Source organism: Lathyrus oleraceus, chromosome 5 (genome assembly GCF_024323335.1).
Source record: "Lathyrus oleraceus cultivar Zhongwan6 chromosome 5, CAAS_Psat_ZW6_1.0, whole genome shotgun sequence".
NCBI lineage: Eukaryota > Viridiplantae > Streptophyta > Magnoliopsida > Fabales > Fabaceae > Lathyrus > Lathyrus oleraceus.
In genome coordinates, this window is record NC_066583.1 from 641,751,839 (window position 1) to 641,823,927 (window position 72,089).

The 72,089-nt window shown below is 36.0% G+C and overlaps 3 protein-coding genes across 3 annotated transcripts; all 3 read left to right on the forward strand.

The window, feature by feature from the left end:
- The first annotated feature begins 14,408 nt into the window (after positions 1-14,408).
- Positions 14,409-15,225, forward strand: LOC127082623 (embryo-specific protein ATS3B). Its single transcript, XM_051022851.1, has 4 exons — positions 14,409-14,527; positions 14,591-14,720; positions 14,812-15,049; positions 15,167-15,225. The coding sequence occupies exons 1-4, from the start codon at positions 14,409-14,411 to the stop codon at positions 15,223-15,225; spliced, it is 546 nt and encodes a 181-aa protein (XP_050878808.1).
- A 28,673-nt stretch (positions 15,226-43,898) lies between these two features.
- Positions 43,899-44,387, forward strand: LOC127082624 (proline-rich receptor-like protein kinase PERK2). Its single transcript, XM_051022853.1, has one exon. The coding sequence runs from the start codon at positions 43,899-43,901 to the stop codon at positions 44,385-44,387; it is 489 nt and encodes a 162-aa protein (XP_050878810.1).
- A 22,528-nt stretch (positions 44,388-66,915) lies between these two features.
- Positions 66,916-67,516, forward strand: LOC127083664 (embryo-specific protein ATS3B). Its single transcript, XM_051023995.1, has 2 exons — positions 66,916-67,021; positions 67,134-67,516. The coding sequence occupies exons 1-2, from the start codon at positions 66,916-66,918 to the stop codon at positions 67,514-67,516; spliced, it is 489 nt and encodes a 162-aa protein (XP_050879952.1).
- The last annotated feature ends 4,573 nt before the right edge of the window (positions 67,517-72,089 follow it).

The following is a 72,089-nucleotide window of genomic DNA, read 5'->3' on the forward strand; positions in this document are numbered from 1 at the left end:
GGTCTTAAAACCTAGATATGAACTTGGTGATCATGCCCTTCCTACAAAAGAGTTAGGCAAAATGCAAAAACATATTTTTGGTTTTTTGGTTAGTAAAATGATACTACCTCCGTTCCTATTTGTAAGAGACAAATTGTAACTTTCTTTTGGTCCTTTTTATAAGAGACACATTATAAAATTAAATTTTATTAATTGAGAAATCTCATTTATACCCTTAGTAAACAAAATGCAATATTTATTATTCATTGGGCATTAATGTTTTGAAAAGAACGTGCTATGTATATTCCCCATACACATAATGGGTATCTAAAGCCAAACCTATTCACTACTAAATGTTTAACTTAGGGGTATTTTTGAAAGTACAAGTTTATTTTTCAGAAAAATTAATTAAAAAAAATATTCCTTGGTTTGTGTGATTTCTTATGTTTGTCTCTTACAAATAGGAACGGAGGTAGTAATATATAAGTATGATACAATCACATAGTGCTTGGTGATCTCTCCCAAAACAAACCCAATGAAAGAGGGGTTAGGAGGATGCCAAGGTATGATCCCAATGCTAATACTTATGATGAAATTGCATGAGGGATCTTAGGGTCAAAATTGGGGTCTTACAACTGCCCCTATTTAAGGACATTCTAACTGAGGAGGCGAAGGTTAAAATCTTCATGTCGACTCAGTAGAATGGGCTTAAATAACAACATATAGAAACAAATTTTGGTCCCTAAGAGACCTCATGATGCATATGATATGAATGTAAAAATAAATGTTCTGTGGGGAAATATTGCCACAAAGGAAAAGAAATCAGAGAAACCAAAAGTCCACAAGAGTATAATGTATTCCGTAAGGAAGACTCACTGGGGAGACAGAGACTCTGGGGGGAAAAAGGGGTTATGCGTAGGCCAGGCTATGACTTAAAACTACTGAAGGACTAGAGGAATTCCATACAAAGATGGAAAAGACTCAGCCGGGGAACAACAACATCTGCAGGAGATACAAGTAAGTCAGGATAAAACTGAAGTACTTGAATCATGCAGGAAAAGCGATTTCACTAAGGAAACGCGCACTCAACTCGACTGGGGAAGAAATAAACTTCAAAACAAGAGGAGCAGAAATCTATTATCTACTACCTGTTACTGGGTGAGGAGATAATAAAGATTTGACAAAGAGGACACCCGTCATCGGTTAGGATGAACATATCAAGGATGACTCGCTGAGAATGGCCAGGAGGGAGTATTCATTACCGGTTAATGGGTAAGAATAGCCTTGCTGGGGAAAACTGCAGAAAATATAATTTACAACTATCGGTTACTGGGCAGAAGACCAAAGGTGAGAATATCCATCATCAGTTAGGATGAACATATCAAGGATAAACTCAACAGGGAAAAAGATCCGTCATCGGTTAAGATGAAAATATCAAGGATAGACTTGCCTGGGAATGTCAAGGAGGATATCCGTCATCGGTTAAGATGAACATATCAAGGATAAACCAACTGAATAAAAAGTAGGAATTACATTTATCGAATGCTGGATAAAAGACCACCAAAGAGAAAATCCGTCACCGGTTAAGATGAACATATCAAGGATAAACTCTGTGAGGGGAGAAAATAGGAATTACATCTATCAGTTACTGGATAGAATACCATCAAAGAGAAAATCCGTCACTGGTTAGGGTGAACATATTAAGGATTAACTCTACGAAGGGGACAAAAGCAGGATTTACAACTATTAGTTACTGGGTAGAAGACCGCAAAGAGAAGGAAACCCGTCATCAGTTAGGATGAACATATCAAGGATTGACTCTCTGGGGAACAAGAATAGGGATTACAAATACCTTTTTACTGGGTAGAATACCAAATGTGAGAATACCCGTCATCGGTTAGGATGAACATATCAAGGATAAACTCAGGCAAGGGAGAGAAAGATATCTGTCATCGGTTAGGATGAGTATATCAAGGATATACTTTCTGGGGAATCAGAAAAAATGAATCCATCGGGGACTCCATCGCTGGGAAAACAGGGGTACTTATGCCGAGTATTGGGCAAGAAGTAACAAACTGCAAACTAAGAAGAATATTACCAGTTACTGGGCAATAAGCTCTTAGGAGACTCAAAGCATCTATCTAGGCATGATCTAGAAAGAAACAGTCAAACAAGACTCAACCCAATGAGGATATAACTCAAGGGGAGTGATTCCATCCAAATAAACAACTGGGGAGGAAACTGAAGTAATAATCATCCACGAGGAAACAACTAAGTGGGGAAGAGGAGAAAGGTTAAAGTCTTTATGCCTAAGGGGATGACGCTCTACAATTGAGGGAGGACAGACACCGAGGTTTGTATGGGGATAAAGTACCGACATAGCAGAGAATGAGAATCTCAAATCAACAAGTTAATCGGATATGATATGCAAATATGCAATTATGAAATCATATGAATGTATATGTATATATATGTATATGGTGATTATGCTGACAAAACGATCACAAAGGATACAAAGGTGTCGTAAAGAATTTGAACCATCAGTACAATCCTCGGTCAATCCACAAAAAGAGGGAGACAACTGCTGGAGAACAGAGAGATCAACAACCCAAAGGCTCAAATCTAGTCGAGGGAGGAGATCTTCTAAGGAGAGGCGAAGTTATTGAGTCTGCAGGGAATTTTAGGTCAACGCCATATCAAATGGGAGATAACTATACAGAAGATAAGCACAAAACAACTGCTCAGAAACCAGGAGGAAACTCTGACTGGGAACGAGTCGGATGGCGACTGGTGGGGAAACCAATGCGATCTACTGGGGAAAACATCCTACTCTGCTGAGGATCAACCCAAACTCCGTTGGGGAACACAGAAACTCCGACGGGGAATTAACACGCTGCAAGGTACTGAATCAACCAACTTAGCTAGGGAAAAGCATCGGAACTCTGCTAGGGAACAAACACTTCGCAAGGGAACTGGATCAACACAGACAACTAGGGATACCCGAAGGGGTAACTGCTTGGGGAACCTCTGATGTTTAGCACTTAAGGACTTGCTGCTCTTTGAAGTGTTGTTGATACTTCCTTTTTAATTGCTTTGAAAAATTCTTGTTTTTATATGTTTTAAGAAAAAGGATTTTGATTAAAAAATTTTAAATTTCCAAAATGATCATAATAAAATTTAAACTATTGGATGAAGTAAATAAGAGTAGAAATAATTGGACAAAAGCTCAACTTTATTTAATGGGATGGTAGTCTGTAAATGACAAGACTCCATAGATTTTTATAAAGTTGGAAATGGTAATTTACATGGAAAAGGGTTACATTGAATACAAATGATCCTTAATCCTTCTACCAACTCTTGATATCCACCGTGCTCTTGACCGCTACTGGGATGATGAAACGACGTCAACCCTTGTGCTCAACTAAGGTATTTCAAAAATTGGACGATCAGCAAACTGTAGTTACTTGCCATAATCCCTAATTTTTACATAAGTTCCCCCAAGGTGGGGTACTCAACTTATCGGGAAATTCTTTCTGTTTTTATGTCTCTAATTTTTGCCTGGATCGCCCTTTCGGGTTTTCAATCCACCGAGCCACTCTTTTTTGCCTAAGTCACCCTTTCGGGTTTTCAACTTAGCGAGCTGTTCTTTTCTTTTTAGGCGAAGTATTTCTTGACTGCAACTGCGTTCATAGGACGAGTGAACTCTTCACCATCCATAGTTGTAAGAATCAAAGCACCTCCTGAAAAGGCTCTCTTAACAACATATGGGCCTTCATAATTAGGAGTCCATTTTCCCCTAGAATCTGGTTTGAACGATAGAATCTTCTTGAGCACAAGGTCACCTTCCCTGAACACACGAGGTTTGACCTTCTTATCAAAAGCTTTCTTCATTCTCTGTTGATATAACTGACCATGACACATGGCAGTCAATCTCTTCTCTTCAATCAAATTCAGCTGATCAAACCTAGTCTGACACCATTCAGCCTCAACCAACTTGGCTTCCATGAGCATACGCAATGAAGGAATCTCAACTTCTACGGGGAGCACTGCTTCCATACCATATACAAGAGAGAAAGGGGTTACCCTTGTTGAAGTGCGCACGAATGTACGATACCCATGCAAAGCAAATGGGAGTATCTCATGCCAATCCTTGTACGTGACAACCATCTTCTGAATAATCTTCTTAATGTTCTTATTCGCAGCTTCAACAACCCTATTCATCTTGGGTCTGTAGGGACAAGAATTATGATGTGCAATCTTGAAGTCTTTACAAAGGGCTTCTACCATATTATTATTCAAGTTCGATCCATTATCAGTAATGATCTTACTTGGCACACCATAACGACATATGATCTGATTCTTGACAAACCTCATAATAACTTGCTTGGTTACATTTGCATGTGACGCCGCTTCAACCCATTTTGTAAAGTAGTTAATTGCCACCAAAATGAAACGATGTACATTCGAAGCTTTGGGCTCAATCATCCCAATCATATCAATTTCCCACATGGAGAAGGGCCACGGGAAAGAAATAACATTCAATAGTATCAGAGGAACATGAATCTTATCGGCATAAATTTGACACTTGTGGCATTTCTTCACAAACTTGCAACAATCAGATTCCATTGTCAGCCAATAGTAACCTGCTCGAAACATCTTCTTTGCCATTGCATGTCCATTGGAATGAGTACCAAAGGAACCTTCATGCACTTCAGTCATCAACAAGTCTGCTTCGTGTCTATCCATGCATATGAGCAAAACCATGTCGAAGTTTCTCTTGTACAGTATATCACCATTCAAGTAGAAATTACCGGCTAATCTTCTCAAAGTTTTCTTATCTTTCAAAGATGCCCCAGGCGGGTAAATTTGACTTTGGAGGAAACATTTGATGTCATAATACCACGACTTTTCATCTTTGATTTCTTCAACAACGAACACATGAGCGGGCCCATCAATACGCATCACATGCAAATTGGGAACTTCATTCTAATACTTCACTACAATCATTGACACCAACGTTGCAAGAGCATCTGCCATCCGGTTCTCATCTCGAGGGATATGATGAAACTCAACCTTTGTAAAGAAAGTTGAAATCCTCCTCGCATAATCTCTATAGGGTATTAAACCGGGTTGATTCGTCTCCCATTCACCTTTGATCCGATTCACAACCAAAGCTGAGTCTCCAAAGACATCCAAATGCTTGATTTTGAGATTCATGGCCTCTTCAATCCCCACAATGCAAGCTTCATATTCTGCCATGTTGTTCGTACATTTGAAAGTCAATCTAGCTGTAAATGATAGATGCGTGCCTTGAGGAGTAATAATCACTGCCCCGATGCCCTTACCATACTGATTAACAGCTCCATCAAATACCATGCCCCAACGAGAACCAGGTTCTGGCCCTTCTTCAAGCAATGGTTCATCACAATCTTTCATTTTCAAGTATAAGATCTCTTCATCCGGAAAGTCATACTGTACTGACTGGTAATCTTCAATCGGTTGGTGAGCTAAATGGTCAGCCAAAATACTACCTTTGATTGATTTCTGAGATCGGTATTCGATATCATACTCTGATAACAACATCTGCCAACGGGCAATCCTCCCAGTTTAAGCACGCTTCTCAAATATATACTTGATTGGATCCATTTTGGATATTAACCAAGTGGTATGATTCAACATATACTGGCGCATACGCTTAGCAGCCCAAGCCAATGTGCAACAAGTTTTCTCAAGCATAGAATACCGAGTCTCACAGTCGATGAACTTCTTACTGAGGTAGTAGATTACAAATTCTTTCTTTTGAGTTTCATCTTGCTGACCAAGAACACAACCCATACTATCTTCAAGCACAGTCAAATACATGATCAACGGTCTTCCTTCAACAGGTGGAGACAAAATCGGAGGTTCAAGCTGATATTCCTTGATACTTTCGAAAGCTTTCTGGCAGTTCTCGGTCCAATCACAAGACTGATCTTTCCGAAGACGCTTGAATATAGGCGCACATGTGGCAATCATGTGGGAAATGAATCTAGAGATATAATTCAAGCGGCCGAGAAAACCTCTGACTTGCTTCTTAGTTTTGGGCACAAGCATCTCTTGTATTGATTTGACCTTGGCAAGATCAACCTCAATATCCTTCTCGCTGACAATAAAGCCCAACAACTTACCAGAACGAACACCAAAAGTACACTTATTGAGATTCAAATGGAGTTTATACTTCCTCAAACGTTGGAATAACTTTAACAAGTGCTCAACATGTTCCTCTTCATCAATCGATTTAGCAATCATGTCATCAACATATACTTCAATCTCTTTATGCATCATACCATGAAAAAGAGTAGTCATTGCTCTTTGGTAAGTTGCACCAGCATTCTTTAGACCGAAAGGCATCACTCTATAACATAATGTTCCTCAAGGTGTAATGAATGTGGTCTTCTCCATATCTTCGGGTGCCATCTTGATCTGATTATATCCGGAAAATTCATCCATAAACGAAAAGACTTTGAATTTAGCAGTATTGTCTACCAACATATCAATGTGTGGCAGAGGGAAATCATCTTTCGGACTGGCTTTATTCAAATCTCTATAATCAACACACAAACAGACTTTTCCATCTTTCTTCAGCACAGGCACAATATTGGGCACCCATTACAGATATTTAGCGGTCACAAGGAAACCGACATCAATCTGCTTCTGCACTTCCTATTTGATCTTCACAGTCATATCAGGATATGTTCTTCTCAACTTCTGCTTGACTGGCGGGCATTCTGGCTTCAACGACAATCTATGCTCCACAATCTCAGAATCCAAACCAGGCATGTCTTGATAGGACCAAGAAAACACATCTGAATACTCTCGAAGAAGATCAATCAACCCCTTCTTGACATCTGAACACAAGCGAGACCCAATCTTGACTTCTTTCACATCATCCTCGGAACCCAAGTTGACTAACTCAATCTGCTCTTCGAACGGATGAATGGTCTTTTCATCTTGCTCAAGAAGACGAGATAACTCATCACTTTCCTCCTCGGCTTCAAACACAGGGAAATCAAAATTTGGAGAAGGAGAAGGATCATTGTATTCAATGGGGTTAGGAACCAACCTGCATAATAATTTGATATTTTGATTTTAGAGAAGTCAACTTGTGACCAAATATTATGCAGATGGACAATATTATTGTTTATTTATGTTTTTTGTGATTACCATTTTCAGAATAAAGCAAAAAGTAAAAACAAAACATCGTAGATGTGGATGAATAGAATTAATTTTATTAATGATCAATTTGGAAATGCCCAAACAATGTTCACTTCTCCCTTAGTCATAGGAGAAGGATTTTAAAAACATATAAAAGCAATTACTTAGATCGATGCAAAATAACAGGAATATTAACAACAGTCCAATTGTTGCAAGCCTTTCCACGCGTTACAAAATTGGTGCAGTTTTCCTCTTCGTCATCTTCTAGCACATCAGCTAAGTGTTGTTCATTGCCATGAATGAACCCTCCGCTACGGAAGCTAAGTTGCATATCTTTAGACCTTGCGGCTGACGATCCTTGCTGGAACCCCAAACTGATTCCGCCTTTGTTGTCGGAGACCTCTACCATGCGCCCCCACTGATCAACGTTGCCTTCTTCCACAATCTTCTTAGCATCTTTCAATGAGGACATAGGTGCCCCAACTCTCTTTTCAACAATAATAGATAAGGCTTGGAATGGAGTCCTAACCTCATCCTCAGCCTCAACATAAGAGAAAGATGTCAGGTGGCTAACCAACATCACCTTCTCCCCACCAACAATCACAAGCTTCCCATTCTTCATAAATTTGAGCTTCTGGTGTAATGTGGAGGTAACAGCTCCTGCCTCGTGAATCCATGGCCTTCCCAACAAGCAACTGTAGGCTAGGTGGATATCCATTACTTGAAAAGTAATTTGAAAATCACTCGGACCTATCTTAACTGGAAGGTCCACTTCACCAATTACTGTCTTGTGCGAACTGTCAAAGGCCTTGACGATTACCCCACTATACCTCATAGGCGCTCCTTGGTATGATAACTTTGAAAAAGTTGACTTTGGCAACACATTCAGCGACGACCCTGTGTCAACAAGCACATTTGACAAAACATCCTCTTTGCAATTCATAGAAATATGCAAAGCCAGATTATGATTTCTGCCCTCGTTAGGGAGTTCTTCACCACAGAAGCTAAGATTATTGCACGAAGTGATGTTAGCCACGATATGATCGAATTGATCCACTGTAACATCATGTTCTACAAACGCTTGTTCCAGAACTCTCTGTAGTGCTTCTCTGTGCGCTTCAGAATTCATGAGCAGAGATAACACTGAGATTTTTGAGGGGGGTTGGAGCAACTGCTCAACCACATTGAACTCACTTCTCTTGATTAACCGAAGTACCTCATCATCATCGTTGGCCTTCACATTGTTGGATTCACCAGACTTACCTTTTGAAACACCAACTGGATCTACAACAGGCACTTCCACCTTCTTTCCAACAACTGATTCCTCCTTATCCTTTGGGAACACCGGCCCAAACACACGACCAATACGGGTCACCTTGGTAACATCAACAATGCTCACCACAGAGCTAGCCATAGGTAACGGGACCTCTTGACCACCTTCTATCATTGTAGCATTATACTGATACGTCACAGCTTTATCAGATGAATACGGGACTGGGCCCGCTAACCGTATAACCAATGACGATACTGATCTATTACTGACATTGTTATTGTTGCTGCTATCATATTGAATTACCAATCTCTCTGGATGCTTGAAAATGGGCACTACGACATTCACATCGTCATCTACATGACGGGATTGAACAATTTTAATCATGCCTTCATCCATCAGTCGATGGATGTCCCTTTTCACAACTTTACAACCCCTCGAGTTAACACTGCAAACAACACAACCATCATGGTCATGCTCACAATAACTTACCAAACAAACATCCTTATGCATCTGCACCAAAGACCTCCTGATAAAACGCACGTCAAAAACCTTAAACTCGCCAAGATAACCATCCACCATATTCATAGAAGAGTTCCCATGGGCAGGTAGAGGATTTGCTTTCACATTCGGTGCATGGTCCTCGAAGGACACCATTTCACTCTTCATCAGGTTTTGAACCTCATACTTGAGCGGATAACAGTTCTCTATATCATTTCTGGGTGCTCCTTGATGAAAATCACAACGAAGCTCAGGCTTGTACCACCATGGAAGTGGTTCTGGAATCTGGGGCGGGTTTCTTGGTTGGATTAGGTTCTTGAGAACCAAAGACGGGTATAATTCTGCATAAGACATAGGAATCGGGTCGAAAGAGACCTTCTTCCTCTCAAAGTTTTGTTGATGATGATTGTTGGTGGTATTGTTGTCGTTGTAGGTGTTTGTTCGTTGTTGCGGTTGTTGTTGTTGACGTTGTGGTTGTTGAACTGGTGTTGATTGTTGATTAGAAAATACAGGGATAATTGAAGATACTTGATGATGATGTTGACGAGATGGTCGATTCCTTCTGATCTGAGGCCTCCTCTGTCTCCCACTGCTTATTGCATTCGCTTCGTTGTCCTTCTTCTTCCCAAAATTGCTACCATATCTCTTACTCGACAATGCTTCATCTTTCGACAAACGTCCCTCTCAGACTCCTTCCTCAAGTCTCATCCCCATGTTTACCATCTCGGTAAAGTCACTGGGGGCACTAGCAATCATTCGTTCATAATAAAATGAACTCACGGTCTTCAGAAAGATCTTTGTCATCTCTTTTTCCTCTTAAGGATGAGTGATCTGGGCAGCCAATTCCCTCTATCTCTGTGCATATTCTTTAAACGTCTCCTTATCTTTCTGAGACATAGACCTTAGCTGGTCTCTATCGGACGCCATATCCACGTTGTACTTATAATGCTTGACAAAAGCCTCTCCCAGGTCATTGAAAGTACGAACGCTTGCACTGTCTAATCCCATATACCAACGGAGCGCAGCACCGGTCAAACTATCCTGGAAATCATGAATCAACAGTTGTCATTATCGGTCTGAGTAGACATCTTGCGAGCATACATCACTAGATGACTGAGCGGACAAGTGTTCCCTTTATACTTTTCAAAGTCAGTCACTTTGAACTTCACCAGGATCTTGACGTTGGGCACTAAACACAACTCAATAACACTTTTTCCAAACAAATCCTTACCTCTTAGCATATTCAATTCCTTGCGTAGCTCAAGAAACTGATCTTTCATTTCATCCATTTTCTCGTAAACATCCGTACCCTCAGACGGCTCGGAGTGATAAATGGTATCCTCTACACGAGGTAAGGTGTGCACAACGGGAGGTGGCACAGACATGACCGGGCTAGATGCCGACATGGAAGCAAAAGTAGGCGCAAAGCCTTCAGGCATAAAGTTAGACGGCATTCCCCACGGGAATCCGGCAGGCATAATGGGCGCAAAATGAGTGGTAACAACAGGCATGGTAGAGGTAGCCACCCTTGAAATAACCGTCCTTGCAGGAGGAGTTGCAGGCGTTGGAGAAGCTTGACTTTGAGCAGCAAGAACTGACTCCATCATGGCAGTCAGATGGGCGATCTCATCCTTCAACTCTCTGTTTTCTTGCTATAGATACTCCATAATTCTGAGATGATTGGCGCGGGTGTTGTATCGATGAGTCAACTTGGCTAAAGCACAGAAGAAACACAAATGAGACATCCGACGAAAGAGAAACCTGCTTATGCAAATGATGCATGAAATGCAATGCTTGATTATTTATTTTTATTTCCAAGGAACTTACTATATCATTTGCAAACATATATATCAACAATTGCAATTTTTATATGACCCAAAATCTCTTTTAATTTATATATTTGGAAGGATTACACTGAGTACAATTTCAGAAACCAAATGAAAAATACAAGAGAAAAAGAGACTATTCATCCTAAGGATCCCTAACAACAATTTCAGAAGCCCTAGTTGAAGGTGCGTACTTCCTTCGAATGCGACGAATCTCGGTCTCAAAAGAAGCTTTCATCTGAGTCTTCTCGAGGACAAACTGATCAACAATCTTCTTCCAAGCAACGAAAGACTGAGGCATGCTGGAAGATGGAACCTCCGACTCTCTCTGTCTCTTCGTCACTCGGTCTTCAAGTAGCTCAATAAGTGCATCTTTGTCCTTAGACTCCAACTGCAACTCTTCATGTTTCTTGCTCAAAGCACGGAAACGCTCTTCCCACATATCTTTCTCTTGCTTCATCTTGACGAGCGTGTCTTCCAATTCCTCTACATCTTGGTTAGGGAGAGTTAATGGCTCAACCACAACCATCGACATTTGAAGATGTTCAAGATGAGTAACTGTAATGCAGTTGTGACACCATTGGAGACTGGATCAAAGTTGAGAAAGGAAACAAATGATGAGTTTATAAGTGCAACATTGTACAAACAAATATTTAGATCCTTGAGGTATCTTATCAACACCAGGCCATACATTTGTCAACGTGTCAGATTGTTAAGCAAGTTCATGCAGAAGCCTCAAGAATGTCATCTAACAACAGTCAAGAGAGTACTGAGATACATCAAAGGTACGATTAATCATGGCATGGTGGTGTCGAGGAAAACGAAGATCAACACAGATGCAGAGGTATATGGCTACACTGATTCAAGTTTCAATGGAGACCAAGACAAAAAGAAGAGTACTGCAGGATACATATTCATGACTGGAGGTGCCCAAATCTCATGGAGTTCAAGAAATCAAAGCATTACAAATTTCTCATCTTGTGAAGTTGAGTACGTGGGTGCATCATATGCATAATTTCAAGTAACATGTATAAATATGCAACTTGAAGAGCTTAAGATAACATAACCTAAGAAAATAAAGTTGTTTTTCAACAACAAGGCAGCTATCGATCTAAAGAATCATCCTATGTGTCATGGTTAAAGTAAACACATAGAGAGGAAGTATCATTTTCTGAGGGATCAAGTTAACAGAAAAAAGCAAAAACTTGAGCATTGCAAGACAAAATGGCAACTAGCTGATATACTCACCAAACCTTTGAAGAAAGTTAGGTTCGATGAGTTGAAGATAAGCATTGGAATGAGAAGTCTCGAAAACATGAATTATGAGGTGTGTTAGAAGTTGTAATTAAATGTTTTGTAGGTAAGCTAACATTCAACTGTGTCAAAATAGATAGTCTAAGGAGTAGGAGTCAACTACATTTGGCAGAGTCGAATACAACATATAGTCGTTGTGTAAGTCGAAATGTTGTATGTAGAGCTGTCAAAATGGACTAGTCCATATGGGGCGGTCCGCCATACCCAAAAAATCACAGGGCTTGGGCATTAAAATTAGAGCCCATATTTTTCAGGTTTTTTTTAGACCGACCCTAAAAAGCCAGCTACCCATTAGGACTGGCCCGAATAAGCCATGGATAGTCCGATAGGCCCGCATAACTATATTTTTTTTAAATGTATATTAATATTTATATTTTCTTAGTTTCTCTTATGTTAAATATCCGAATGTTATTTTATACAATTTAGACATGTGTTGTATTTAAAACACATTATAGTATTTATAAAAGATAATATAATACTTAAAAATGTATTATTTTTAAAATAATATATTTTTTAATTTTATTTATAATAAATATTATAGGATTTTTATTTAAAAAAGGTCATTTAGGGCCGTGTAACCCGAAGCCCATCTAGGGTCAGGCCCAGGTAGTAATTTTCGAGTCCATATTGCAATAGAGTTTTTTTGATCGAGTCCTAAAAAGCCCGAGGTACACTAGGCTCGGTTCGTTTAGGGTATGGTAGCCCTTTTTGACGACTTTAATTGTATGTTTTGGTTAGAGTTGTCAAAATGAACTAGCTCATATCGGCCGACCCACCAAGCCCGAAAAATTATAGGGCCTGATTAAAGCTCATATATTTCAGGACTTTTTTAGCCCGACCCTAAAAAAACCGCTACCCTTTAGGGCTAGCATGTATGGACTGTGGTTAAGTCCGCATAACTATAAATCTTTAAAAAAATATATTAATACTTGTGTTACTCCAAAATAACACATTGAGTTTTCTCACCTCACTAAATTATCTCTCTATTTTATTCAATATTTCTCTTTTAAATCTTATATATTAATATAATCATCACTCTTTGCTCATATTCTATTAGTTTATTTTATTTTAAATATTTGAGTATTATTTTATACAACTTAAACATGTATTATATTTAAAAATACATTATAGTATTTCTAAAAGATAATATAATACTTCAAAATATATTAGATTTAAAATAATATAATTCTTAATTCATTTATAATAAATATTGTATAATTTTTATTTTTATTTAAATTAAAAAACCGTTTAAGGCTGGGTAAGCCAAAACCCAATGAATGTGAGACCGTTATAGTTGTAATAACACATTAGAATTCAAAATTTCTACTATATTTTCTATTTTAATTAATAAAGAATGCTATCACATAGAACTGTTTTTGAAATTTATTATTGGCCCACAATTAATTTAATTAATAGATATAGATTATTAAAGTAAATCTCTTATATCCTATCTACCGTACTACATTTAAAATTTTACTTTCTTTTAATTTATTTGGATTTTATTTTAAATGATAATATTTTAACGAGTATAAATGAATAACTAAAAATTTATATCACTAATTAATTTTTTATTAATATTTTCATGATGAAAATTAATATAATATTTATTGCTATTTTTTCCTTTATATATATATATATATATATATATATATATATATATATATATATATATATATATATATATATATATATATATATATATATATATATATATATATATTTTAAGATGGCTTTTTTTCTTCCTAAAAATTGTTTATTAAATTGCATTATATATTCAGTTTAAGCCTTTTGGGTAAGTAAAAAAGTTATTTAATCTTGTTATAATGAATAAACAGAATAAACAATTAGTTCGTAATTATTTAGGAAAGCAAAAATTAGTGAATTACAGTGCATTCCACGAATAACCTTTTCCTCTTCCATAAAGCTAACAAAGTTTAGAAAGACATCACTTTGATCTTTTTGGATGAGATAATGTACGATCTCTTTCAATTTAACTAAAATTTATGAATCTAAAAGTTTGTATATTTCAATTTTTAAAATAATTTTTATTGTGTTATATATATTTATTTAAAAAAATCATAAAAACATTTAAAAAAATCTACTTTTTAAAAGTTGAAATAAACCTAAATTCAATCTTAAACTCGAAGGGTATTATAACATTTTCTTTTTATATTATATTAGCATTTGATGGTGTAGTTTAATATTGTCCCTGACCTTTGTAATGCTATAATAGAAACTCACAATATCTAAAACCAGTTCATTCTTCCTCATTCTCTTGTCTAGAAAAGAAGAAAAAAAGTTTACAAGTAATAAGAGATTAAATCATGAAAATTGTTGCATTTATTCTCACATTCTCCATCGTGTTTGTCTTCTCCAAGACAACACCAACAACATTGATCACTGAAGCTCAAATGAATCAATCTTCGATCCAGCTACAAGTAAAGTTTGCTCACTACACATTAATTTTTTTACATGCATGAATGTTTTTAATATTGATATGAATAAGTTTACAGAATGAAACTAGGAAGAGTGGTGGTAGCTGCAATTACAAAGTTAACATAAAGACAAGCTGCAATTCTCCACCACATACAACTGATGAAATCAGTATTTTATTTGGAGACAATAATGCCTCTGAGGTTCCTTTCTCTCTTGCTCTTTTATCGACTACACAGTATTGAATCGGTTATATATATATATATATATATCTAAACATGTATTTGATTGTAGGTTTATGTTCAAAGACTGAATGATCCTGATTCCGGGACAACATTCGAGCAATGCACCACGATTGAATTTGAGATATTGGGACCATGTATTGGAAAAATCTGCAAAATGTATCTATTTAGAAATGGAACTGATGGTTGGATACCAGAGACTGTTACTGCATATCATTATGATTACCCTCCTGTCATATTTAACTACAACATTGATATTCCTCAAGATGCTGGCTATGGCTACAATAATTGTAAATAATTAAGATTAGTGTGAATATTTCTAAGAAATATGAGTCTTTCTTTTGTTTCAACAAAGATACACTTATTGCTGTTCATTAATGGTTGTTTTGTTTTCTCTAATATGCTAGGGATTGACACTTTCAAAATTCAAATCTCCCCAACCGTTGTTAGGGATTTATATCTTTAGATTTCATGTATTCCAGCCATTGTTAGGAAGCGTCACTGAACTAAAACCTCCCTAGTCGTTGCTAGGGATCTATCTTTAGATTTCAGGTATTCCAGCCATTACTAGGAAGCGTCATTGAACTAAAATCTCCCCAATCGTTACTAGGGACTTATACCTTTAGATTTCAGGTATTCCAGCCATTGCTAGGAAGTGTCACTGAACTAAAACGTCCCTAGTCGTTGCTAGGGATCTACATCTTTAGATTTCAGGTATTCCAGCAGTTGCTAGGAAGCGTCACTGAACTAAAACCTCCCCAGTCGTTGCTAGGGATCTACACTTTTAGATTTTAGGTATTCCAACTGTTGCTAAGAAGCGTCACTGAACTAAAATCTTCTCAGCCGTTGTTAGGGATTTTCACTATCTTTTACATAAGAAACTTATCCCCAACGAAGTCATATTCCCTCTCATCTTTCTTCTTGACCTTTTGTCATGAAGCTTTTCTCTTTGTTTTCCAGTTGAAGAGATACTTATGTTACACACCATAACATACATTGCATATCATACACATCATGACATAACCATCATACAGCTGACCAAAGTCCTCCCCGCATAATACCATAAACTATCCTCAACAGATGATTTCATATCAAATTTATTTTCCATCCCATGAACAACCTTCACAAATACCCATCACTTCATATCACATTCATTTCATTCCCAATAGGGTGAATTTTTGGATATTTTTATTTATTTAATCCTCTCTTACCTTGGATGTGTAGAAGCCGTTGCTATCTAAACATTCAGGTTCGAGAAGATTAAATAGGGGCAGTTGTCATACCCCAAAATTCACCCTACCCCGATACAATTTTCATCTGATCCATGACCCTACTGCACATGCATACATTCATTATTTCTAAAAAAAATTAAAAAAAAAATTGGGTAACCGGTTACCCTAATCAGGGTAACCGATTACCCAGACCAAAAATTGATTTTTTAGCCATTTTGGGACTGTGTAACCGATTATCCTAATTAGGGTAACCGATTACGCTTGCGTAGACAGCAGAAATAACTCTGTTTTTTACACAGAGGACCATTTGGTTCACCCACTTCAACCCCTTTGCTTCCCCTATAAATAAAGCACTATCCCCACTCATTTTTCAAGCTTGAAAGCCACAAAACCTCTGTCCAAATCACATTCAAGCCCCCTCTTTTCAACCTAAACCCTAACTCAACCGAACCCTCTTTTCTTCTTTGAACCACCCAACCACCATGTAAAAATCCACAAACTCCACACAACAAAAACAGTAGCAAACTTGTGACCTTCACTTGCAAAAATCATTCACCACCACCACATAAACATACACCTTCCTTCTCTTCCATTTTTCTACAACAACAACCTAGTTTTGACACCACAACCTTGGTAATATTTTGGACTCAAACTCCTTGACATTTTTTGGTTTTGTTTTGTGTTTGGAAATGAGTTTTTACCGTTGGGTTGTGTTTTGAGAGAGATTGGAGTCAACTTTGAGACAAGTGTTTTGTTGGGTTTACACCCTTTTGGGATTTTTTTTTGCTCTTACTACTTTTTATCCACCATTTTCAATCAAAGTTTGTTTCTTGTTATCATTTATATTTATTGGTTGATGAGATCTATTAGATCATGACTATGGTTGTTTAGAGTTGATAAAACCTTCAATGTTTCAAACCTATTAATGATGGATCAATAGATCCTTCATGATACTTTGAGGCATTGATAGGTTGCCTCTATTTCAACCATGTTTTGGTCATTTGATACATAGATGAAACTATTTCCTTTACATTGTTTCTTGTTATCATTTAATATTTATTGTTGACTTATTGTTACATTTATTTGGTTGATGAGTTCTATTAGATTATGACCAAGGTTGTTTAGAGTTGATTAAATCTTCAATACTTCAAACCTATTAATGGTTGATCAATAGATCATTCATGATACTTTGAGGCATTGCTAGATTGTCTCTATTTCAATCATATTTGGGTCATTTGATACATAGATGAAACCATTCTCTTTACATTAACTTGTTATTCTATTTGCTTATTGTTATTCTACTAACCACTAACCATTAACTACTAACTTCTAACATTTATATTATTGCACTTTACTTCCTTGCAATTTATTTTATTGTTCACTAACCATGGACTTAGGGTTGCATAACTTTCTTTGTTACAAATCTATTGTTAGTTGATTTTTCAATCATCTTCAATACTCTGCATCAATGATAAGTTATCCCTTAATGTGTCATTTACATTCACTAACCATTATTATTGTGATATTGTCATTCTTTATCTTGTGATTTACTTTTATGTCATTACCTTGTAATTTACATTCAAGTACTTATTATCATCATCATTGTACAAACTCATCATGCATGTTTATTTACTTGTTATTTATTTTATTGTCATCATACATTAAAAATAACAAAAACATGATAAAATGATAAGACCAAAAATATTCACTCCACTCTTAATCAACTTGGACTTAGAGGATTTAATCTTATGACCTTTGCTTGGAAGCCTTCCTTTACTCTTTGTGATACTTTGTAAACACTTGGATTTTCATCCGTAACTTACATGCATGTTGTAAGAATGGCATCATGGCACCACCTTAGGGGGACATGTTTGTAAGACCATTATCCTTTGTTTAGCTTAGGTCACTTTTGCACACAAAAGACTTTCTCTTGGGCTACCTTACAATGAGACTCTTTAATTTCTTGTTTGTTACTTTGCATTCATGTTGCATAAGTCAAATTTCATAATCAAAATAAAACAAACCCTTGATTCAATGTCAAACGGCATTTTCATAATCAAATTCAAAACACTTAATCATTACGATTATTATTGTGCGCCACGAGCCTTAAGTGGTGAGAATGAAGCATTCTTACCCTTACTCTGATTATTTTGGACGCAAGACGCTTGACTTGTTGTCTAGAATAATCACCTCCACCCATAGACTTTAGTACAATATAATCACAAACATCCTTTCATAAAACCCTTATTCAAGGTAAAAACAATACAACTCATCAAACTCATTTTTGTGCCTTAGGGCATCATCCTGAAAACCCTTTTCTCAAAGGTAAATTTAACCAACACACAAACATTTTCTACTCCGAATTACGGAGCTCTGATTCCTCATCCCCGAATGAGTGATACGTAGGCACAAGGGCCCCAATCATTAGCGAGCACTATAATAACAAAAACACCTCCTTCTTTTCACACATTCTTTTGAAAATAAAACAATAATAGATAAATCTCATGTATGTAAAACAACCCAAATGGTTCCCATGGAGTACCATGGACGTAAGGAGTGCTAATACCTTCCCCTTACGTAACCGACTTCCGAACCCAAATCTCAGTTGCGAGACCGATTCCTTATTCTCTTTTAGCGCTTCCCATACGTGTCTCTTTTTCGAGGGTTTTATCGACTATTTCCCATCTCCTCTCCGATAGAGGTAAACTAAATAAAATTCGGTGGTGACTCTTCTGACTTTGCCTCTCTTTGGCATTCTCTTTAGTCCCGGTTTCGTTATCGTGAAATCCCAGTAGCGACACATATTATGGATGCAGGTGGGGTTTTGGTCCTTAAAGCTCATATGGATGGAAACTGAACTTTCAAGGCTGAACTGAAGGTTATGGAGCTTAGATGTCTTGCTACAGTTGCAAGTCGAGAAGAGTGGATATGACACTATCGTTTTGGGCATCTCAATTTTTGATATCTCAAATACTTGCAAAAGAACGGAATGGTAATGGGGTTGCCATTGATCAACATACCAGCTGAAAATTATGATGAATGTGTGCAAGCGAAGCAACATAAGAGTATATTCAGCAAAGATGCAGGTTGTAGAACCAAGAATCACCTTAAGATGGTGTATTCAGATGTGTGTGGACCAATGCAAGTAGATTTTATTGGTGGCAAACAATATTTTATCACATTCATCGACGATCATAGTAGAAAGCTATGGACATACCTAATTAAGAGAAAAGATGAGGTATTTGAAGTGTTTAAGAAGTTCAAGTCAATGGTTGAGAGACAAAGCAATCACAAGCTCAAAGTGCTTAAAACGGATGGTGGAGGTGAATATGTCTCAAAAGAATTTGAGAGGTTTTGTGATCAAGAAGGGATTGTACATGAGGTAGGACCACCTTATACACCACAACAAAACGTTGTTGCTGAAAGGAAGAATTGATCGATCATGAACATGGTAAGAAGCATGTTATAGGGGGAAGAACATGTCGAAAGAGTTATAGGGAGAAATGGTATCCATAACAGCCTATTTGTTGAATAGGTGTCTAACAAAGAAGCTTGAGAAGGTAACGTCATAGGAAGCATGGTCGAGATTCAAACTGAATCTGAACCATTTGAGATTTTTTGGTTTTATAGTGTATCGACATGTTCCAGGGAAGCTTAGAAATAAGCTGAATTATAAGGGAGAGTTGATGATACTTGTAGGGTTGTTTGATGTAGAAAACAGGAGGTTATGAACAACTGAGACGTCATTGTCAAAAAAATCAAGGAACAACAGCAGCCTGTAACCGGTTACATAAATGTTGTAATCAGTTACAACTTTGAAAATTCAGATTCTACAGATATGGGAAGTGCAAAATACATGTTGATGAATCCCAAAGTGAAGAGAATGTGAGAAGATCAATAAGGCAAAGAGGTTTGCCTCAAAGACTCCAAGATTGTGAGCTATTCCGAGGAAACAAAGTCAATGATGATGGTGATTTCATCCATTTTGCACTTATGGCCGAATCTGAAACCCGTTAAAATATAAGAGGCTTTAACTGATCCAAAATCAATTTGTTCTATGAAGGAGGACCTGTAATCTATTGAAAAGAACAATACTTGGGAGTTGGTTGATTTACAAGACGGAAAGAAGCCAATTGGTGTGAGACGGGGTTCAAAGTGAAGGCAAATCCAAAGGGTGAAATAATCAAGCATAAGGCTCGATTAGTTGCAAAAGGATTTTTGCAAAAAGAAGGCATATAATTTGAAGAAGTATTCACACCGTTTTCTAGGATTGAAATTATTAGGCTAGTTGTTGGTATTACGAATAACAACAACTGACCCATCTACCAAATGGACGTCAAATATGCGTTTTTGGACGGATTTCTTGAAGAATAGGTGTAGGTAGAACAATCCTTGGTTTTGTTATGAGAAACCAAGAGCTAAAGTTCTACAAGTTGAAGAAAGAATTATATGGTTTGAAGAAAGCTCCAAGATCTTGGAATAAGAGAAGTGATGGTTTCTTAAAGGAGGTTGGCTTCAAGAAATGTGTATCCGAGCATGGCGTGTATGTGAAGACAGATATCAATGAAGGTGTGATTATCCTTTATCTATATGTGGATAATTTGTTGATGACGGACAGCAACAAAAAGTTCCTTCATCAGAATCAGATTCACCTTCAGAGTCTTCTTAAGCCTTATAGTCGCTTTCAGACTCTGACTCATCTTCTGACTCTTCTTTAGACTCAAAATCTTCTTCAGAGGAAGATTCTTCTTCTGAGTCTGAAATATCTTCAGAAGTTAACTCAGGTGTTTACACTACACCCGAGTTAGATTGAGACTTGTTCTAATCCCATGCTTCTAATTCCTTCACAATGACATCTCCGTTGAATTCAACTTTGTTAGTGACAGGGAAGTAAAGCCTATAAGCATTTGTATTGTGGTACCCTACAAGTAACATAATTCTTCTTCTGCCATCCAACTTCTTTCTCTTAGCGTCTGGAACATGTTTATAACAAACAGAACTAGACACCTTCAAATGGATCATACTTTTCTTATCTCCAGTCCACTTCTCAAAAGGAACAATTTCCTTCATCTTCTTAGTTGGACACCTGTTGAGCACATATGTTGTAGTGGCAATAACATCTCCCCACAAAGTGTAAGGGAGCTTCTTCTCCTTCAACATGCTCTTTGTCATATCAAACAAAGTTTTGTTTCTTCTTTTAGCAAAACCATTATGATGAGAGGTGTATGGAGCAATAACCTCATGCTCAATTCCATTCTCCTCACACAATCTTCTGAACTTTGTAGATTTGTACTCAGCTCCACCATTAGTTATGAGAATTTTTAGCTTCTGGCTACTTTGTTTTCCTGCCTTCACCTTGAAATTCTGAAACTCGATAAACACCTCATGCTTAAACTTGGTGAGTGCTACCCATTTCATTCTCATGAACTCATCCATAACTGACACAAAATACTTGTTTCCTCCAAGTGGAGGTACTTCAAATAGTCCACACACATCAAAATGCACTACTCCTAAAGCATGTTTTGATCTTGGAGCCACTTCTGATGCAAATGAAAATCTAGGTTGCTTACCTTTTATGCATATCTCTCATGACTTCTTAGGCTTCACAATCTTAGTAATTCCATGTACCAGCTTCATAGAACTCAAGTTCCCTAAGCTTTTGAAGTTCAGATGTCCCAATATCTTGTGCCAGAGCTCACTGTCACCTTCATCACCTTCTACACTAAGGCATTTAGTTTCAGTTGTTTCCACATTCACCTTGAATATCTTGTTTCTTACCTGTTGAGACTGAATAATCATCTTCTGATCAGAATCATACAACTTCAATAGATTATCCTTCATAGTAACTGAGAAACATTTCTCAATTAGCTAACCTACATTCATCAAATTGTTTCTCATGCCAAGAACATACCAAACATCTTTGATCATAACAGTTTTGTCATTCTTCAGTCTGACATTGACATTTCCCATTTCTTCAGTATCTAGATACTTATCCTCGACACATCTAATTTTTGTCCTCTTTCTAGAGTCAAAATTAATCAGCCATTTCTTATTTCCAGTTAGGTGATTTGAGAAACCAGTGTCCATATACCACTAGTATATCAAATATCCACCATCGGATTTAGATGTTATCAATAGCACATGTTCGTCGTCAGATTCTCCTTTGGCTATGTTTGCTTCTTATGATTTCCTTTCCTTGTTTGACCAACAACTAGGAGAAAAGTGGTCAAACTTCTTACAACATTAACATTGAAACTTCTTCTTGTCAAACTTCTTATTTACCTTATGATGCTTCTTCTCATAAGAATTGGAGACTTCTGACTTCTGATAACCACCACAACGTCTCTTCTTGGCCTTAGACCAAGAATGCTTCTGATTCTTCTTACCACAAGATGCCTTCAGAGCCTACTTTACCTCTCTTTCAGAGGTTCTCTCAGTCAGACACAACTCTTGTGCCTTTAAACTGCTTTGTAGCTCTTCAATTCTCATGGTGCTCAAATTCTTAGAATGTTCAATTGCTACAACAATGTAATCAAACTGAGGAGTAAGAGATCCCAATACCTTTTCAATGATACTTGTTCAGAAAATGTCTCTCCACAAGATTTCATCTCATTTGTGATCAGAATCACTCTAGAGATGTAATCTGCTATCTTCTCATTGTTCTTCATGTTGAGATTCTCGTACTGCAAACACAGAGATCGAAGCTTCACCTTCTTCACTAATGCATCACCTCTATAGAAACATGCCAGTATGTCCCACACGGCCTTCATCGTCTTTGAATTAGTGATGTTCTCAAACACATTCACACCCACACACTGATGAATGTAAAACGGAGTTTTCTGATCTTTCTTCCCTAACTCTCTATACATGTTCATTTGTGCTTCAGTTGCATCAACTGCAACCACTTCATAAATGTCATTGACGAGATCAAAAACATCTTGAGTGCTAAACAACACGCACATCTGAATCATTCATTGATTCCAATACTTCCCATAAAATACTGGAAGCTTTGTGCATAAGCTACTATTTCCACCATTCAGTTTCAATCTTATGTAGGAATTCACTCAGATCTCGCCAAACACTTGTGCTTCCAAATCCCGAAGAATAAAAAAATATAATTCTATTATGACTCTGATAGTAAATTCAACGTGAATTCAAGAAACGAAATCAATCACACACGCCACACGTTCACTCGTGTTTCCCTTGGATCTGAACCGAAGCTTTAAATACCAATTATTGGTGCACAAAAGGAAGAAAATAAAGATGATGAAGATGGAAGAGAGAGAGAGAGGTTTCTAACAAACTCTAACAGAAAATTAAATTATATTATTGATCAATTAGTCTTTATTACAAACTAAAATTACACTTGATTTATATAATACTCAAAACAAAATGCAAATTCAAATCCAAGCTAGATTAAACTTAAATACAACTGAAATGAATTACTTCTAACAAGATGAACATGAGTATGGAAGACTTGGATACTTGAACTAAAGTGGTGTGTTAAAAGTATATTTGGTAACTCAAGTGTTGTAATCGGTTAACACGAGGATGTAACCGGTTACAGCAAGACAAATATCACTTGTGAGCTGAAGAAAGTGGACATGCATCATTGTTGTAACCGGTTAATGTAACCACATAACGGTTACCACTGAAACTGATTTAATTTTTGTAGCAGCGTTAATCGGTTACAGATTTGATGTAACTGGTTACGGGCCCGAATTTTCTATTTTTTCAGTTATGTAATTGTGTCTCATTCACTTTTGTATTGTTTATATAAATACCTTAGAAGCATCCTCATTATTATTAATGGATATAAAATATTTTCATCTTCAATTATTTCTCTCTTTCGTAATTTCTTTTTTCCCTCTCCACATTTTAATTTCTTCATCATTCCTCAATCTTGTAATTTCAAGTTTTAACAAATAAATAAATAAATAGAAATTGGAGATTAATTTTCATTTATCCTCTTGTGATCTTTCAGCAATGCAAAGGAGTTACATTTCGCACACACATTTGCTTCTTCCGTGAGACCGTTAAGGTTTTGGAAGAACAACTAATTTGTTTATTTTTTCTATTAATTAATTAATAAATTACTTTTCATTTCATGGTCTGTGTAAAAACATATTTAAACTAATATTTTAAAATCAAGCCGAAAGAGGAAATTGAACGGTCGAACAATGAATCCATTTTAGTACTACTATAATAATCTAAAATTAGTATTATTTTGTTTGTCCCTTCATATTCTAGTCATTGACATTAGATTCAAAGAAATAATTAACATCAATTGATATAAATTGATTCACTTATACTTCACTTAATTACTATGTTTACTGTCAAAAAAAGATTATTACTATATTTAATACTCCTTGAAGTACTACCTCTAGGTAGTAAGTGTGTAACCTCAATAATAATAATAATAATAATAATAATAATAATAATAATAATAATAATAATAATAATAATAATAATGTTATTTTGAGTCGCCGACTTGGCCATGAAGAGACCCAATAACAAGGGCTAAAAGGAAAGTCACATCGAATAGGTGAAGTCTTGTCTCAGCCAAGGACACATATTCATATCCTTAATCATATCTTTCATCACTGCTATTTAATCGTAGAGTTATCTGCAGAATGTGTTGGATCACACGCGAGCGATTATAATCGTCCATGCTGTATAAAGATCATATCATAGAATTTATGATATTCAAATTCATTTCCACTCTCAAACTACTTTTTACTCAATAATTGACTTGGGCGTTGAATTGCTAACCTTACAAGTCCACTCCATCTCCGTTGTACCAAAAGCTTGCCCCGTTGCTCCAAGGCCTCATTCTACCTCTCCATACCTTGTTTATTGTTCTCAAACGGAACATTGGCGTCACTAGTGGAAAATGAATCTTGATTCACACCGTTTTCCCACAAAAAATATTGATCTTCTTCTCTTAGATTATCAATCTTCTTTCCTCAAATCATTGATCCTCTTCTCGCAGATCGATGATCTTCTTCTCACAAAACACCAGACTCTATCTCGAGAAACTAAAACAACAAAGTATTGAAGTTATAGTAATGTCAAATATTACAAGATTCACCATTTATCATCAAGTCGGTCCTACAGCCACTGAGGCTAACAAAGCTCAACCTCCTCCTCCAATAGAGAATGACTTAGTCCTCATGACCTTTTTGTCTGCTCCTATGCAAAGAGATCTTGATCCTCCAATAATTGAGTGGGCAGTATTCCAAGCCTTACTGTTCTTCCAACCTATGCAATAGTTCTACAAAGGCCAACCTTTACAACAACCTTTTTCACAATTGCTGATGCTTTGACATGAGATGCTCCCAGACATTCAACAAATACAAACGAATCTAGGAGTAGCCAACCTACTGAATAATGTATCCATCCTAATACAACAACAAAATTCCTAAGCTCTGGAAGAAAAAATACTCCAAATTGAAGAGAACTTGCAATGCACTCATCTGAGAGCTAACGAAACACACAAAGTGGTATTGTGCAGACGCCACTGAATCATACCATAATTAACTTCAGTAGGTGTAACCTCACCACAAAGAGCTGTTGTGAAGTTGTGAAGTCATAACCGGAATAAAATACATCATACTCTCTCACACGATTCCAAAGGGAGAAATGACAACCATGTTCCACCAGAGTTTCACCGACCCCATAATTTACAAGCACACCACTCCCATAAAAGGGAAAGGTACAAGTCAAATGATCTGATCTCCGAGCAAAGGAAGTCTATCTCCGTGCGTATTCTCGACAGCAAAATTCCAGATTCCCTTGAGAAAAGCTAGAAAGTTACGCTGAATTTAGGGATCCAGATGAGCACGTCAAACATGTTAATAGTAGGTTAGATTATTATCACACCCATGGAACTATGAATTATAAGCTCTTCGTGCTAACCCTCAAGGGAGCTTTCATTGCTCGGTTCAAAAACCTCATAGACTAAAGTATAGACTCATTGAAGGTAATGTGTGATATGTTCATTGCTTAGTTCACCGCTCGAAAACGATAATGTTTTCCTTGGGAGTACTCAACATAATCATGAAAAATACGAAAGAAATCATGTGTGAGTACATTGACAAATTTACCAAAGTGGTGGTAGAGGTAAGAGGTTCAAACAATTAGTTAAACTGCTAGATCTTCAAAAAGAGTCTGAGATCAACATGCATGTTTAAATAAAAATAGGGTTGGATGGAGCTTGCAATTTAAGTGACCTTCTGAATATAGCTCAACTTTATCTCAATTATGAAAAAGATCTCCTAGCCAAAGAGAATACCTAAGGAGTGAGAAACCTTGGGAATGGTTAGGCTAAAAAATTGGATAATAATCATCACAGAAATGACGGGGAGTGAGGATCCCGATCCATAAATTTTGCATACATCCGTTAAATACATCAATGGAAAAATATGGTTGGAATAAGCAAAGACTGAGTTCAAAGAAGTCAGTATTAGGAACCTTCACCCGCTTAGGGAATCATTCAGGACAAACAAATAAAATTATCATCGTTTCCACAAAAGTCACGACCATGATACCAATGAGTGTGTCCATCTAAAGGATGTGAATGAGGAGCTGATTAAAATGGTTCAGCTCACCGTGTACGCTTGTAATAGAGACTAGAGAGGCAGCCGAGACTAGAAGAAAGGACATAGAGGATGTGATGAGTCCCTAAAGAATAAATTGTCTTCTCGATCAGAGAAATATTCTAGTTAGACTATCAGGCCATAAATGGATCCAATGGGAATAAAGACGCTAGCATTAAAGAAGAAGAAGAAGACCAGAATGGGAAACAAAAATACATTGTTTCCATTACTAGGGGTTTTCATAGAGGAAAAATCCTCCAAGGGGACTCTGAAGATAAGGATTGTTGAATTAATGAAAATCAATAAAGAAGAAGAAATAACCTCTAATGAGAAACCGAAAAGGCTAATCCACGAGTTCTGGGAAGCGAAAAGGTAGGAGGAATCCCAAATTAGATTTCTCCCTCGTGATAACAACAATAGTGAATAATTTTGATGTATCCAGGATCCTCGTTGATGGTAGGAGCTTCAGTGACATAATGTATGCATAACATTTTAAAAAGCTTTGACTAAAAAGAGAAAAGTTATGGCCATACGAAGGATCCGACCTCTAGGCCTTCAATGGAACCATAACTATTCCTTGAGGGTACAATGAGTTAATGGTCACCTTAGGAGAAGAAAGAGACATCAGGATGGACGACTTGTAGTTTCTAGTGATTCGCTTTAGAAATGTCTACAATTGTATCCTAGGCAGATCCTTCGCGACAATCATGGATGTGGTGGCCTTCTCGATCCCTGTAAAATAAAGCATCATAATTCCTATGCCAAAATGGTAACAATATGTGTTGACTTGCTTGAGGCACAAATGATATACAAAGCCTTGCAATGCTACTGATCGGGAAAATAACAAGTGTATTATTTTTCCTTTTATAGTAATAATGGGGAAATTCCCCGAATGTCGATCTCAAGGACTGCAAGTTAATATTGAGTTTAAATTATCATTCAATTAAACAAAAAGTATTAATTTGGTTTTTAGGTGTAAAAATATAATAATAAAAGTAAAGGTAAAGAAGGATGAAAATAAGGGTTTATAGAGAAAAAGGAACAATGCCAGGGAAGGTGTATGATTTATCCCTGTAACAACTCAGAGTCACTATTACATCAACAAATATCAATTACTACTAGTTCTTAAGGGTATTTTCTCCCAAGTCCTTGGTGAGAAAACCTTTAATCAATCTACCCTAATTTCCATGTCCATAGCCAATTAGGGTGAAGTTAAGCTGTATAATATCAAGAATACTCTAGTTCATACAGGGTATCCCTAGTCCTAGATGATATCTACTGTAGAGTAACCTTATGAAAACCTTATCAATGGCGATTCATCCTAATTGATAACCACAAATAAATCTCGATTGGTCCGAAAGAGAAAGCAATAAACACATCAAAAGGTTGCCGTAAAAACAATATTATAAATGCAAATGTAAACTCAAATTCGTTACAATTCTAAATCAGGGACACCCCTAGCATTGGGGGGTTTAGCTACTCATATTGTTTAAAACAAATTCAAGATAAAAATTACACATTACAAGTAATTGGATGACTTTGATCTTCAATCGCTCCCGCTCATGAAAACCTTCAGCTCTCTGAATGCCTTGATCTCTGTAATACTTGATTGCTTCACAATACTGTATTTTGCCGTATTCCAAGATGATTTTTCCTTTAGCAGAAGATCCTCTTTTATAGTGAAAATTCCAAGCAGCAGTTGGACATGTCCAAAAATATCTCTGAAAAAGTCCGACGAACAAAAGCCCGAGAAAAACTGATTTTTTGGGCTTGGGCTGACACGGGTGGCCGTATCAGCCTACTGTCCTGGCTGACACGCCCCTGGCATGGGGTGACAAGGCTGGTGGAGGCACCTGACACGGCCCGTGGCAGCTGACACGGGTGGTCGTGCCAGGCTACTGTTTTTCTTTACACGTCCTTCATTGCCTGACACGGCCTGTGTCAGCTGACACAGGTGGCCGTGTCAGGCCTCCTGTACCGGGGTTTTCTGCTTCTCTGCTTGCCGGAATCTCGCATTGTCTCGTTCTGAGTTCCCTGGTTCTTCTACTTGGACCTGTCGGACAAAAACACAGTTATCCCACGCATAAAATCACTAAAATATAAGTAAAACATGACAATGATAAAAATTCTTAAATAAAATGACGGAAGTAAAACTAACTTGAAACAAATCATAAATGCTTGCATAGTGTGTCAAAAGCCTCTGTTTCGTGTCAGATCAGTAACGAAAACTCAATGCAAATGGTGATTGATGAGCTACCATAAGGGAAAAGATAAAGAGAAGACAATGGAGATCAATGTAGCCTCTCTCACTAAGCAACTAGAAAAGATAGTAGTCAAAACAGCCAAAAGAGAAGGCCAGGTATCAAAACTAGTTCTGACTTAGGAGGTGCAAGGAAAAACTATGAGTAAGTTTATGGAACTTTGTATAAGCATAACCGGAGGATAATAAGAAATGACCACGTCACTTGGTTAAATTTTCTTTATCATATATTCATGTAATACTCTTTTTTTTCAAAATGAATTAATAAAGTTCATTGAATTCTTTTCTTTGTGACTGCAAAGGATAGCTACAAATCAAGGATGTTGTTGTAGCACCCTAAATCCCGAAACACAAAATAATACAAATTAAAGCAACTACACACATAGGGTGTCACTCAAACACAACACGAACATGCTCCGTAACAAAATTTATGTAAAACAAGCAAAACTTAAGCATATGTCATCACATACTCACCTTTACATAGGCTCATCGCAAGGAAAATAAATAATTAAAGAAACTTAACAACTCATGACATTACAAGTCCAAGTGTAATACTCTCATCAATAACATCCAAATAATAATAAATGACAAAACAAAACATTCATCTGTCCAATGTTATCGATCAAGGCAAAGAATTCTAAACATCTCATAAAACATGGAAAAGAAGAACAACCTCAACGTCATCTTTCAACTTCTAAGCAACTACTCATTTACCTGCTCGTTTGTACCCCAAGAAGGAGCACAAAACTACACAAACAATAAAGGGATGGGAAGATACTCATAATATATAATCGTGCAAAATTATGTAAGGGTAGCATAAATAAACATCAACCATCATTCAACACAACTCATTCACATACATCACTAACATATTCTCAATCATCAATATCAACATAATAATTCAATACATATGCAAATAATGACTGCAAATGTACTCAACTCAATAATGCACTCAGTAACATTATGGACAACATAGGTCGAGCTCGCTCCTGAATCCCCACCATAAGACCAGAGCACACCAAATCGCTACTATCACCATTAGTAATGCTTCAATTCCCATATGGAACCAACTACTCGCTCCTGAATCCACATCATCGGACCAGAGCATATCAAAACTGGACTGAAGTCCGTACACCGTGATGCATGATCTCAACAACATGAAATATCACCAAAAGTATCACCATGCAATTATCACCATTATGAACAACATCATTCTCCATTCAAAACAAGTGAATTAATTCAACAATAACATAATAAACAACATCAAACACATCTAGACATTGGCCAAAAAGTAGCCTAATCACAATATAACATCAAAAATCGGAACAAAAAATCAATTGCATGCAACTGAGGGAATAATACTTATTCTAGAAGGATGGTGGGTTACCCGTCACCCAAGTGACACTCATCACTACCCATGTCACCTTACACATCATCATTATGATGATCATCGCATACAATTATGCTTGAGGACCATGAAGGTCTACCCGTCAGGCAGCTGACGCCTGTTAACGCCTCCAAAACCATGATGACATGGACATCACAAGGGTGACGCCCATCACCCTAACATAGAACACATATTCTGCATTTTGGCAATTCAGAACTCTGATTTTCACTTTCCAGGCCCCAAATCGAACAACGATAATTGGGAAAATATTATCTAACAACAATACATCATTTACCTATTAATTAACATGCAATTCGCTCAATTAATCATGGAATTGACATGTTTTGTTCATCAAACCCACAACACATAGAAACGATAATTCATACCATTATCATCAACAAGAACACACAATTTTTATGGTAGAGCAGTGTCCAAATTTCACATAATACATCACACATATTATATAATTACAAAACTAAACACATATTCATCTATCATTCATCAAAAGAGAAAAAAGTAAGGAAAAATCTAATGGGAGCAAGGGCTTCCCTCAACCCAATCATATATTCTACACTATATTAGGAGTACTCACCCTATCTTTAATTTTCCAGCAAAAATGCACCTTCAAGCTCTGTCAATGGAAGTTTTTCTAAGCCCTAGCCTTACCTCTTTTCTTTTTCCAAAATTTTGGTGTACGTACTAACTCCAATTATCTCTACTAAGTCCTTTTTATTAGAAACATAATTCTCATCAAATAATAATTCCCACAATGCCTTCACTTATTCCTCAATTTATCAAAACACCCCTTTTGTCTCTAGTTTTTTTATTTAAATAATAATAATCCTCATTATTCTATAATTTCCTATTTTCCACCCAAAATTCCCCCCTTTTATTTTATTTTAATTATTAATCAAATTAATGATAATTCTAATTATTTAATTATTTTAGTATTTCTAGCCCTTCTACCACCCCACCAACAATCTCACTACACCTCACCAATGCCCCACATGCACATACAAATTACCATACATATTTCATTAAAATTCACCAGACACTAATTAATTAAATAAATACAAAATAATCTGATTAAATAATTTAAATTTTGAGGTGTTACAACTCTCCCCGTCTTAACAAACTTTCTCCCTCGATAATAACCTGAAGGAAAAAGATTCAGATACGACTGTCTCATATGGATCTCCAACTCCTAAGTTATGCTTCCACCAACTGGTCCTCCCCACTCTACACTCACCAATGAAATCTCACTACCACACAACTGCTTCATTTCCCGACCCTCTATCTGTATGGGCGATGCCTCAATAGTCAAGTTCTCTCTCCCCTGTACATCGTCCACCTGGATCATATGAGACAAATCTAGAATGTATCTCCTCAACTAAGACACATGAAACACACCATGAAGATTAACAACCGACGATGGTAAGTCAATCCGATATGCCATTTCTCTTATACTCTGCAAGATCTGATATGGACCAACAAAATGTGGAGTGACTTTCTGAGACTTCAAATCTCGACCAACACCAGTTATTGGCATAACTCACAAAAACACACGATCTCCCTCTTGGAACTTAAGTGCTTTCCCCCCTTATCATGATAACTCTTCTAACGACTCCACGAAACTTTCATCATCTCTTGGATAATCTTGATCTTCTCAAAGGTTTGTTGTACAACCTCAGGTCCAAGCACCACACTCTTTCTAGATTCATACCAATACAAAGGTGTCGTACACCTTCTACCATACAATTATTCGAATGGTGTCATTCCAATACTAGAATAGAAACTTTTATTGTAAGTGAACTCAATTAGAGACAAGTATATACCCCAATCACCTCCATGTTCTAGCACACAAGCCCTCAACATATCCTCCAAAGATTAGATGGTTCTCTTTGTCTGACCACCTGTGTGCGGTTGATAAGTAGAACTCAACTTCAGTTTAGTACCCATCGCTTTCTGCAAACTCTGCCAAAACCTCAATGTACATCTCAAATCTCTATCTGAAACAATGCTTGATAGAATACGATGCAGTCTAACAAACTTCTCAATATAAAACTCAACCAACTTCTACAAATGATAATTGTTCCTAATTAGTATGAAATGAGCTGATTTTGTCAGTCTATCAACAACAGTCCAAATGGAATCACATCCCTTCGTCGTCTTCGATAAACTTGTTAGAAAATCTATAGAAATGTTGTCTTACTTCCACTCAAGAATATTCGACTTCTAACAAGTCAAACAAGTACAAACAAACTCAATTACTTCCTTCTTCATTCCTGGCCACTAAATTTTTTCTTCAAATATTGAAACATTTTAGTGGCACCGGGATGAGTACTTAAACCACTCATATGCCCTTCCTCAAGAATACTCTTCTTAAGTTCTATCACATCTGGTACACAGACCATATCTCTGAACGTCATCACACCATTCTCGTCGATTATGAAATCACCTCCTTTCCCTTGATATATAAACACTAACCGGTCAACCAATATCAAGTCAACTTTATGACCTCCTCTAATTTCTACAAGGATACCACTTGTCAACTTCAACATACCTAACTTCACACTGATAGGAGTCTATTCACACATCAAACTCATGTTTCTGAATTGTTCAATCAATTCTAATTCTCCAACCATCATCATCGACATATGTAACAACTTCCTACTCAAAGCATCAACCACAACATTAACTTTACCAGAATGGTAACTCAAGACAAAGTCGTAATCCTTAAGAAATTCGATTCGTCTCCCTTGTCTCATATTCAACTCCTTCTGATCGAACAAGTAATTCAAACTCTTATGGTCGTTGAACACTTCAAATCTGGAACCAAACAGATAATGTCTCCAAATCTTTAACACAAACACCACGACTGCCAACTCTAGATCATGTGTAGGATAATTCCTTTTATGAACCTTCAAGTGTCTAGAAGTGTAAGCCACAACCTAACCATTATGCATCAACACACCACATATACCTATCTTCGAAGCATTTCAATACACAACAATTGATTCACTCGAATTCGGCAGAATCAAAACTGGAGCAAACGTCAACTTCCTCTTGAGTTCTTGAAAACTTTCTTCACAATTCACATCCCAAATGTAAGCTTCACCTTTTCGAGTCAACTCAGTTAATAGAAATGCCAACTTTGAAAAGCCTTAAATAAAATTCCTATAATAACCAGCCAAACCAAGAAAAGTTCTGATCTCCGTAACAGACTTCAGAGTCTCCCACTACAACACTGCATCTATCTTCGACGGATTAACAACAATACCACCGCTAAAAATTACATGTCCAACGAAACTCACTTCCTTCAACCGGATTTCACACTTGGATAACTTTGCATACAACTTCTTCTCATGTAAAGTCTGCAAAGTAACCCACAATTGCTCTGCATGCTCTTCATTGAACTTGGAATATATCAGGATGTCATCGATAAACACAAACACAAACTTATCTAAGTACGGATGAAATATTATATTCATGTACTCCATGAACACTCCGGACGCATTAGGCACACCAAACAGAATCACTGAATATTCATAATGACTATACCTAATTTTGAAGGCGGTCTTCAGAATATATTTTGGTTTCACATGAATCTGGTTATAACCCGACTGCAAGTCGATCTTACTGAACATGCAAGCACCAACCAACTGATCCATCAAATCGTCAATTCTCGTAAGAATATACTTTTTCTTGATCGTCAATTTATTCAGTTGTCGATAATCAACACACAACCTCATGCTACCATATTTCTTATTGACTAGTAACATTGGCGCCCCCCACGATAAAACACTCAGTCGGACAAACTTCTTCTCAAGCAACTCTTCCAATTGCTTCTTCAGCACACTTAACTCTGAATCAGACATCTTATAAGGAGCCATCGACACAAGAATAGTACCAAGTACTAAATCTATGGCGAACTCAACCTCATGCTTCGACGATAAATCACTAATATCATTTGGAAACACTTCAGGAAAACTACACACCACGAGAAACTCACCAATCACAACTTTGCTTTCATCCTTCATAAGAGCTAATATCGTAAACACTTTAGCATCATCCTTCACGAACTCATCCATTATCTTAGCAAACACAAACCACCCATCACTTGCATCGAACCCTGGAAATAACATTAACTTGTTGAAATAATTGATATGAACATGGTTAAACCATAATCAGTTCATTCCAAGGATGACATCCATTTAATTTAACGGAAGAAATAATAAGTACATCCCAAAATTCTTACCATAAATAGTTAGAAGACAATTCCAACATACCCATGAAGTGGTTAACGAACCATTAGTTAAGGTATCAATAACCATACTCCCACCCATATCAGATAATTTCAAACCCAACCTCTCAGCACAATCAAGCGAAACAAATAAATTTGTTACACTCGTGTCAATAATAGCAATCAATTAAATACTATTAATAAAACACGTACCTCGAATCAATCTATCTGATCTAGTAGTCTCTAACCTAGTCAAAGAAAAAACTTTCCCTCTGAAATAAACCTTATTTAGCTTCTAATAATTAGTACTAATGTGACCCTGTTCTCCGTATTTATAACAAGTCGTCCAAACACTCTTGCAGTCTACAATACGGTGACCTGTCTTTCCACAGTTGGAGCACCTCATAACATTATTCTTGCATTCATTAGCACGGTGTCCCAACTCGCCACACTTGAAACACTTGATAGAAGCGGGAGTCTCTCCCCCACTTGGTTTTTTCTCATCTAAAGCTCCCTGCTTCCCTTTGTCAGCTGGAGCACTATATGGTTTCTCATGATATTGGTTCTTCCCTTTCCTTTCACTAAGGCTCTTATAGTGAGTAGAACAAGCTCAGTTGTCCTCAAAATATATCCTACACTTATTCACCAGCATAAGAAATCGGAAAATATTCTGATAACTAATACCTTGCTTGATCTCATGATGAAATCCGCTTTCAAACTTGATGAACTTCGACCCCTCAATAGTTGCACTGTTGCAGTTGGACAAAACTTCACAAACTCTTCGAACCTAGCAGCATACTCAACAACAACCATATTTCCCTAATTTAGCTCGAGGAACTTGATCTCCTTCTTACTGCGCACATCCTCAAGAAAGTATTTCTCCAAAAAATGAACTTTGAACACAAGACAAGTGATTTCAGTACCAATGGCTTCTTATCTCTGGCCTGAATTATCCCATAAACTTCGGCCTCTTTTGACAACATGTGAGTACCGAACTGCAGCTTATGAACTTCAGTGCAAGCCATTACTTGAAAAATCTTCTCAATCTATCTGAGCCATGCTTGTACACCCTCTGAATCATATCTGCCCTTGAAAGTCAACGATTTATTGTAAGAACAAATCTAGTTTCTACAATGTATCTCTAAGATTTTGGTGATAACAAAGGATGAAACAAAAATGGTACCATAACAAAATTTATCTAAATGTGCAGGACTCTAATCAAAATAGTCAGATAGAAATCTATCAGATACAGATACAAGTTCTGAGATACCACTTAGAAGATACGCAAGCAGAAGCTCTGACTCTGATTAGAGAAAGCGCAAACTCAACAAGTGACACTCTGAAGTACGCACTCTAGGATCTGAAGCCTTGCGCTCCGAAGAAATCAATCAAAAGAAACTCTAAAGACATAAAACAACAAGAATCTATCTGAAGAAACACTTGCTGAATAGAGACTCTGATGTTCGAACCCGCTGATTCAGAATACTTAGCTATGAAGAATTTCACTTATGGAAAGAATCTATTTCAGGAAGAATTTTATGGCGCCCCAAAAATTATTTTGGAAAGAACACAGAGTTTAATGACTTTAATCATCCATCATTGCCAAAGATTTTGACATTCAAACACTCAACGGTTTTCTCATCACTCCTATATAAAGGAAGGAATGCATCACTAAGAACACACCTGAAACACACGAGAATACAACACTACTATTATATTCATTATGCATTCTCTTTCTCACACTATCTGCTGCTCTAAAGTGTTAACAATTCTTTTGCTTTTACCTTGTGTAATCTCTGCTTACCTAGAAGCACTAAGCATTATTGTAATTCTATTTATTTATTGAAACTCCCCTCAAGTGACTTGTGAAGTTTATATACTTGAGAGGACTAAGATATCTTTATTCTCTTAGATGATCTTTTGTGTAATGTTTCAAGCTTAGTGGATTAAGTCCTTTTTGAAGGTGAAATCACCTTGGCCGAGTGGACTGGAGTAGCTTTGAATTTCAAGCGAACCAGTATAAAATTCAGTGTTGATATTATTTGTTTCAGCATGCGCCTTATTTCCAAAAAGTTTGTATTGTCGTTAAAAACAATTCAACCCCCCCTTTCTTGTTTTTCTCTACCTTCAATCGGTATCAGAGGTTCGACTCTGTTATTGATTTTCTAATCGAACACTTAACAGTGTAGAGAGATCCAGGGTGAGAAAAACAATATGGCCAACACCAATGAAAGAGATAGTTACAATGCCAAACCTCTAATCTTTGATGGAGAAAAAATTGATTATTGGAAAGACAGAATCGAAAGTTTCTTTCTGGGTTATGATGTTGATCTATGGGACATAGTTACTATTGGCTACACACCTCATGTATCTGATGCTGGTATTACTATTGCCAGAAACAAGATGACAGATGATCAGAAGCGTGACTTCAAGAACCATCACAAATCCAGAACGATACCGCTGAACGCCATTTCCAACAATGAGTATGAAAATATCACCAACAGAGAAACTGCTAAAGAAATACTTGACTCTCTGAGGATGACTCATGAAGGAAATTCACAAGTCAAAGAGACAAAGGCTCTGGCTCTAATTCAGAAGTACGGAGCCTTCAAGATGGAGGACGATGAAGCTATAGAGGTAATGTTTTCTAGATTTCAAACTTTAATTGCAGGACTCAAGGTTCTGGACAAAGGCTACACAACTACAGATCATGTCAAAAAGATTGTCAAAAGCTTACTAAAGAAGTAGAGACCCATGGTCACCGCATTAAAACTGTCAAAGGATCTGAACAACATTATCTTTGAAGTACTCATTACCTCCCTCAAAAGTCACGAGATAGAACTTGAGGAAGATGAGCCTCAAAAGAAGAAGAACTCTGTAGCCCTGAAATCCATATCTGAGAGACGTAAATCAGAAAGGAACAAAGCCCTCCAAGCTGAAGAAGAAGACAATGACGACTCTGAAAAGGAAGACTCTGACGATGAATAAGAGTTATCCCTTTTGACCAGAAGAGTAAAACAACTCTGGAGAAAAAGAAATAACACCTTCAGAAGACCAAGACCAAGGGAGATCGCTTAGAATTAACTTCCAGAAGCAAATCAAACAAAGAGGTAACATGCTATGAATGTAAGGAAACATGTCATTACAAAAACGAATGCCCAAAGCTTAAGAAAGAAAGCTCCAGAAGAGAAAGTTTCAAGAAAAACTCCTTTAAAACCAAGAAGGTACTCATGGCCACCTGGGACGACACTGAATCTGATTCCTCTAAATCAGAATTTGAAGAATAGGCAAATGTTGCATTCATGGCTACTACTTCTGGAAACTCATCAGATGGAGAGTCTGATCCTGAAGAGGTATTTTATGACCTTTCTCGCTCTGACCTTGAATCATGGCTTTCTGAATCTTTAAACTCATATCAGAAACTTAAACAAAAATTTAAAGCACTAAAAAAGGTCCTCGAAGGAACCATCTAAGAATGTGATAAGCTTGAGATAACAGTTTCAGAATTAAAGATTGAGAATTTAACTCTGACAAAAGAAAGAGACTCCACAAATAAACAATGTCTAAAACTTAAAGAAGCTTTATCTCAAGCCCCACAAACTTCCAACACAATGATATATAAATATCAAAAATATTTTCAAAAGTTTCTGAAAAATGGGATAGAAAGAAGCAGAGTGACTTCCATGATTTATGGAGTAAGTTAGAATAACAAAATAGGAATATGATATGATCCTAGTGAAGATAAATCTTCCATAGATGACAAACCCAAATCCCCATTTTCTTATCACTACACACATGCACAAGCACAACGTTTTACTAATGCTAGAAAACCCCAAAGTCTTAAGAAACTCTGGAAAAACTAATCATAAAGGACCCAAAAGATTCTGGGTACCAAGTGATAAGATTGTTTATGTTGCAGATATCCTATGCAGCAGAGTTAAGACACCAGTCATGGTACCTGGACTCTGGATGCTCGCGACACATGACGGGAAGAAAGCATATGTTCCAAAGCCTGGAACTTAAAGATGTTGGCTTCGTAGGATTCATAGGAAATCAGAAAGGAAGAATCAGAGGCTCCACAACTATTGGCAATGGATCTCTTCCCTCTATATCTGATGTTCTCTATGTAGAAAGATTAATGCATAACTTATTATCAATAAGCTAATTAAGTGATAACGGTTATGATATAATCTTCAATCAAAAAACATGTAAAGCAATTAATCAGAATAATGGAACAGTTCTTTTCACACGCAAGAGGAAAAACAACATTTATAAAATAAATCTTTCAGATCTAAAAGACCAAAATGTAAAATGTTTGATGTTTGTACACGAAGAGCAATGGGTATGGCATAGACGCTTGGGCCACATTAGCATGAGAAAACTCTCTCAGCTAAATAAACTTGAGTTAGTCAGAGGTCTACCTAAGCTAAAGTTTTCTTCTGATGCTCTGTGTGAGGCATGTCAGAAAGGAAAGTTTTCTAAAACATCTTTTAAAAAGAAAAATGTTGTTTCCACCTCTAAGCCTCTGGAACTTCTTCACATTGACCTTTTTGGACCTGTTAAGACAGCGTCAGTCAATGGAAGAAGTATGGACTGGTCATTGTTGATGATTTTAGTCGTTGGACATGGGTAAAATTTCTAAAGCACAAGAGTGAGTCTCGCTCTGTATTCCCTAGCTTCTGTTCTAAAGTGCAAAATGAATTTGACTCTAAAATCATCAGAGTCCGAAGTGATCATGGTGGCGAATTCAAAAATAAGTTCTTTGAAGAACTGTTTGATTCTAATGGAATATCCCATGATTTCTCCTGCCCTAGAACTCCATAACAAAATGGAGTTGTATAGAGGAAGAATAGAATATTCCAAGAAATATCCAGAACCATGACCCATGAAACAAATGTGGCTAAGCACTTTTGGGCTGGAGCAGTAAATACAACATTTTATATTTAGAATAGAATATCTGTAAGACTTATTCTGGAGAAGTCTCCCTATGAACTATGTAAGGGAAGAAAACCCAACATTTCTTATTTCCATCCTTTTGGATGCTTATGCTTTATTCTTAATATTAAAGAACATCTGAACGAGTTTGATTCAAAAGCACAAAAAGGCATTATGTTAGGATACTCAGAACGCTTTAAAGGCTACAGAGTATACAACACAGAAACCAAAGTTGTGGAAGAATCAATACATATCAGATTTGATGATAAGCTTGACCCTGAAAAGTCAGAGCTAGTTGAGAAACTTGCAGATTTGGATATAACTCTTGCAGGTTCTAACGAAAAGACTAAAGCATCCGAAGAAACTGAGAAACTCAGTCCAGAAACAACTGAAATCTTAACTATCTAGAAAAAATCAAGAAATCGCCCAAACATCTCTGAAGATTTGATTCTGGGAAACAAGGATGAACCTGTCAAAACAAGGTCAACTTTCAAAGTATCTGAAGAAACTTCTCTGGGACTAGTATCTCTGATTGAGCCTACTTCCTGTGATGAGGCACTTCAAGACAATGATTGGGTTCTAGCAATTAAAGAAGAATTGGATCAATTCTCAAAGAATGACGTCTGGGATCTTATCCCAAAGCCTAAAGGAACTCATATCATTGGAACAAGATGGTTATTCATAAGCAAATTGAACGAAAAGGGAAAAGTAGTTAGAAACAAAGCACGACTGGTGGCAGAAGGTTACACTCAACAAGAAGGCATTAACTATAATGAAACATTTGCTCCAGTCGCCAAGTTAGAATCCATTCGTTTACTTGTTTCATTTGTTGTAAATCACTCCATCAAATTATATCTGATGGATGTCAAAAGCACATTTCTTAATGGTTATATATCAAAAGAAGCGTATGTTCATCAACCCCAGGTTTTGAAAACTCTAAATGTCCAGAACATGTTTATAAACTGAAAAAATCATTGTATGGTCTAAAACAAGCTCCTAGAGCTTGGTATGAAAGACTAAGCAACTTTCTTCTGGAACATGACTTTATTAGAGAAAAAGTTGATTCTACACTCTTTTGTAAAAACATTAGAAATGATCTCTTGGTATGTTAGATATATGTTGATGATATAATTTTTGGTTCAGCTAACCCCTCTGTGTGTCAAGAATTTTCTGAGCTAATGCAGGCAAAATTTGAAATGAGTTTGATGCAAGAACTAAAGTTCTTTCTGGGAATTCAAATCAATCAAGCTTCAGAAACTACTTATGTATATCAAAGTAAATACATAAAAGACATTATGAAGAAATTCGAAATGGCAGAATGCAAACCTGTGAAGACACCCATGCATCCAACCCGCATTCTGGAGAAAGAAGAAGTTAGTCAAAAGGTTTTTCAGAAGCTCTATCGTGGTATGATAGGCTCTCTCTTATATCTGACGACTACTCGTCCTGACATTCTTTTTAGTATATGTCTCTGTGCCAGATTCCAATTAGATCCAAGGGAATCTCATTTAACAGTTGTTAAAATAATCCTAAGGTATCTGAAAGGAACTCCTAACCTAGGCCTGATGTATGAGAAAACATCAGAGTATAGGCTTTCTGGATATTATGATGCAGATTATGCAAGGGACGGAAAGGAACGTAAAAGCACATCTGGGATCTGTCAGTTCTTGGGAAGCAATCATATATCTTGGGCTAGCAAAAGACAGTCAACCTTGCTCTGTCTACTACAGAAGTAGGATATATATCAGCCTCATTATGCACTACTCAGATGCTCTGAATGAAAAATCAACTAGAAGGCCTTCAGATCTTTGAGAGTAATGTTCCTATCTTCTGTGATAATACTGCTGCCATTTGTTTAAGTAAGAACCCTATCTTGCATTCCAGAGCTAAGCACATAGAAATAAAACATCACTTTATCAGAGACTATGTTCAGAAAGGGGTAATATCCTTAAAATTTATTGATACGGATCATCAATGGGCTGATATTTTTACTAAACCCCTCACTGAAGATAAATTCTCATTTATTCTGAAACACTTAAAAACTGAAAATTGCCCAGAATAAACCAAACGTGCTTATCTGAAATAGCGAAATAAGGCTCTGAAATAACATCTGGTATCTAGATCTGACTCTAATACTTCTACCAGTTAGGAGTCATTTGAATCAGAAATCCTCAGGAACCAATCCCTTGATATTCCTGAAGATTAGATAGATCAACACGTGGGGTACCTTGGGTATGACCTTGGATCTTCTAGACAACTGTCTAGCCGAAATCAAGAGACAGACCCTTGAGATCTCCTCAAGCAGTGTGCTAATTTGGGGATTAGACTTATATCATGGGCTGTAATCATGTCTCCCCTAAGTGTGTCAACTTGGTTAATATGCCATCATTAATTTTCTAACTCCTCAACTGCTTCTAACACTATCGTTTTGCATGCTCTCTATGTGTATTTATATTCTTCACAATTCACACTTTCACACTTTCACACTTTTACACTCACTTCCTACACAAACCCCTCTCCTCTCTCAAGTTCATCAAAGTTATTCAAGTTCTTCATCTTCTTTATCAAATTCATCATGGATCCTCAACAACAATCCGTCTACAACTACTCTCAGCAAATGGAAGCAACGGAACAAACTCCAATCTCTTCTCAACAAACAACTGCTACAATTGGTGTTGTCTCTATCCTAATCTATAAAGAACCCCATATTTTGGACCGTGAACCTCATATTCACCTTGCCACTCCTTTTGATAAGCTTGAAGTCCTGTGTGAATCACTGGTAGACTTTGACAACATGAAGCGCAATGGAATAGACGTCACTGAGGAACTGAGAATACAAGTGTGAGAAATCTATTTCCAAAGACTATATGGTCCTATCTACACCTATTTAGTAAATGAGTTCTAATGCTGCACAGACACAGATGACACAAGTCTTTTCAGCATGCTTTTTCCTCACTCACATGCTTTCCGAGAAACTTCCCAGAAGGTCACCCATCTCAATACTACTCCAAGTCAACCACGCTTAACTATGGAGTTCTTATTGGTTAGGCTACCGAAAAGAAGATGCATCTTGTTGTTATAGGTAGTACAAATTAATCCTTATAAGCCTTCATTCAACCATGCAGTCTCATACTTGTATAGCCTCAGGATCCCTCTCATTCCGATGTGAATTCGGTTTTTCCCCTAGAAGGGGCTAGGAGTGTCTCATTGGCATGCATCATGCATCAACAACCACTCCATCGCCCTCGTATGTTACATGTAACCACTCTTCGGCCTCTCCGACCTCGGGTGTTACATGCCCACCAGCTTCCGCTTGGTTCGTCCCCGAACCACATCGTACTAGGAGAGGTATGACTTTGATACCATTTGTAACGCCTCAAACTACTTTCAGGATTATCGACTGACCCCACAAACCAACACAGGTCTTTTCAGCATGCTTTTTCCTCACTCACACGCTTTCCGAGAAACTTCCCAGAAGGTCACCCATCCCAATACTACTCCAAGTCAAGCACGCTTAACTATGGAGTTCTTATTGGTTAGGCTACCGAAAAGAAGATGCATCTTGTTGTTATAGGTAGTACCAATTAATCCTTAAAATCCGTCATTCAACCATGCAGTCTCATACCTGCATAGCCTCAGGATCCCTCTCATTCCGATGTGAATTCGATTTTTCCCCTAGAAGCTGCTAGGAGTGTCTCATTGTCATGCATCGACAACCACTCTATCGCCCTCGGATGTTACATGTAACCACTCTTCGGTCTCTCCGACCTCGGGTGTTACATCCATCGCCTACCTTCTGAATATGGAGAAGACATGAGGAAGAAGGATCTACAACATCAATCCTAAGGCAAAGTACATGTCCCAGGAAATTGCCCTAACCATCTTTCAGCAGAATGCTGAAGGCAACTCCTCCCCAAAACAAGGAACTTCACCGGAACCTCCGAGTCTGGATGGAGATCATTCTAGGTACCATCCATCACCGCCCAACCTCCAATTCTTCTGACTACATCAACACATATCAGAAGTGCATACTCTACTTCCTTCACAAAGGGCTAAAACTAAACTTGCAAACACTGCTCTTCAAATACCTCAGAGACTCTGTCAAGAATACCATAAATAATATGAAGCCCAAAACCTACATCCCTCTGGGAAGACTTATCTCTGACGTTCTGATCGAGAGTGGGCTGGTGGATGACCTGATCCATCACAATCTGATGGAGGATGTCACAACTGATATTGGAAGACCTCTAAATGCTTGCAATATGAAGAGCATGGGGGTGATTGAGCAAGTCAAGGTGAAACCCTCATTGGATACCTCTTAGGAAGCACTCAAGGATCAAAGGAAAATTCCAAATGGACTCTACCTCTTCTCCAAGATCGATCCTCCAGAGGTTGTGGCACATTATCTGAAGGATCTCACAAGTCAAGGAGTTGACATCTTAGAGTTCTCGGTGGATTGGCTGCCTGAGCATCCACCAAACTTCATGAAGAGGATGCGAGAGCCTTCTGAGAAGTCAAAGAAGGCCAAGAAGGCAAAACTGGGAGAAACTTCTGCATCAAGACCTCCAGTCCCTCTGATTGATTCCCCAAGTAAGTCTCTGCCTCCTCCTTCTCGCTTTGTCAATTTAAAGCAACTTACTTCTTCTCTTCCCCAAACCACTCCCATCTATACTCAATCTGAAACCCCACCTTCTACCACTAAACCCTCTGATACTCCAACCTCTAACCCACAGTCACATTCATTTCAAAAATTCAACCTCTCCACTACAACCCTACCAGTTTCTATAGCTGAAATGCTTAACGAACCTATCTCACCAATCTCATCCACACCTTCATCTCCACCCTACTACGTCCTATCATCAGACTCAGAACCTTCTGACCCTCAATCCCCCACACTAGCTCAGATTCAGGCACGTGCTCTTGCCTCCCAACCCCAACCTGAACCAGAAACTAACACTCCACCATCGGAATAACAAATTCCACCATCATCTGAACAACCACAAACACCACCATATGAATAACCATAAACACCACCATTTGAACAACCACAAAATCCACCACCTGAACAACCAACACCACCACCCTCTGATACCCCCACCATACCACTCTCTGAAGACATCATCTTCCCTACCCCTCACACTCCCACTAACACCACCCAAACACCACCATCATCCCCAAACTCTGAACCAGATCATACCTTCCCCACCTTAGAAGAAGTAATCACTTTATTTGCTGAGTCTTCAGCGGAGAAGATCAAGTCTTTATCTGTAAACTCCAGTATCAGTGATGATCCCTCTGAAGTAAGGATTCACTGGAACAGAGTGATCAAATGGATGACCTCTGAAGCCTTCAAACTGAAAGGCCTCTCTGAACAAGTCCGCAACGACTTCGTCAGAGACGCTGGAGTAAGGCTACAGGCTCGCCTGGTCAGAGAGGCTGAGGAAAAGGCCAGAAGAGAAGCAGAAGAGGAAGCTCGTCTAGAAGAGGAGCAACAGGTTAGAGAAGCTGAAGAGAAAGCTGTTGTTGTTGCTGCTACTGCTGAAGCTGAGGCAAGAGCAAAAGCCGAAGCTGAAGAAGCATCACGCATTACTGCTGAGGTAGCTGCAAAGGCTAGCGCTGATGCTCTGACTCAGGGGGAGCAATCTAACTCTGGCTTCACCCCTCTGGTCCTGAAGACTCTGGAAGAACTGCAGAAAGAGCAACAGATTATGCGAGCAAGATTGGATCAACAGGACTCCGTCAACAACAACATTTAGAACCTACTGACTCAACTGCTCCTAAGGATGCCTCTGCCTCCAAACCCTTAGTCACTTAGGCTTCTTTTGTTGTTTTCTTCTTATGTTTTCCTTATGTTTTGTGCTCTCCCCTGCATTGCTGCTTACTTGTATCTCTGTTTCTTATAAATATATATTTGAACACTGTTTCTTGCAATTGTCCTTTTGAGTATGACAAAAAGGGAGAGAACTAATATAGCTATGATGAAAATATATCTATGCCTCATGATGCACTACACACATTAATATTTGAATGACTTATGAACTAAAATTTATGTAGGATATCAACTAAGGTACAAACTAGTTGTCACACAAGGAAAGTCTGGTAAGAACTTCTGAGAAATCTGATGATCCATCTCAGGGGGAGTCATCCTTCATCTGAATCTGAGTTATTATTTTGATTATACCACTGTTTCATCATCACTCTGAATTTTTTTGTCATCATCAAAATAGGGGATTATTATAAGCAGAATTGAACAGAAATCGAAATTGAATTGGATTAAAATAACCTCAAAGCGGTGGAACCTGTAATCAATAGAATTTTCCTTTAGGATTAGTTCTCTATGAAGATTATACAAAGCAAGGAAATTTATGAATAGTGAATTCCATGAATGAACAGTATCGCGGCTGCTTTAGGTTATAGGAAACAAGGAATTAGGGTTCTAATCCTAATTGGGTCGGAAAAACATAAAAACCGGCCAAAAACTAATTATTTTCTAAAGTCTGAAACTGAAATGATTTATTCGAGTCTTTTACATTCTAAATCTACTTCTGACTTTCACATGAAACTTTTATCTTATTCTTTTAGATTTCCAATGCCTATTAGAATGCATCAATCTGGTTTTCGTAGCCCATGTTATGACTTGCAAAGCAAGAGGGTGTGAATAGCTGTTTATTTAGAAAATACCATATAAAATTAAAATAAATATAACAATAAACTAAGCTAAGGAAACATGTTAAAATAGTATAAATAAAAAAATGCACTCTAAAATTGTTGCAACATAATAGTGAAATAATATGCATGAAAATGCACTAAGCAAAATTCCAAAGTTAAAATTCAAAATAGAAAAATAGGAACAAAACAGAGCATGCAGATTAAAAGACTTTTAAAATCACAATGGTGCAGGTAAAATCCTCATTCTAAGCTTCAAAAAATATGGTGTTAGTGAGTAAAATTTAATGATATTCAAAGGAAGTAAGAACACAGTTTACCAAAGAGTAATCAAAAGCAGCAAGATCCTCACATGATAAAATTCACTCAACTCTCAAGTGTTTAGGTTAATGTTTACACTCAAAGAATATCATGAAAATTAGTACTACCATAAGCTTGAAAAGACTCTAACATCCACAATTTAAATACATGTACATAAAGATCAAGAGGATTTTTATTCGAGTTTTAACTTGGTCAAGGTAAGGGTGAGATAGATCCTAAGGGGTACTAGGCTAAAATTTAAAGGGTCAAAAGAAAATTGAAAGAAACTGCGGGAGTTGAACTATAAAAAACTTCATTCATTTTCAAACAACAACCTTGCAACTATTTCTCTTTTATTTTTATTTTATTTTTTATTTTTTTCCAAAAGGAATATGTATTGTAGTCCTTCTTTTCTTTTACTATTTTTTCCCCTTCTTTTCTTTCTATTTTTTTTCTTTTCTGCCAACTTTTGAAGTATCAAAACTATAATAATTCAACCCCACACAACTCTAAACAAGACTCCTTCAATCCTTTAAATAATGTGATACTACTATTTTTCACTTTAGGCTTGTAATGCGTTATAGACAAAAAATGGGATAAATAGGCTCAAAGGGGTTTTACAACAAGGGATGATATATTCAAGGTTTTCTTTTTGGCTAACTGGATAAATAATAAATAAAATAAAAACAAGTTGTCTTTATCATATCAGTATGCACAAGTAATCAAACAGTTTCAAACAGAGTCAGATCAAGTTCTAGAGACTAACAGACATGAGTGAAACACAGAGGAAAGAAAAATATGGATTTTTTAGTGTTATCCATTATTAGGCTCAAAAGCTCACAAGGTAAATTATCTACCACACATGATGCATAATTTAGAGCTTAATCCTATTTAACATACTAAGAATGCACAACAAATCAATAATATCACACCACAAGTCTTTGATCAATAGAAAAGAGAAATTACTCACGCAACACTTGCAACCCAAAAACAAATGAAAAAGCATGTAATTTTTATGAAGAAAAAAAAAGAAACAAGTAAGTAAATGAAAATCAAGAAAACACACAAGTGATTGATTCCCTCCCCCATACTTAAGACATACATTGTATTCCATGAAATAAAATAAGTGTAAAATAAGAGAGAGGATATATAGGAAAGAACACACTCAAGGAGTCAAGGTGGATAGATGATCACATAAGTATCATTTCCCAAGGAGATCTATTCTATAGTATCTTCTTCCAAAGTGGAGCTCTCATGGAGTAGCTTTGGGCAGTGTCCATTATTCTTGAAAATTTTAGTTGTGCCTTCGTCTTTTATTCCAGGATCAAAGAAGGATCTTCGAAAAGTAAAAGTGTCGAATGGGCACGCGAAAGTGATCTCATTTTTCACAACATCAAGAATCAAAGGGTTAAGGGACAGCCTCACTACTTTTGTTCCATCTTCAAGTGAGACCCTATGCATAGTCATGGATGCGCTAATATCATGAGTACTAGCCAAGGTCCATCCAATTCCTTACTTATGTTCCTACAATGATTTCTATTCCTGCTCAAATTGGACCTTTGATGAACAATATAAATCTTCAGGAAGTGGTTTAGGTTCTAGAGAAGGTGGTTGCTCAATGAAGGGTTTGGTTGGGGAAGTAGGGATGTCGAGAGCTTCAGCTGTATAAACAACTTCATCTATAGCTTCATTTGTAGGAAAAATTTCAACCTGCAAGGTAGCCTCAATCTCAGCATAAATAGAACAAATGTTAGTGTTAGTAGATGGATCACAATAGTAAGTATCATAAAAGGCAAACAATGATGGGAAATCAACTAGAAACAAGTCAGAATAAGTATGATCGACAAACTCAGAAAGCAATTCAATGTGAAAAACAAAATTTTCTTCTATGGGATGTTTCATAGCATAAAAATGTTAAATTTAGCAATGATATCACCAAACTCCATGGGCATTGTGTCATCATTGACATCAATTTTTGTTTTTGATGTTTCATGAATGGCATGCCTAAAATGATGGGTGCCCTGCTTGACTTAGTATTTCCTTCCATGTCCAGAATGTAGAAATATGCCAGAAAAATCAAGTCATTAACTTGAACAAGTATATGTTTTACTACTCCAGCAGGGCGGGCATTGCTCTTGTTTGCGAACTGAATGGTTAAACATGTAGTCTACAAAGGACCAAGATTAAGATTATTATAAACAAAAGAAGGCATAACATTAATAGAAGCTCCTAAGTCCAACATGCAACTTTCGAATTTACTATCCCCAATGATGCATGTAATAGCAAAAGTCCTAGGATCTTTGCACTTTTGTGGCATGGCCTAAGTGAGAGCTGAGACATTTCGCTCAGTTGTGACTTTTTCAGATACAAGTGTGGGCTGAATGAGGGGTGAAACATTTCTTCCCATATTAAATCTATCATTTCCCTTCAATCTCCTCTTGTGACTGAATAAGTCTTTCAAAAAATTTGCATATTTGAGAACCTGCTTAATAACATCAAGAAGTGGGATGTTTCACTGCCATTTTTATGAATAAATCCAATATTATCCTTATATTCCTCATCCAACTTTTTATTTTTCACAACTTTTTGTGGGAAAGGAATTGGTGGTACATACTCTTTCTCAAGAACTTCAGAGTCAGGGATATGCTCAACAACTTTTTTTTTGGGGCTGGTTCAACCGCTTCAACACTTTTTCCATATCTAAAGAAAATTACATTGGCATTATGGCCTATTAGATTCACTACTGTTTGGGCAGGTAGTTGGTTTGATCCTTGAGCTTGCTGCATGACATTCATTGAAGTAACAAGTTGTCCAACCTGTGTTTGCAAGTTCTGAATACTATTATTTGTTCGCTGCTGAAATTGGAGACTATTTACAACCATTTGCTTGACAAAGTCCTCTAGTGAAGGTCTGGGAGATGCATAGGTGGTCACTTGTGGGATATTTTGTAGTGGTGGCAGCAGTAGCATCAACTGTTGTTGACTAGGTTGTTATGTGGATGGGTTCCCATACCGAAGGTTTGGATGGTTTCTACGGTTGGGATGGTACCTGTTAGTGGATAGGTCATGAGTGTTATTATATCTGTATTGGTTGTTTATTTGAGGGTTATGGATGTTTGTTGCGTATGCTTGAGGAAAATTAGAATTTACACCCTCTTGCAAGGTAGGACAAGTAGTTGTTGGGTGTCCAGGAGAGGTGCAAATGCCACATAATCTTTCAGATTGAGTTTTTTCCTACTGATAATTTTCTCACCAATGAAGTAAGCTCGTCAATTTGGTTTCTAAATCCTTTTTGGAAGAAGAAGCTTGAATTTCATAACTCCTTTTGTTAGAACATAAAGTTGCTTCTGGTTATGAATTGTTATGAGTTGAGTGACATGTTTTCGATTATGGTCTTAGATACAACTGGAGTCCTATCAACAAGGGCTTATCCACTAGCAACATCCAAGATATTTCTGTCTATAGGTAACATCCCTTCATAAAAGTACTGAATTAACAATTGTTCAAAAATATGGTGTTGAGGACAACTCGACACTAACTTCTTGAATCTCCCCCAATATTCGACCAATGACTCCATGTCAACCTGACTAATACCACATTTATCTTTTTTGATTGAAGCAACTCTTAAGGCAGGGAAAAATCTTTCTAGGAAAACTATTTTTAGTTCATTCCAGCTTATGATAGAGTTTGGATCAAGATAATACAACAATCTTTTGCAGCTCCTTGAAGTGAGAACGGGAATGCTATCAGCTTGATGTGATCCTCTATGATTCCTTTAGGTCTCAAAGGTGTAGAGCACAAAACATGGAATTCCTTCAGATGCTTATGTGAATCCTCACTTGCAAGACCATTAAACCTTGGCAACAAGTGTATTAAACCAGATTTCAATTCGAAAGGTACAACAACAATAAGATATTCAATACATAAAACATTATAATTCACATCAGGGGCAGAAAATTCTCCAAGAGTTCTTTGATTAGCCATGTTAAACTCAAAAGGAAAAAAATCAACAAAGAATGAGAAAACACATAACCAATTCAGCAATGCAGCAACAAATCGGAAAATATCGACAATGTCTCTATTAAGCAAAAACAATTGAAATACGGAAAAAACAATTAAAATAAAATAAAAAAATACAAAAACATGAAAATTCATCTTATCACAATTGAATTTTGTTATTTTTTTTGGAATTTAGGGAATCGACACTCGAATGTTGTATCACAAGGACTCTTGTATTGAATTTTACCAACTGAAAATGATGAGGATTTTAAGGTTTAGGTTTCAAATAGAATAACAATAAAAAAGGATTTGATTACGAATAATCTAAAACGGCTAATCCTACTGATTTCGATTTCGACTTATTACTGACTATTGTATATCCAATCCCATAAGCGGTTTCAATTCTATTCGATTATGAGATCAATTATACAAGTGCTATCAATATCGTGTAAATTATGTTCTTGTTTACCACATTAAGTATGATGGTTTAAAGATTAGGCGGAGCTAATGAATAAGCCAAGTTAACACGAGATTACAATTAAGAACATGCATACAATCAAATTTAATCAACTATATCCTATGAGTAGGGATCAAATTAAGAAAATGAAAGAAATCAAATTAAGCAAACGAATTCATAGGCAGAATTGAACAGAAACCGAAATTGAATTGGAATTAAAATAACCTTAAAGTGGTGGAACCCGTAATCAGCAGAATTTGCCTTCGGGATTAATTCTCCATGAAAATTGTACAAAGCAAGGAATTTCGTGAATAGTGAATTTCGTGAATGAACACTACAACTGTTTGTTTAGGTTATAGGAAATAAGAATTTAGGGTTCTAATCCTAACCGGGTCGAAAAACATAAAAACTGGCCCAAAACTAATTATTTTCTAAAGTCTATTAGAACACGTCAATCTGATTCTCGTAGCCCAAGTTATAACCTGCGAAGCGAGAGGGTTTAAATAGATGTTTATTCAGAAAATACCATACGAAATTAAAATAAATGTAACAATAAACTAAGTTAAGGAAACACACTAAAATAGTAGAAATAACAAACGACACTCTAGAATTGTTTCACCATAATAGTGAAAGAAATCTTCCTGAAATGCATCGATACAGGGGTAATACTTGCATCAACGACATTTGAATGATAATAAATGGCAAAACAAAACGTTCACCCACCAAGTATTACAGATCAGAGCAACAAATTATAAATATCACATAAAACGGAAAAAAGAAGAACAATCTCAACACCATCCTTCAACTTCTAAGGAGTTGCTCATTTACCTGCTCGTTTGTACCCCAAGAAGGAGCACAAAACCACACAAACAACAAAGGGGTGAGAATACGCTCCTAATATATAATGGTGAAAAAGTATGAAATGGTAGCCTAAACAAACATCAACCATAATTCAACATAATTCATTCGCATACATCCCCAAAGTATTATCAATCATCAATATTAACATAACCATTCAATACATATGCAAATAATGAATTCAAATGTACTCAACACCATAACTCAACAATGTATGTGGTACCATTGTAAGTTCGGAGTGCGCCTAGGGGGGGGGGGGGGGTAAATTAGTGTAGCGGTAAATTTATGACCATCAAGCTATGGATAAGCTTATCGTCAATAAAACCAGAGTCGCCACCGAGCTTTTATTGTTTCCAAAGGAAAAGGGAAAAGTATGAACAAATCCCAAAGATAAGAAGTTTTCAAATCAAAAGTAATAAAATGCCATAGATTACAGGTAAGGGGGTTGGTTACACAGAGGGAAGGTGCTAGCACCCAAAGTGTCCTAGGTACTCATAGGGAGCCCTTTTTTGTGTGTGTATGTATTTTTTGGTATAAAATATGTTTGAGAAAAATAGAGTGTGGGTATGATAAAAGAATTCATTGATTATATTTTTTTGTTTGACAAGACCTTCGGTCTTGTGCCTATGCACCAACATAAAAATGAGGGATCAAAACCTCGTAGTTCGTGGTAACAATTTCAAAATGAGTGAATTGCCTTTAATAAAAATTTAAGTTAACAAAGGAGGCACAAAGGGCCAAAAAGTTTGAATGAATGTTAGTTCTTTTTGTCTTTTGAAATTTTAAGTCACATATGGTTAAGTTCATTTACAAGTTTGATTTAAGAAAAAAGTTTGAAAATTCAATGGCATAAGGCTAAAGTTTCTATTTGAAATAAGGTCTAAGTTTGAAAACACAAGCAAAGAAAGTTTTTGAAAAGAGGGAGAGATTTTGAAATTTAAGAAGTGGGAGGAGACGAAGAGACTAATCCTAAGCATACAATTAAAAGTTAAGAGTTGAAAAGATTTGACCAATGGGATGCAATCCAACAGACAAGAATGTAATATAGAAAATCCACTTTCCTTTTGGACTTTAAATTACGAAATTATCAACAAGTAATTAGAAATATCAAGCATCATGAAGATCAAGGCATCAAATAAAGATAGCCACGTCCAAGCAAACAACTCCCATAGCTAGCTGTCTTCTTTGTCTTCTCATGTATCAGATGAAATACTCCTTGATTAACTCAGAATAATGCATCAGACATAAGATCAAAATAACAGTTGCATCAAGACCATGTAGCAGATAAGTTCAAATAGATCCCAATACTTGTATCAGATGAAGGCTTAAATCACAATAGCTTGGTCTCAAAAAAAGTTGGCATTGGTCAAGTCCTCTTGCATATGGAATGTTGCCTAATCCTAAGTCCAAAAGTTCAGATCAAGCCCAATAGTCCACCAAACATTTTTTAGGGTTTTTGTTGTTTATTAAGCATTTTAAGGTCCCAAGACCACAAGGACAAACAAAATGGACAAACAAATATACACAATCATAATATATGGCTCAAATGAGCAAAGTGAAAATGGCATAAACATAAACAAGTTAGATGATATGTAAATGACAATGAATGGTAAATGACTAGAAATTCAATTGCATAAAGTAAATGACTTGAAAGTAAAAGCAATATTAATAAGAGTTAGTCAAAGTTAATTATATGTTAGTGGTGTTTTACTTTTTAATTGATTAAGTCATTCTTTGGAGAACACTCAACCATCTATTCACAAGCACAGATCCTTGAACCAAGACATCTTCCAAAGGAAGGAAAAAAGGCCAAGTTTCCACACAATACCATGAAAGATGGGAGACTTACAATCTCACTTACTAGAATGTTACTCCTTTAGGGTCAAATTTAGCTCTATGTTAAGCAATCGTAATTGGACTTATGTAGAAGTCACAACTATCTGAGGTCGGGCAATAAAAATTTAGGTGCTAATGTATGTTATAAATTTGGTATAATGAACCAAAATCCTAACACATACCACACACTAAAAGAAAATATCAAAAGGGATAGACCTATCTCATCTATACTTGTATTGATTCATCTGACACAAAACATTGATGAACCAATTCGCCTTAGGATGTTGAGATTTCATTAGTCAATGAAAGGGATGGGAAAGAATGGGAATGAAGATGAAGAGGGAAGGGAAATGAGAGAAACAAAAATTGGTCATGGGAGGAATTTTATCAAATTAAAATCATTTATTCATTTTGGGAGATGAAATGTACATTTCATCAATCCCTTAAATCCAATTATTTTAATTCAATAAAAGTCAAATCAACCTTGACCAAGGCCTAAACAAATAGTCAAACATCACAAGACCATAAAAATGGCTCAACATAATTTTTACACAATTAGTCAATTAAAAATCAAATTAAAAATGCATAAAAAATCAATTTAATTTGGTCAAAACCTAAAATCTCTTCAAAACACCAAATAAATTGCCAAGAGATTTATCTCAGAAGTATTTTTAAACAATTAAAAATATGCACAAAAATATTTAATTCATAAAAAATATCAAAATTAATCCAAAAAATATTTTTAATTCAGAAAATGAAAGAGAATAAAGATTATTGGTGAAAGTGTAAGACCCCAATTTTGACCCTAAGATCCCTCATGTAATTCCATCATAAGCATTAACATTGGGATCATACTTTGGCATCCTCCTTACCCCTCTTTCATTGGGTTTGTCTTGGGAGAGATCACCAAGCACTTTTTTATTGTATCATACTTGTATTTTATCATTTCACTAACCAAAATACCAAAAATATGTCTTTGCATTTGCCTAACTCTTTTGTAGGAAGGGCATGATTCCATTGATTCATCAAGTTCACATCTAGGGTTTGAGACCCTCATGAACAAAGAGCATAACCAAGAATTGATCCAAGAATGATTATGAGCATCATTTATGAGTTCCAATGTTCTATACATGTTATATTGATCAAGTTTTCTTCAAGAGTTTGAGAGTGATTTGCCTTGGAAACCCTAGTTTGACTGGGTATCTTGAGTAACTTCTCCAACAAGCTATCTCACCAATTGATCAAATTTCTCAAGGGACACTTCAAATTTTATCATCTTATGCATATATGATCTACCGTGAGCCTAAAAAGTCAAGAGAATTGAAGGTTAGCAAGTTGGTTGATGGTGGTTGGACAGATGGATTCATCTGATCAAAACTGGGTCTCCCTAGACCTTATCTCCTACAATTTTCACTATATGAAAATGATTCCAAGAGAAAACTCACTCTAAATGATATTACAAACAACTTTCATGTTGATACCTAGAGCTAGTTTTTCTTGTAAAATTATTTTCTATGTTGAAAAATTATAGGTCATTTGGTCTAAACCCTAATTTGAAAGTCAACTTCCCAAGGCCATAATTTGCTCAATTCTTATGAGATGAAATATTTCCAAGTTTCACAATCAAATTCAAGATGTCTAGTTCAACTTTTATGTTTAGAGTGAGAGCAAATTCAACTTTTATGAGCATTTGATATGAGGATACATTATAGGTCACTTTTGACCTATACCATTGAATAAGTGATTTTTCCAAACTTCAAAAATGCCTAACTCTATCATTTAAAATCCAAATGACATGAAATTGGTGACCATTTTGAATTTCTTTGAAATATATATAACTTTTATTAAGACAATTTTCTCATTTGAAGCTCACATAAAAAGTTAAGCAAGGTGGAATATTGAGATATATGGCTTGACACTTAGAAAAATTTTCAACATGTTGAAATTTCCAAACTTCCACCTCAAAATTCATTATGATACAAGCTTAAAATGGAAAAGTGTTGAACATGAAAGTTGTTCCTCTTGATCTAACCTTTCCAAAAAGTCCAAGTTCATCCATTTTGGACAAGAATTGCTAGGGCTGCGCATGGCATGAACATGGTATCATCATTTGGCCAAGATCAAACTTTAAATCTTCACACACACTTGCCTTGCAATCCAAGTTGATTTCAGACTCTCTCACACTCATTTGTGGACCTTAAGAAATGATCTCATGGGCCTGTACACGCCCATGCACCCATGCATCATCAATTGCCAATTTTGGAAAGTGATTTGGAAGGTGCAATTATCACTTGATTCAGCTATAAATAGAGCCCTTTATGCTCAGAATTCAACACACATTCGCGCCAACTTTGATCCCCCATCTCTAACCCTCACATTGCAAAGGATAAACCTGAGAAATTCACTTGAATTTGAGTTTGAATTTCCACTATTTTGAAATTCAAATCTCCAAGAATCCATAGCCTTTTGAGCATGCAATCCTTCCTCTACAAGCATTTGGAGTGCGATCAAGCACGAGCAAGAGCAAGATCAGTTGAATCCAGACCTCCATTGAAGGTATTTTCCAAAAAATTTGATCTCTTCGATTCTCTCTAATTCTTGCTCAATTCTATTGATTCTTTGGTTGTCTGAAGTCCTACCAATATAGGCAAGAAGATTGAGTTGCTTTGAGGCCAAATCGAAGCAACTCAGTTCATGTACCTCAAATTTCAACTCCATGTATCTCTCAATATTCTTGGAGTTAGAGTGAATTGAGGCCAGATTCGAACTCAGTGCCATTTTTACTTTGAAATCATGTCCTTATTTTTAATTTTGGTGATAGTTGAAGGTGGACCAGTCCAGTGAGGTCCTCCGGAGAAGAAGACCGGAGCTACAGCTTCGGCCATGCACTGACATGTCTCACAGCCACAGGATCCTCTTGATTTGTTTTAATCTGGAGTGTGCATTTGAATTACCAATGTTATGGCGCACTGACTTGAGTCCACCGTGGATAGCGCAATTCTTGTCACTTGATCTGCACCTCAATTAATGAGGGAGATCAAGTTGTCCACGTTTTTTCCTGATATTTTAATTTTCATTTTAATTGCATTATTTTCAATAATTCGTATTAAATTCAATATTGATCCAAAAAATATGGAACTTTCACCAAAAAATTTCAAAAAATTTTCTCTTTCATATTCTGAATTAAAATTATTTTTTGGATCATTATTAATATTTTTCATGAATTAATTGATTTTGAATTTGTTTTTAATTGTTTAAAAATATTTTTAAATATCCAAAAATTATGAATTTTTTTCTCCAAGGTCCTTTGACCTTGTTTGACCTATGATAAATCTCATGACCATTTCTTTGGTGTTTTGATGAGGTTTTAAGAATTGGACAAACCATATTTAATTTAAATGCACTACTTTAGTATTTTAATTTGAATAAATGCCAAATAAATTTGTTGACCAATTGTGATGACTTGTTTATGTTTGACTCTTGTTGTTGGGCCTTGGTCAAGGTTGATTTGACTTTGTCAAATTAATATCATTGGATTTAGGGGATTGGTGGAATGTACATTCCATCTCCCAAAATGAATGGATGATATTAATTTGGTAAAAGTCCTCCTTTGACCAATTTGTGTTTTGATCCCTTCCCCTCCCACTTCATCTTATTCCCTTTATTCGTTCATTCATTCCATTTGGCCTATGATATCTCATAATCCTAAGGCTAGTTGATTGAAAAATTGACATGAGTATGGATGAGATTAGGCCACACCTTTTGCATAATCTTTTTGTGTGTGGTATGTTTCATGAGCATAGTCCATTATACTATGTCTCTAACATGCATTAACACCAAAATTTTATTTCCCGATCTCAAATAGTTGTGACTTCTACACAAGTCCAATTACGATTGCTTAACATAATGCTAAATTGGTGACGTAAAAGGCATAAGCATTCTAGTTAGTGAGATTGTAAGTCTCCCCTCTTTCATGGTATTGTGTGGAAACTTGACCTTCTTTCCTTCCTTTGGAAGATGTTTTGGCTCAAGGATTCATGCTTGTGATAAGTGGGTTGAATGTTCTCCAAAGAATGTCTTAAAATGAAGAGCAAAAGCAAAACAATACTAACTTCTAACCAATTAACTACTAACTTTTAATTTCAAGTCCTTTACTTTAATGTCATTTAATTTTTGTTTCTATTCATTTGCCATTGTTTATATCATTCTAATTGTTTATGTTAATGCAATTTTCACTTTGTCCATTTGGACCATATTGTGTGATATATTTTGTTTGTGTATAATTTGCTTGTTTGTGTGGTCTTTGACCATTAATGTACATAATAACAACAAAAACCCTAAAGGATCAAGGACAAATGGATTTAGAATCAAGGCAACCTTCCCATGCTAAAGGACTTGGCCAACGACAACTTGTTGAGAAACCAAGTGCTTGCAATTTGAAAATTCATTTGATACATCTTTGAAGACATCTCTAAGTTCATCTACAACATGATCATTGTGAAGCTGTTATTTTGAACCTGTGACTTGTGGAATTCATCTGCCACATGGATATTTTTGGAGAAGATCATGGAATGGATAAGCTTGGATGTGACCATCTTTATTTGATGCCTTGCTCTTCAAGATAATATAATTGTGCATTTGTGTGTTGCTTGATTCTAAAAGTCCAAGGGAATTCTGGGGTTTCTATTGACATTCTTGTCTATTGGATTGCTACCCATTTGGTCAGATCTTTTCAACTCTAAACTTTTAATTTTGTACATAGGATAGTCTCTTCATCTTCTCCCCATTTCTTTAATTTCAAAATCTTTCCCTCCATTTTTCAAAATCTTCTTTGTGTGAACTACTTTTGTTCTAAACTTTGACCACTTTTGCAAAAAGATAGAAACTTTGGCCTTATGCCATCGTATTTTCAAACTTCTTTTCTTAAATCAAACTTGTAAATAGACTTAACTATACTTGACTTAAACTTTCAAAAAGCCAAAAAGAACTAACTCATTCAAACCATTTTTAGGCCTTTGTGCCTTTCAAACTTAATTTTTGTTAAAAAAAATGCATCCACTTTGAAATTTGTATCACGAACTATGAGGTTTTGATCCCTCATTTTTATATTGGTACGTAGGCACAAGACCGAAGGTCTTGTCAAACACAAAAATATAATTAATGAATTCTTTTCTCATCCCCCCATTCTATTTGTTGGTAAACATCACTTTATACCAAGTACATATGCACACAAAAAGGGCTCCCTAGGAGTACCTAGGACACTTTAGATGCTAACATCTTCCCTTTGTGTAACCAACCCCCTTACCTGTAATCTCTGACATTTTATTAGTTTTGATTTGAAAGCTTCTTACTTTTGGATTTTGTTCGTACTTTTTCCCTTTTCCCTTGGAAACAATAAAAGCGCGGTGACAACTCTTGTTATTTGATCTCTAGCTTATCCATAGCTTGATGATCATGAATTTCCCGCTACAGAAAGTCCCATATTTTTTGGATGAAAAATGAAATTAATATGAATTAAACAAAATAAATGGATTAAATGAAAAATTAGGAAATAAAAAGAAATTCCAAAAAAACAAGGGCCATCAGATCTCCCTCATTAATTGAGGTGGCAGATCTGATGGCCAAGCACGCACTTCCACCAAACGCTTCAGTCAATGTGTGTATACGCATGGTATTCAAAAGCAAAAGCCCTGATTAAAACGTAGAACCAAGATCGGATGTTGTAGACAATGCCAACACACCACTGAAGCCCTAGCTCAAGTCATCTTCTTTGGTGAGGGCCACCGGACTGGTCCAATCAAAAGTTCATGAAAAATGGAAAATGAATACATTAATTTGAAGAAAAAATGCTTAGGAGCACGAATCTGACCTCCATTTCTTCCAATTCTAAGTATATTGGAAGATACATGGATTTGAAATTTGAGGTTCATGATTTGAGTTGCTTCGATTTGACCTCAAAGTAACTCAATCTTGATGCCTACATTGGTACGACTTCAGCAAAACAAAAATCACAAAGAATAATGAAGAATTAAGAGAGAATCGAAGAGATGAAGTTTCTGAATTTTCACCTTCGAGTTGCTTCAAATTCACTTGATCTTGATCTGGATTTGCTTGATTCCTCTTCCTCTTGCTTGCAGTGATCAATTGAGCTGAAAAGGGCAATGAATTCTTGGAGTTTGAATTTCAAAATAGAAGGTGAAATTCAAACTCGATTTCAATGAAATCTTCAAGAATTTCTATGGAGTGAAGGGTTTGAATTGTTCTGGCAAAGCTTGGGCAAGGTGTTGATGAAGTTCTGAGCTCATTGCACTTGTATTTGTAGCCAATTCATATGCTTTCTACACACTTCCATTTGAGAATCCAAAAATAGCAATTGCATCACGAGCTTGCATGGGCATGTACAAATCCCAAAGAATGATTAGAAAAGGTCCAAAATTATGCACATGTGATGCTGAAAGCAATGCATTAAGCCATGCAATGTTTAAATGAAATTGAACATGAGAAACTTCCAAATGGTACCATGCATTACACCCATGCACAAGTCCTTCAATATTGATCTAAATGAGATGATCTTGGACTTTTTGGAAAGGTGAGATTAAGGGGAACAACTTTATTGTTGAAAATGTTTCCATTTTAAGCTTGGATCATTATGAATTTTGAGGTGGAAGTTTGAAAAATCAAACATAAATGAAAATTTTCTAAGTACCAAGTCCAATGTTCACTTCTTCTACCTTGAATAACTTTTATTATGGACTTCAAATGGAAAAACTTCCTTCATCAAAGTTGTAGATATTTCAAAACTCTTCAATTTTGTCACAACTTTGACCTCATTTTCATTTGGCATGAAGGAGTTATGCATTTTATAAGTTGAGGAAAATCACTTGTTCAAAGGTAATGGCCCAAAATGACCTATAATGTTTCCTCTTGGAACATGCATTTTAAAGTTGAATTTGAACTTCCTCCAAACATAAAAGTTGAAGTATACATATCGAATTTGATCATGAAACTTGAATAGCTTTCAGATCATAAAGATTGAGCAAGTTATGGTCTTGGGAAGTTGACCTCCTAACTAGGGTTTAGACAAAATGACCTATAATCTTTCACCATAAAAATGACTTTCCAAGCAAAACTAGATCTTGACTTAAACATGAAAGTTGTTTTGAATGTAATTATGAGTAACTTTGATTTTGGAATCATTTTCATATGACAAAAGGTTTAGGAGATAGGGTCTAGGGAACCCTAGTTTGGACCAGTTGACTTTGTCTGGTCAACCATCATGAACCATCTTGCTAGATTGACATTCTCTTGATTTTTGGGACTCATGGAGTATCATATATGTGTATAATGATGTAATATGAAGTATCCCTCTAAATATTTGATCAAATGTTGAAGAATCTTGTTGAAGAAGTCACACAAGATACCTAGATGTAATATGAAGTATCCCTCCAAATATTTGATCAAATATTTGATCAAATGTTGAAGAAGCTTGTGGGAAGCTTGTTGATCAAAATGATATGTGAATACCATGGGGATCCATATATGATGTCTAGAGTCAATGTAAACCATCTCTTGATTAGTCTCCTTGTATTGAGGGTCTTAAACCCTAGATATGATCTTGATGAAGCATAGGTGAGCACACACAATACCTATAAAAGCAACAAACTATACATAGACATATTTTTTATATTTTGGTTAGTAAATAATGAAAAAAAGTATGATACAACCAGATATGCTTGGTGATCTCTCCCAATTTAAACCCCATGAATGAGGGGTAAGGAGGATGCCAAGGTGTGATCCCAAAGCCAATCCATATGATGGGGTAGCATAAGGGATCTTAGGGTCAAAATTGGGGTCTTACATTTAGGACCAATTAAAAATTCTGGTTTTAGAGACAAATTTATTCTTATTTTTTTGGTTTGGTGATGAGTTTAGAAAGCGATAAAGTGCAGGAAAAATAAAGAGCACAAGGATGTATCCTAATTCTCTTCATAGTCCGAAGGTACGTCTAGTCCCCTTTCAACACAAAAGAGATTTTACTATCTGTTAGGACTTGTACAAGACTGACACAATCACCAAGAACAATCCTATTATGATTCACCAAGTTGATATGAGAATAATCCTCTCAAACTCAACTCTCTTGCTTCCCACAATCTTGGACAATAAGGTGTTTACAAAACAAACAATCTTATTTTCAACAATTCTGAAAAATAAGATATGGTTTACAACAATAGGTTTGGAGTGTAAAGTTTGTAGTATAATTATCACACTAAGTGATATATCAATGTACTTGATCTTCTCTTCCAATGATAATAATTTACAAACATAAAGGTGTTAGATTGCTCAAGTATTTTCTGGTTTGAATGATGTGAAAATATGCAGAAAATATATTGAATAAAAGTTGATAATAAGAAATGTGAATTCTGAAAATTCTAAGAGTTTTGATTGGAAGAGCTGATTTTTAAATTTGAAATATCATGTATTTATATATGCATAACACCTCTAATGAATCATGGTAATGGTTTGAAAAATATCATGAACAATTGTAAAGTTGAAATGAAATGATTCCATGAAGTGGTGCAAGAAGAGGTGTTAGTAAAACTACTGATTTTTCAAAAATGCACATTGTTAAATCGATTTACATGGTGGGTAAATCGATTTCCCGGTGGCAACATTTAAATTTTTTCAAAAACTTACAGTAGGAAATCAATTTCCCTAAGAGATAAATCGATTTACCTAGTTAAAAAATTAATTCTTTGTGTTTGGAAATGTATAGGCTTCAGTGGTAAATTGATTTCACTAAAGGTAAATCGATTTACTTAGTCAGAAACATGAAAAATATAAGCCTAAGACATTTTCCATGCACAAGGAAAGGTTATGCAATGATTGTTTGAATACTTGAGCATCTAAGACTTTAGTGAAGGTAAATATTCTCATTATACCTTCTTGAAATGCAATAGCTTAACTTCTTGAATCATGATGCTTTATCTTTGAGTAACATCTTTGCCTTCTTGTCACTTGGAGCTTTGTCTTCATCAAAATACATTCATCATAGAGAAGCTTGACTTCACAACCATTATGGACAAAACAAGTCCATATCGCTCTTGAATCCCCAACATAGGACCATAGCACAATAAACCGCTATTATACCGATTCCCATATGGAACCAGCAACTCGCTCCGGAATCCGCACCATCAGACTAGAGCATACCAAAATTGGACTAAAGTTCGTACACCATGATGCAAGATCTCTACAACATGAAATATCACCAAAAGTATCACCATGAAATTATCATGGTTATGCACAACATCATTCTCCATACAAAACAAGTGAATTAATTCAACAATACCATAATAAATAACATCAAATACCTCAAGACAGTGGCCAAATAGTAGCCTAATCACATCACAACATTAAAAATAGGATGACAAATCAATTCCATGTAATTGAGCGAATATCGCTCATTTTGGAAGGATGACGGGTTATCCGTCACCCAGGTGACGCCTGTCACCACCCACGCCACCTGACACGTCATCACTATGATGATCACCCCACACAATTGTGCCTGGGGACCATGACGGTCTACCCGCCAAGAAGCTGACGCCCATTAGCGCCTCCAAAACCATGAAGAACTGGCCGTTACGAGGGTGACGCCTGTAACCCTTAAGTAGAACACATAATTTGTGTTTTGGCCATGAAGTTCAATTTAGAACTCCGATTTTCACTTTTCAGGCCCCGAATCGAAGAGCAACATTTGGGGGGGGGGGATTTCAAACAACAATATGTCATTTATCTATCAATTAATATGCAATTCACTCATTTAATCATGGATTTGACATGTTTTGTTCATCAAACTCACAACACATAGAAACAAAAATTCATACCATTATCATCAACGAGAACACATAATTTTCATGGTAGAATAATGCACGAATTTCACATGATACATCATGCATATCATACAATTACATAACTCGGCACATATTCATCCATCATTCATCGAAAGGGAAACAATAAGGAAAAACCTAATGGGAGTAAGGATTTTCCTCTACCCAATCATGCATTCTACACCACATTAGGAGTAATCCCCCTACCTTAGATTTTATAGGAAAAATGCACCTTAAAGCTCTACTAATGGAGGTTCTCCTAAGCCCCAGCCTTACCTTTTTTCATTCTCCAAAATTTTGTTTTACGTACTAACTCCAATTATCTCTACTAACTCCTTTTTGTTAGAAACCTATTTCTGATCAAATAATAATTCCCATCATGCCTTCGCCTATTCCTCCATTTGCCAAAATATCATTTTTGTCTCTAGTTTTAATTTAAATATTAATAATACTCATTATTCACTAATTTCCTATTTTTCCACCAAAAAATTTCTTTTTCTAGTTTATTTTAATTGTTAATCAAATTAATGATATTTCCAATTATTTAACTATTTTAGTCTTTCTAGCCCTTCTACCACCCCACCAACAATCTCACTACACCCCACTAATGCCCATATGCACATACAAATCACCATACATATTTAATTAAAATACACCAAACACTAATTAATTAAATAAACTATGAAATAATCTGATTAAATAATTTAATCAAATTTTGGGGTGTTACAATTGTCGCAAGCGCTACAAGTGTATAAGCAAAGCTACCAAAGCCATGACAAACAAATTAGGGGTGTTATCGTAAACTCCATAGGCGTACAACCAAAGCAATTAAAACCCTGCAGAGAAAGTCACTTCTAAAAAAACAAAGAATCACAAAGTGGTATTCTAAGCTCACCTCTTTTAGTAGCTAGCTATTATAAAGGCAAAGGTGAGTCTCCAATATGTCAATCTCGAACCAAGGGAATGTTCACTATGGAATAAAATAATTTCAATTATTAAAGGGAATTAAAAAAAACTTTATAATAAGGAAGTTCTTTTCCATAGACTTCAAATATTTTTTGGATAACTCAAGGTTCTCACGACACATCTTGCGAAGGTTGTCCTAAGGTCTCTTCCAACTTTCCTGTGCCTCATTCAAAGACAACTCCAAGTCCTCCACCCTCTTATGTGAAGATTCCAAATATTAATTTGCTTTTGCAAGAGCGGCCTCATTTATGGAAAAAATCGATCAGATAGGCGATAGAGCTTCATGTTTCTCCTTCATCTCTTGCACAAGGGATTGCACCATGTCAGCTAATAAATTAGGACATCCAAAATATTGCACTTCAGTCCCTATCTTCCTCAACAAGTCGGTCGTCTTGGTAAGCTCCTCCAAGTACCGATATCGCGCAATAGTAAAAACGTTGACACATTTATGAAATACTTCATGAACCTTATGAAGATGATCGAGCAAGTAGACATCTCCCTTCCGAGAGCACCAAAGGCCAAGACAGACAACACCCAATGAGTCTGGTATACTATTTCAAAAACCTCGTCTTGAAAAACGTCCTCATCCTTGCTTGAAAATACATATAGTCCTCCTCGAATCGAAACTACATGCTCATTCGAGGACTATGACAGGCCAAAAGAAATAGAGGCAGTGCAATCGTGTTAGATGTAGTATGGACATCAAGACAAGGATGTTGAGCAGAAGGTCCTCCCTAACAAGTCACCTTAGCAACGAGTCTAGTAACAAGGCTCCCCCAAACCTCGACCAATTACGAATGTAGGGTTCTTTCTATCGTAACTCAATTTAGACAAATTTGAACTTCCACTTGAACCAGGATGGGAACAATAACCGCGATTAGACTGGAAGGGGACCCTTTGCACAAAATTCTCCTGAAGCCTTCTAATCATCAACAACGTGTGCATGAGGACGAACTTAGGCATGTTCTTTGTCTAGAGCGCTGTGTTATAGTTTTTCATCTTATCTTCAAATGAAAAATAAATTAAAAGAGAAGGAAATAATGGCCATCCAAATAGCACTAAGGGAAAGAGAAAGTCCCCTATTTTACTCACCAAAGATAATCTTCCTCTCCTCCTTCGAACGTCTCTATGAACCTCTTATTTTTCTTTGGCACCGCTCTTGAAACAACATTGATTTCAACATGACCCAGATCTTATAAGAAGGATACCGACTTCCTATTCATATAAACTTCTTCCTGGAATAAGTCATCTAGTCTATAGACGTAACCTGCATCTGCCAAGAAATGACTCTAGCTCCAGAACTTGGACAACTTGTTCGAACATTTATAAGGTGGATTAGTATCTATGTTGCAGACACTAGCATGAAGCACCTCTAGTGACGATACTAATACGAGGGAAGGACCTGATCTCCCTCAGGTAGATTACCAAGATGTTTAAAGCCTACTAAGCACGAAGTAGCAAAAAATGCAGGAGATTGAGGAAGACGGTAGAAGTGAGAAAAGAGATTTCAAAATTTCATAGATGGAAAAAGAATATGATAACATCAATGCTCTGTATATGTTCTCCAAGGAAGTTGAACCGTGCGATCCTCGGCGTTGGGAAACACAAACCACATCACTAACAGTCTAGATTTCAGCACACATAGTTTGAGAAACACTCAAAAGCACTATTACTAGAAAAAATCATTACTGCCAAACACCAGGACACATGTTAAGACGTACCCACAAAACACTGTTTACCAGGAGGAAATAATTTAATGCACGTCTTCCCCAAATTAACACTCATCAAAGAATCTTCTACTCTCTTCCACTAGATCCCAAACTAAAGATAAATGCGATAAATCCCTTGCTCTACGACATAAGAACAAAAACTTATGGGGTAATTGTTATGGATTATCCGCAAGGACCACAAAGAAGGTCTGATAAGAAGCGGTGAAAGGGAAGTCACACTAAATAGGTGAACCCCTGTCTCTACCAAGGACACTTGGTTACACCTTCTATCATATATATCACCATTGATATCTAATTGAACGACCATTCACACAAGGCGTAAAATCACACGCGGGCGGTTCTAACCACACATACTATATAAAGATTTGTCATGTCATTTAAGGTATTCAATTTCATTCTCACTCACATACTATTTTTCACTAAGTAATTGACATGAGTCTTAGAGTGCTAAATTTGCAGGTCCACCTCCTCTCTGATATACCAAAAACTTACTTCATCGCTTCAAGACCTCATTTCACCACTTCACTAATCGTTTCTAATTTTTAAATGGAATAGATATTTTTGTTCCGAGAAATCTCAAGAAATGGTACAAATTAGTCACATGTAATTTATAAAATTAAAAAAAAAATTATATATCATTATATAGTTATTGGTAGAATTATTATTTCATGGTGTATTTAAATGAGGTCCATTGCCTTTCTAATGCTATAATAGAACCTAACATCACCTAAAACCATTTAGGTTTTTCTCATTCTCTTTTCTTCTTGAAACAAAAAAAAAAGTTACAAGTAATAAGAGACTAAACCATGAAAACTCTTACCTTAATTCTCACATTCATCATCATCACTACCTTCTCAAATGCAACACCAACATTAATCACTCAGTTTCAACCACAAATGAATCAGTCTTCTATGCTTAATCATACTCAACAACAAGTAAATAATTTTATTTTTTCTCATCTTTATTTATTTATTCCCAAATATTAATTGTAAGATTTTAATTAGAACGGTATATATATATATGTGCAATTATCAGCAGAATGAGACTAAACATAGTGGTAGCTGCAATTACATGGTAAACATAAAGACAAGCTGCAATTCTCCATCATTTACAAAAGATGAAATCAGTCTTTTATTTGGAGATGCTCATGATTCTCAAGTTTATGTTCCAAGACTGGATGATCCTGATTCTGGTACATTTGAGCAGTGTACAACAAATGAATTGGAAATATTAGGACCATGTATCAAGAAAATATGCAAATTATATTTGTTTAGGAATGGAACAGATGGTTGGATTCCAGAGACTGTTACAGCATATGACTATGATAATCCACCTGTCAAATTTTACTATAATGTTGATATTCCTGAGGATGCTGGTTATGGCTACAACTATTGTGATAAAGCTTAGTGTTAATTTTTTTTTAAATATTGGTGTTATTAAGAGTCTTTCTTGTTTTGAACAAAGGTACGGTTGTTGCATTTTGATAAAATCAAATGGTCAAGAAAAATAGAAGCAACATGTTAACTAGAACATATTCTGTTTCTTTTTATTTGTTTTAATTTTGTTAGTTTTAGTATAATTATTTGCCTCTTTTTATTAGTGGTGCAAAATTTGGTACTTAAAGAGTGTGATCGGCTAATTAATAGTTTACCTATTTGATTAATCATTTGCAAAATTTGATAAAAATGTCTTTAATTGGTTGTCATGAATATAAACTTTAAAATAAATATTTTAAGACTTAGAATAACTCACCAAACTATACTAACATTGTTTGCAATATTTTTAGCTCCCTAACTATCATATGACATCATACTTTAAAATAAATATTTTAAAACTTAGAATAAGTCATCAACCTATACTAACATTGTTTGCAATATTTTTAGCTCTCTGACTATCTTAGAAGATATCATTGTTAACATCATTAATAATAACTCTTGAAATATGTTTTAAAATTTTAATTGATGTGTAGAGAAGTAAAACATAATTTTATATTTTATACCGTAGAAATTGTGGAGTTAGTGGCGGCGACATGACATCGGATCTAGTTTTGGCAGGCAATTCAGTCCATTACAGTTGGATTTGATTTTCTCGGTTCATGTGCATTGAACTTTGTTGTTTATTGGTTCGTGGATATGTTCCTTAATGAGTTTGAGTTTTAGGTTTATTATGAATTTGTTGGGTTTCCGCAATTATAAATATACTTGTCATAACAACCTTCAAAACTTTAGAGCTGAAGACCGAAAGAAGGGTTTGCAAATTCTAGTGATAATCTTAAAGAGATAAAGGTAAATTTTTAAGAGCGCATTTTTGAAATTACGAAAATCCTAGAAGATATCTAAGGGGATTGAGAAATATTTTTAAACACCTTAAGCTTGTGTGATTCATATATAGAGAGTTAGAGAGATTGAGAAACTCATGGGTACAAAATAAGATTTGTTCTTGAGAACTTAGGTGTCTATTTTCTTGTAATTTATTTGTGATATTTCGTAATAATTTTTGGAAGTATATTGATTTAGAGAGTTGATGTCTTCTTCAGAGTAGATTGTTTGATCAAATTGGGTAAACAAGTTATTATGTTTCTTCTTTTTTATGTGAAGACAAGTTTTTTATGAGATGATATTTTGATGAAGACAAATCTATGCAAAGAAGGAAAAGAAGATCTCAAGGAATGGTTGATCATGCTCATGTTATGTAATTCAAGGAATTGAATCATATACTAAGGTACACACTAATACAAATAATACATTTTATGACGAAGCTTTCATCTCAGTTATTGAAAAACCGAGGTCAAATTACCTGAAATGCACCATTATTTTAAAACTTAATATTTTACCTCGGTTTTTCCCAAAAAAGTTGCTCAGGGTTTAAGCTTCGATTCCCAACGGTTGAAATTTTATGTTTTGTTTAGAACTAAAAAAGAGTCTTTATTTTTTTATAGATTTTACGTTGGATATGTTAGCTTATTTTTTAAGAAAACCGAGATAAAAACTCTCTAAACAATTTTTTATTCCTTCAGATTTAATGTTAAGTCTCATTAACTTTTTGCGCCCTAGATAGCAAACAAAATTAACATTATTCTTCTCCAGCAAACGAAACTGAACACTATTCTTCTCCAAATATTAAACCGAAACACCATTATTCTCCAAGGAGGAATGAATCTCGAACCACAAATCAACACTTTTCTTTGAGTCTCTCATCATATTTCCGGTATGTACAAATTCTCTATTACTGTTGTTGTTTGTTTGTTTGTTGTTGTTGTTGGTGGTGGTATTCTGATCGTTGTTGATGTTGTTGTCGTCATTGTTATTGTTGTTATTATGCTTTTTGAGACTTATAGGGTTCATTTTTGTTAGTTGTGTACTGTTTTTATTTTATTTTCAGAAGTTGTATGTGATTATGGATTATAATTAGATGAAAACCAATAGATTAAGTAAAGAGTGTGAGAATAAAGTGATTCACTTTCTTAAATTCGCGAAAAAAAAACCTTTCTAATGATAAAGGGATTTTTTTCGGGGTCCTTCAAAATTCGCCAAAATATACAAAAACATCCAAGGGATGATATATTCAATCATTTAGGTTATGAGAAAATTATTCAAAATTACACGAAATGGGTATGACATGGTGAAGTGACAAAAAAAGACCTCTGTCACATACAGTTGAAGATGATGATGAATTTATGAATGATATCCTAGAAGACATGATTCGTGACATTGGAGTAGATGCTTTCAAGAAAGCTAATATGGTAGATACTTTGCAAAGAGACATGGAAGAGTCATTGTGTCCAGGATGCAAAAGTTTTACAAGATTGTGAGCTATGTTAAGACTATTTAATCTTAAGGCAAGAGATGGATGGACGGATATAAGTTTCACTGAACTGCTTAAATTGTTGAAAGAAATGCTTCCATAAGGTAACACATTGTCAGACCGTAGTTATAAGCCCAAGAAGATATTATGTCCAATGGGTTTGGACTATGTCAAAATACATGCATGTCGTAATGATTGCATATTATATAGGAAAAAGTATGAAAACTTGAAGGAGTGTCCAAGATGCAGGGAGTCACGCTACAAGCAGAAGGATAATAGTGTTGAAGACGATGGTGATGTAACTATAAAGGGTGTTGCTTCCAAGGTGATGTGGTACCTACCGATAATTCAAAGGTTCAAGATATTGTTTGCTAATGTAAATGACGTAAAGAATAATAGATGGTTTGCAGATGAAGAGCGTGTGATGGAAACATTTTCCATATAGCTAATTTATTGTAATGGAAGAAAATTGATTCATTGTTTCCAGATTTATCCCTTGAACCGAGGAACCTTAGGCTTGAACTTACCACTGACTGAATCAACCCTTTTGGTAATTTGAGTACTAACCATATGTCATGGTATATTCTTCTCATGATTTAAAAACTATCTCCATGGTTTTGCATGAAGTACAAATATATGATGTTATCAATGATGATTTCGGGTCCAAGACAACCAGGGAATGACATAGATGTTTATTTAACGCAATTGATTGAAGATTTAAGACTTTTTTGGGAGGAATGTGTTGATGTTGATGATGCGTATACATGTGATAACTTTAAGCTGTGTGTCATGTTATTTTGCATAATCAATGACTTTTATGCATACAGTAATTTGTCTGGGTACATCATCAAAGGACATAAAGCATGTCCTATATGTGGATTTGATTGTGCATCGAATTTTTTTAAGGCAAAATCATCCATACCGTAGATTGCAAAAGACTTTTAATGGAGAGCAGGAGTTTTATACCGCTCCAAAGCCGTTAATCGGGAAGTAAGTTTATAAAAGACAACAAAAAATTAATGTTGTCTTTGGAAAGAAATAAAAAGGACTCGTGGAGAAAAATATTTGGAAAAAGAGGTCGGTGTTCTTTCGTGTCTTGTGTCAATTTGAGATGTTTTTCCCTCCATCATTCTTTGACATTATGGTTCACTTAGTTGTTCATCTAGTAAGGGAGATTATAATTTATGGTCCTGTTTATTTACGATGGATGTATCTGGTAGAGCGATACATCAAGATCTTTAAAGGGTATACAAAGAATCATCATTATCCAAAGACTTCGATCGTTGAACAGTACATCATAAAAGAAGCTATTGCCTTTTGTACAAACTATTTGTCAGAAGCGAACTCTACAGGAATTCTCGAGTCTCATCATGATGGAAGATATGATGGTAGAGGTACTCAAGGTTTAAATGTTAAGACTTTTATCTAAGATGTATTTCTTCAAGCACATTTGTATATATTGAATAACATGGATGAAGTTCAATCTTACTTGACCGCTCGCAAAAGTCTTATAAAGGAAAAATCCCCACGGATGAATGAAAGATGGTTGTTGACAGAGCATAACAAAATTTTCATAATTTAGTTTAATAAAAGTGTTTCTAAAGAGAGTAATACATCAGAGACAATTGAATTGTTGTCATGTATGCCTAAGTTTAATGTAATTACTTGGAGTGCATACAACATTACTAAATTTTCATTCTATACAAAATCAAATGATGATCGTTGTACCATGCAAAATAGTAGGGTTTGTTGGTGTAATCCCTAGAGGCCAATACTTTTGGTACTTGTATCAAATTATTTATTAATAATAAAAGGATTTTTCTTTATTATGTTTGTTTAATAAAGTCCCTAGAATAGCTAGTCCGTTTAATGTATCAAGTGTGACTTGATCATGAGATCACATTAAACATAAGGACACTATTCTTAAAGTATCCTTAGTCGAGATTTATTGTGAAGTGGGATAACATTAAATCATTAAGACTATTATGTATATAGACTGATGATCACATCTCATGGATCATGGATAAGGAGTTATCAAGTCTTAAACATAGGTATGAATGTTAAGAGTAATATTTATACTGGACTGACCCGCTATGAGAATACTATATAGAAAGTTATACAAAGTGTCATAACTTATTCTCATGGTGATAATGGTGTATATCATCCTTCGACTTGA

Excerpts from the sequence above, each read along its gene's own strand:
- LOC127082624 (XM_051022853.1), top strand. The coding sequence starts at position 43,899 with ATGAAGAGGATGCGAGAGCCTTCTGAGAAGTCAAAGAAGGCCAAGAAG.
- LOC127083664 (XM_051023995.1), top strand. The coding sequence starts at position 66,916 with ATGAAAACTCTTACCTTAATTCTCACATTCATCATCATCACTACCTTC. Across the intron at positions 67,022-67,133 it reads ACAAATGAATCAGTCTTCTA|GCAATTATCAGCAGAATGAG; the intron begins TGCTTAATCATA and ends ATATATATATGT.
- LOC127082623 (XM_051022851.1), top strand. The coding sequence starts at position 14,409 with ATGAAAATTGTTGCATTTATTCTCACATTCTCCATCGTGTTTGTCTTC. Across the intron at positions 14,528-14,590 it reads TCGATCCAGCTACAAGTAAA|TTTACAGAATGAAACTAGGA; the intron begins GTTTGCTCACTA and ends GATATGAATAAG. Across the intron at positions 14,721-14,811 it reads GAGACAATAATGCCTCTGAG|GTTTATGTTCAAAGACTGAA; the intron begins GTTCCTTTCTCT and ends ATTTGATTGTAG.